General features: G+C 40.2%; 4 protein-coding genes and 2 long non-coding RNA genes across 6 annotated transcripts in view; 4 read left to right on the forward strand and 2 right to left on the reverse strand.

Moving 5' to 3' along the window:
• The first annotated feature begins 25,632 nt into the window (after positions 1-25,632).
• Positions 25,633-26,504, forward strand: LOC130997155 (uncharacterized). Its single transcript, XR_009092987.1, has 5 exons — positions 25,633-25,735; positions 25,804-25,873; positions 25,951-26,061; positions 26,153-26,249; positions 26,350-26,504. It is a non-coding gene; the product is annotated as an uncharacterized LOC130997155 (long non-coding RNA).
• A 2,020-nt stretch (positions 26,505-28,524) lies between these two features.
• Positions 28,525-29,396, reverse strand: LOC130997156 (uncharacterized). The gene is made up of 5 exons (XR_009092988.1): positions 29,294-29,396; positions 29,156-29,225; positions 28,968-29,078; positions 28,780-28,876; positions 28,525-28,679 (listed from the first exon to the last, which is right to left on the reverse strand). It is a non-coding gene; the product is annotated as an uncharacterized LOC130997156 (long non-coding RNA).
• Positions 29,397-35,689: 6,293 nt separating this feature from the next.
• LOC130997962 (universal stress protein A-like protein) lies at positions 35,690-41,470 on the reverse strand. Its single transcript, XM_057923398.1, is given in 5 exon segments — positions 35,690-35,840; positions 35,842-35,866; positions 37,990-38,108; positions 38,175-38,260; positions 41,272-41,470. Coding segments are annotated over 5 exon segments (465 nt in total). The 3' UTR covers positions 35,690-35,804.
• A 281-nt stretch (positions 41,471-41,751) lies between these two features.
• On the forward strand, positions 41,752-42,875 carry LOC130997961 (uncharacterized). The gene is made up of 4 exons (XM_057923397.1): positions 41,752-41,968; positions 42,083-42,186; positions 42,487-42,605; positions 42,678-42,875. The coding sequence occupies exons 1-4, from the start codon at positions 41,752-41,754 to the stop codon at positions 42,769-42,771; spliced, it is 534 nt and encodes a 177-aa protein (XP_057779380.1). The 3' UTR covers positions 42,772-42,875.
• Positions 42,876-57,021: 14,146 nt separating this feature from the next.
• On the forward strand, positions 57,022-57,681 carry LOC130998516 (uncharacterized). The gene has a single exon (XM_057923932.1). The coding sequence runs from the start codon at positions 57,022-57,024 to the stop codon at positions 57,679-57,681; it is 660 nt and encodes a 219-aa protein (XP_057779915.1).
• A 13,499-nt stretch (positions 57,682-71,180) lies between these two features.
• LOC130997964 (probable glycosyltransferase At5g03795) overlaps positions 71,181-72,089 on the forward strand; it is a 12,531-nt gene continuing 11,622 nt past the window's right edge. The window contains exon 1 of the mRNA XM_057923400.1: positions 71,181-71,198. The gene's annotated coding sequence lies outside the window, so the exon portion shown is untranslated. The remainder of the gene's footprint in view (positions 71,199-72,089) is intronic.

The following is a 72,089-nucleotide window of genomic DNA, read 5'->3' on the forward strand; positions in this document are numbered from 1 at the left end:
TCCGCTACACCATTCTATTGGGGAGTACCCGGTGCAGTCAATTGGGATGTAATCCCAGAATCTGACAAGTATTGCTTAAACTCGTTCCCGAGGTATTCGCCACCGCGATCAAACCGCAATGACTTGATAGATTTGCCCGTTCTCTTCTCCACTTCCGCCTTGAATTCTTTGAATTTCTCAAAGCATTCAGATTTGTGATGTAGATGCAACATGGACAGAATAATTAATAGGAAATGTAATAGTATAGAGAGAGTTGTTCAAAATTCCAAAACAAATAATCCTGTTATTTTTCATGATAGAGACACCTCTATCAAAAGTAACAGAAAAACCATCCAAAAACAATTTTGAAATAGAAATAATGTTCCGCCGAAACTCCGGCACATATAAAACATCTCTCAAAACTAAAATGTCATCACCAAAACATAAAGATAACTCTCCAATAGCAACAGCTGCGACCTTCGACGCATTGCCCATGGAGATGGTGATCTCGTCACTTCCCAGCTCCCTTGTCGGCCTGAAGCCCTGCAAGGTGTAACAAACATGATCAGTTGCCCCCGTATCCACTACCCATGAATGAGTATAAAATGAAGCTAAACATGTCTCAGTTACTAGAACTTGTGACGTACCTTGTCCCTTTGACTTGAGCACCGGACAATCTTTCTTCCAGTGCCCAGTCTTGCCGCACTTGAAGCACTTTCCCTTTCCACTTGGCTTCTTCACACCGCCAGTAGGGCCAACTGCCTTACCACTCCCACTAGCTTCCTTGACTCATTTGCCCTTTGGACCTTTGTTCTTCTTTTTCCCGTCTTTCGACGAAGAAGTAGATCCCTTGGCAGCGACAAGTACTTCCTTCCTGCTGCCCAAGACGCCCTCTGCCGTAACTAGAGCATTCAACAACTCATTAAGAGTATAGTTGACTTTGCTCATAACGACATTGAGACGAAAGTGCTCAAAGGATTTGGGGGGAGTGTTCAGGATGATATCGACTTTGGCTTCGCCTTCGATACCTCCTCTGAGCAAGTCGAGCCTGTCAAACAGATTTATCATGTGTATGACATGCTCGTGAACAGAACTGCCCTCGCTCATCTTACATGCCAAGATTTCTCTCATTATGTTAAAGCGAGCAGATCTTTCGGATTCCCCATAAACCTCAGAAAGGTTCAGCATAATTTCAGCCGCATCAACCATGACCTGATGCTGGAGTTGCAAAGTTTGTGACATAGTCATCATAATATAGCACTTGGTCATATTATTTGACTTGTGCCACCTTTTATGCGCCTCACGTTCCGCATCGGTTGACTCATCAGTAAGGGCTGCAGGACGTGGAGTAGTAAGCACAAAACTGTGCTCCTCAGCGTCAAGAATGTACATAATGTGGCATTTCCATTCAGTATAATTAGGACCGGTGAGAGGATTGTTGGCGAGAATAGAGATTATTGGAGACATAGACATATCTGAATGTAAACAAATAAACAAGTAAGAACATGAAGCACATAATTCGTAACAATAATATTGTAACCTTTTGATAAAACAATATTAATGAAACCTCCAACCGCTCAAAGAATCCCATGTGCAAGCCACGCTGTGTGGACGTTTACACACGAACTCCTCAACCAGACTATTCACCTAGTTATTTAATTTCCATCCATGTCAACTTAACCCTTTGACAAAGGAAATTAATAGTTGGCACCTTAACTAGACCATATCATCATCAAGAAGGGACTCCTCGGGGAGTTGTACATTGTACTTGATATGATATCTAAGCAATGACCACATTTTAACCTTGAAAATTAAATTCTCAAAATTGACATACTCATTCGGACCATGCCGCTTTCAATTTAATTTTCTTGGTTATCTTATTTAATTCCATTCTCCAAAGTACTTATGAAAATTACACAAGTAAGCCACGCTGTGTGGACGTTTACTGCATAACTCCCACTACTTTAATCGATTTAAATATTTTTATAGAAACCTCATCTGACAAACTTATGAAAGAACAAACATGAAGTAAGCCACGCTGTGTGGACGTTTACTCACATTGTCAATCACTTTGTCTAGAGACCTCATGTGGAGGTCTGAAGGAATATTAAATTGAATTAACATTTCTCTTTGCCCGATGATCGTTTCTTGGTTATTATTAATTTATCATACAACGATTAATCTTAAACATGCTCCTATGAATTTAACAGCTGCACATAGGTGTTAGGAATTACTTACTTGTAAAGCGGATGCAGAGGTCGTTGATGATCGTGTCAAAAGACTCCAATTCTGATCTTCTCGACTGTATCCCGCTCAGCTTTCACCGTTGGATGGACAACGAGCTATGAAAGTCCCATGCTAGAAATCTCCCTACGTTTCCTGCGCCTCCTTATTGCTCTTAAACCCCTAATAATTATCAATGTGTTTTTCCTGAGAGCTGACAGCTGTATTATATAATACAGAACAGAAATAGAGGGGGCGCCAATTAGGTAGGGGCGATTTCTAGCCCTACTTGGGCTAGGAGACATTGGGCCAGTCCAGGGACCAGATACAAGGAATAAAGATGGGCCTCAAATAAATTAATTTATCTATGGTCAGCCAGACCATAATTAATTTATAAATATCAGTTCATTCCACTAGAGAACCGATACTGACTTACCCCTTTATTGTCGGTGATGAGTCGGGGCTTGTATTTAGACTTATTAAATCCTCGTATTGAAAATATCCGACATCCATTAATTAATTATAGCTGTGACAGCCTTAATAATTAATTAATCTCTTTGTAATCCTTAAGCAGTACCACTCAAAACTTATTATTGCGCCTGAACTTAATCAACCTGCATGGTTTAACGCAATAAACATTATTGAGCTCCTTAAGGGGATGTCATTATCCTATACGGATACGAGTACTAATACAGATAATCAAATATCATATATTAACCGCTATCACCCAAGATACAGAGTACTCAAGTTACTATATAACTCTCGTTCATAGTAAATCAAAGTGATAAACAAATAAACATATATATCTGAAATCTTATTAGTATTAAGATTATATAAGTTACCGAGATCTTGATTCTTCACTTAAGTCAGATAGAAGAATACATCTCACTGTGGTCCTATCAATACGTTATGACGTACCAGTATAGATAAGTAGTCAAGACAAACTACTTCCATCTATACCGCAGCCTAAACCAATAACTTGTCCTAGAGTTATTTCGGCTGTGATTATATTGTATCTCTTAAGGTTATTCCAATTATACGGTCTTCTGTGATCTACAACACACCATTAATGTACTTATATAGAGATAAAGAACATGCATATGCAATCATGAACCCAATCAGATAGGAGATAAAATAATGAACACAGGAATCATTGTATACAAGCATAAAACGTTCTTGCTTTCAGTGTACAAATCCAACAATCTCCCACTTATACTAAAGCAAAACTTTTAGTATACAATGTGTCTAAATACTAACAAACACTTCACTTCTTCTCCCACTTATACTGAAAGTTTTTCTCTAAGTGGGTGGCATCAACCGCAATCCCATCCCTCAAGCATGCTTCTCATAGGCCTTTTGCGGTAAGCTCTTCGTGAAAGGGTCAGCTAAGTTCTCCAATGTATCAATCTTCTCAACTAGCACATCTCCTCTGCTTACGATTTCTCGTATGATGTGGTACTTTCTCTCTATGTGTTTGGTCGCCTTGTGGCTCCTGGGTTCCTTAGAATTTGCCACTGCACCCGAGTTATCACAATAAATTATGATACTCTTAGGCAAATTAGGCACCACTCCTAGATCCAAGAGGTAGTTCTGGAACCATACAACCTCCTTAGCAGCTTCAGAAGCAGCTACATACTCGGCTTCCATGGTGGAGTCTGCAATACATTTCTGCTTTGCACTCCGCCATGATACGGCTCCACCTCCCAAGATAAACACATAGCCAGAGGTAGATCTCTTCTCATCCCGATCAGCCTGGAAATCCGAATCCGTGTAACCCAAAGGAGTTAGACTGTCTGACTGGTAAACTAGCCTATAATCTCGAGTCCTATTCAGGTACTTGAGAATATGCTTTACCGCAGTCCAGTGTCCTGGTCCAGGGTTTGACTGATATCTTGCAACCATGCCAACGACATAGCAAATATCAGGTCTCGTGCAAAGCATTGCATACATGAGGCTACCTACAACGGAAGCATATGGTACCTTCCTCATTTCCTCAATCTCACTAGGCGTCTTAGGACACATGTCCTTAGACAGAAGAATGTCATCTCTGAAAGGTAGCAAGCCTTTCTTGGCAGTTTGCATGCTAAAACGAGCAATCATAGTATCAATGTAGGACGGTTGAGATAAGCTCAACATCATTTTCTGGCGATCACGAACAACCTTGATCCCCAGGATGTACGCTGCATCTCCTAAGTCCTTCATTTGAAACTGTTCGGATAACCACTTCTTTATGTCCGATAATAGCTTCACATTGTTGCCAATAAGAAGGATATCATCTACATAAAGTGCAAGGAAAACCACATCGCCATTGGCATCTAAACGGTACACACAACTTTCGTTTTCACAACGAGTAAATCCATAGGATTTAATGACCTCGTCAAAACGTTTGTTCCATGACCTCGAAGCTTGCTTAAGTCCATAAATGGACTTCTTCAGCTTCCATACAAGATGCTCTTCGCCCTTCTTCACAAACCCTTCGGGTTGCTGCATATAGATGTCCCTTCCTTCTTCAAGGAAACCGTTTAAGAAAGCAGTTTTGACATCCATTTGCCAAACCTTAAGGTTCATGTGGGCTGCTATGGCAAGGAGTATTCGGATAGACTTAAGCATGGCAACCGGCGAAAAGGTTTCATCATAATCTATACCATGTTCCTGGGTATAGCCTTTCGCCACCAGTCTAGCTTTAAAAGCTGCGACTTCGCCATCCGAATCTCTTTTTCTCTTGTATACCCACCTACTACCTATAGCTAAAAAGCCATCTGGTAGTTCAGTTTTCTCGTATACATCCATAGCAGTCATGGATTCTATTTCAGAAACCATGGCGTCGTACCAAGAATCTGCATCTACATCTTCCATTGCTTGTCTAAAGTTATCTGGGTCGATATTTTTTGTTCATCAACAGGGAGAAGATCCGAAGATGCTCCCAAGAACATAAATCGATCGGGTTTGAGGATAACCCTCCCACTACGACGAAGCGGTGGTGGTACAGCTGTGACAACGGTTTGTGCAGTATCCTGTGGTGCATTCACTTGCACACTTGGCTGGGGTGATGGAATCGCCTGTCCATTGCTTTCGATTTCTTGAAGAACAATCTCGGACTTAGACTTGTGTTTATCTATATAATCCTGTTCCAAGAATCGTGCGTTGGTGCTAACAACCACTTTCTGATCCTTAGGATTATAGAAATAACCACCTTTCGTTCCTTTAGGATATCCTATAAACAGCATTACTTCGCATCTAGGCTCCAATTTTTTCGCTTCCTTGTCAAGCACGTATGCAGGACAACCCCATACCTTTATATGGTTCAAGCTGGGCTGACGCCCTGACCATAACTCGATAGGAGTTTTAGGAACCGATTTGGACGGTACTAGATTCAGCAAGTAAACCGCTGTTTCCAAGGCATATCCCCAAAATGAAATAGGCAATGATGCATAACTCATCATTGATCGTACCATTTCCAAAAGAGTTCTGTTTCTTCTCTCCGCTACACCATTCTATTGGGGAGTACCCGGTGCAGTCAATTGGGATGTAATCCCAGAATCTGACAAGTATTGCTTAAACTCGTTCCCGAGGTATTCGCCACCGCGATCAAACCGCAATGACTTGATAGATTTACCCGTTCTCTTCTCCACTTCCGCCTTGAATTCTTTGAATTTCTCAAAGCATTCAGATTTGTGATGTAGATGCAACATGGACAGAATAATTAATAGGAAATGTAATAGTATAGAGAGAGTTGTTCAAAATTCCAAAACAAATAATCCTGTTATTTTTCATGATAGAGACACCTCTATCAAAAGTAACAGAAAAACCATCCAAAAACAATTTTGAAATAGAAATAATGTTCCGCCGAAACTCCGGCACATATAAAACATCTCTCAAAACTAAAATGTCATCACCAAAACATAAAGATAACTCTCCAATAGCAACAGCTGCGACCTTCGACGCATTGCCCATGGAGATGGTGATCTCGTCACTTCCCAGCTCCCTTGTCGGCCTGAAGCCCTGCAAGGTGTAACAAACATGATCAGTTGCCCCCGTATCCACTACCCATGAATGAGTATAAAATGAAGCTAAACATGTCTCAGTTACTAGAACTTGTGACGTACCTTGTCCCTTTGACTTGAGCACCGGACAATCTTTCTTCCAGTGCCCAGTCTTGCCGCACTTGAAGCACTTTCCTTTTCCACTTGGCTTCTTCACACCGCCAGTAGGGCCAACTGCCTTACCACTCCCACTAGCTTCCTTGACTCATTTGCCCTTTGGACCTTTGTTCTTCTTTTTCCCGTCTTTCGACGAAGAAGTAGATCCCTTGGCAGCGACAAGTACTTCCTTCCTGCTGCCCAAGACGCCCTCTGCCGTAACTAGAGCATTCAACAACTCATTAAGAGTATAGTTGACTTTGCTCATAACGACATTGAGACGAAAGTGCTCAAAGGATTTGGGGGGAGTGTTCAGGATGATATCGACTTTGGCTTCGCCTTCGATACCTCCTCTGAGCAAGTCGAGCCTGTCAAACAGATTTATCATGTGTATGACATGCTCGTGAACAGAACTGCCCTCGCTCATCTTACATGCCAAGATTTCTCTCATTATGTTAAAGCGAGCAGATCTTTCGGATTCCCCATAAACCTCAGAAAGGTTTAGCATAATTTCAGCCGCATCAACCATGACCTGATGCTGGAGTTGCAAAGTTTGTGACATAGTCATCATAATATAGCACTTGGTCATATTATTTGACTTGTGCCACCTTTTATGCGCCTCACGTTCCGCATCGGTTGACTCATCAGTAAGGGCTGCAGGACGTGGAGTAGTAAGCACAAAACTGTGCTCCTCAGCGTCAAGAATGTACATAATGTGGCATTTCCATTCAGTATAATTAGGACCGGTGAGAGGATTGTTGGCGAGAATAGAGATTATTGGAGACATAGACATATCTGAATGTAAACAAATAAACAAGTAAGAACATGAAGCACATAATTCGTAACAATAATATTGTAACCTTTTGATAAAACAATATTAATGAAACCTCCAACCGCTCAAAGAATCCCATGTGCAAGCCACGCTGTGTGGACGTTTACACACGAACTCCTCAACCAGACTATTCACCTAGTTATTTAATTTCCATCCATGTCAACTTAACCCTTTGACAAAGGAAATTAATAGTTGCCACCTTAACTAGACCATATCATCATCAAGAAGGGACTCCTCGGGGAGTTGTACATTGTACTTGATATGATATCTAAGCAATGACCACATTTTAACCTTGAAAATTAAATTCTCGAAATTGACATACTCATTCGGACCGTGCCGCTTTCAATTTAATTTTCTTGGTTATCTTATTTAATTCCATTCTCCAAAGTACTTATGAAAATTACACAAGTAAGCCACGCTGTGTGGACGTTTACTGCATAACTCCCACTACTTTAATCGATTTAAATATTTTTATAGAAACCTCATCTGACAAACTTATGAAAGAACAAACATGAAGTAAGCCACGCTGTGTGGACGTTTACTCACATTGTCAATCACTTTGTCTAGAGACCTCATGTGGAGGTCTGAAGGAATATTAAATTGAATTAACATTTCTCTTTGCCCGATGATCGTTTCTTGGTTATTATTAATTTATCATACAACGATTAATCTTAAACATGCTCCTATGAATTTAACAGCTGCACATAGGTGTTAGGAATTACTTACTTGTAAAGCGGATGCAGAGGTCGTTGATGATCGTGTCAAAAGACTCCAATTCTGATCTTCTCCGACTGTATCCCGCTCAGCTTTCACCGTTGGATGGACAACGAGCTATGAAAGTCCCATGCTAGAAATCTCCCTACGTTTCCTGCGCCTCCTTATTGCTCTTAAACCCCTAATAATTATCAATGTGTTTTTCCTGAGAGCTGACAGCTGTATTATATAATACAGAACAGAAAGAGAGGGGGCGCCAATTAGGTAGGGGCGATTTCTAGCCCTACTTGGGCTAGGAGACATTGGGCCAGTCCAGGGACCAGATACAAGGAATAAAGATGGGCCTCAAATAAATTAATTTATCTATGGTCAGCCAGACCATAATTAATTTATAAATATCAGTTCATTCCACTAGAGAACCGATACTGACTTACCCCTTTATTGTCGGTGATGAGTCGGGGCTTGTATTTAGACTTATTAAATCCTCGTATTGAAAATATCCGACATCCATTAATTAATTATAGCTGTGACAGCCTTAATTAATTAATCTCTTTGTAATCCTTAAGCAGTACCACTCAAAACTTATTATTGCGCCTGAACTTAATCAACCTGCATGGTTTAACGCAATAAACATTATTGAGCTCCTTAAGGGGATGTCATTATCCTATACGGATACGAGTCCTAATACAGATAATCAAATATCATATATTAACCGCTATCACCCAAGATACAGAGTACTCAAGTTACTATATAACTCTCGCTCATAGTAAATCAAAGTGATAAACAAATAAACATATATATCTGAAATCTTATTAGTATTAAGATTATATAAGTTACCGAGATCTTGATTCTTCACTTAAGTCAGATAGAAGAATACATCTCACTGTGGTCCTATCAATACGTTATGACGTACCAGTATAGATAAGTAGTCAAGACAAACTACTTCCATCTATACCGCAGCCTAAACCAATAACTTGTCCTAGAGTTATTTCGGCTGTGATTATATTATATCTCTTAAGGTTATTCCAATTATACGGTCTTCTGTGATCTACAACACACCATATAATGTACTTATATAGAGATAAAGAACATGCATATGCAATCATGAACCCAATCAGATAGGAGATAAAATAATGAACACAGGAATCATTGTATACAAGCATAAAACGTTCTTGCTTTCAGTGTACAAATCCAACAATCTCCCACTTATACTAAAGCAAAACTTTTAGTATACAATGTGTCTAAATACTAGCTATTGCAACAAACACTTCACTTCTTCTCCCACTTATACTGAAAGTTTTTCTCTAAGTGGGTGGCATCAACCGCAATCCCATCCCTCAAGCATGCTTCTCATAGGCCTTTTGCGGTAAGCTCTTCGTGAAAGGGTCAGCTAAGTTCTCCAATGTATCAATCTTCTCAACTAGCACATCTCCTCTGCTTACGATTTCTCGTATGATGTGGTACTTTCTCTCTATGTGTTTGGTCGCCTTGTGGCTCCTGGGTTCCTTAGAATTTGCCACTGCACCCGAGTTATCACAATAAATTATGATACTCTTAGGCAAATTAGGCACCACTCCTAGATCCAAGAGGTAGTTCCGGAACCATACAGCCTCCTTAGCAGCTTCAGAAGCAGCTACATACTCGGCTTCCATGGTGGAGTCTGCAATACATTTCTGCTTTGCACTCCGCCATGATACGGCTCCACCTCCCAAGGTAAACACATAGCCAGAGGTAGATCTCTTCTCATCCCGGTCAGCCTGGAAATTCGAATCGGTGTAACCCAAAGGAAATAAACTGTCTGATTGGTAAACTAGCCTATAATCTCGAGTCCTCTTCATGTACTTGAGAATATGCTTTACCGCATGTCCAGTGTCCTGGTCCAGGGTTCGACTGATATCTTGCAACCATGCCAACGACATAGCAAATATCAGGTCTCGTGCAAAGCATTGCATACATGAGGCTACCTACGACTGGAAGCATAAGGTACCTTCCTCATTTCCTCAACCTCACTAGGCGTCTTAGGACACATGTCCTTAAACAGAGGAATGCCATGTCTGAAAGGTAGCAAGCCTTTCTTGGCATTTTGCATGCTAAAACGAGCAATCACAGTATCAATGTAGGACGCTTGAGATAAGCTCAACATCCTTTTCTGGCGATCACGAACAACCTTGATCCCCAGGATGTACACTGCATCCCCTAAGTCCTTTCATTTGAAACTGTTCGGATAACCACTTCTTTATGTCCGATAATAGCTCAACATTGTTGCCAATGAGGAGGATATCATCTACATAAAGTGCAAGGAAAACCACGTCGCCATTGGCATCTAAACGGTACACGCAACTTTCATTTTCACAACGAGTAAATCCATAGGATTTAATGACCTCGTCAAAACGTTTGTTCCATGACCTCGAAGCTTGCTTAAGTCCATAAATGGACTTCTTCAGCTTCCATACAAGATGTTCTTCGCCCTTTTTCACAAACCCTTCGGGTTGCTGCATATAGATGTCCCTTCCTTCTTCAAGGAAACCGTTTAGAAAAGCGGTTTTGACATCCATTTGCCAAACCTCAAGGTTCATATGGGCTGCTATGGCAAGGAGTATTCGGATAGATTTAAGCATGGCAACCGGTGAAAAGGTTTCATCATAATCTATACCCTGTTCCTGGGTATAACCTTTCGCCACCAGTCTAGTTTTAAAAGCTGCGACTTCGCCATCCGAATCTCGCTTTTCTGTAGTATACCCACCTACTACCTATAGCTTCGAAGCCATCAGGTAGTTCAGTTTTCTCGTATACATCCATAGCAGTCATGGATTCTATTTCAGAAACCATGGTGTCGTACCAAGAATCTGCATCCAGATCTTTCATCGCTTGTCTAAAGTTATCAGGGTCGACATCCTTTTGTTCATCAACAGGAAGAAGATCTGAAGATTCTCCCAAGAACATAAATCGATCGGGTTGAACTACAACCCTCCCACTACGACGAAGCGGTGGTGGTACAGCTGTGACAATGGTTTGTGCAGTATCCTGCGGTGCATTCACTTGCACACTTGGCTGGGGTGATGGAATCGCATGTCCATTGCCTTCGATTTCTTGAAGGACAATCTCGGACTTAGACTTATGTTTATCTATATAATCATGTTCCAAGAATCGTGCGTTGGTGCTAACAACCATTTTCTGATCCTTAGGGTTATAGAAATAACCACCTTTCGTTTCCCTTGGATATCCTACAAACAGCATTACTTCGCATATTGGCTCCAATTTCCTTGCCTCTTTGTCAAGCACGTATGCAGGACAACCCCATATCCGCACATGATTTAGGCTAGGCTTTCGCCCTGACCATAATTCAGTGGGAGTTTTAGGCACAGACTTGGATGGTACTAGATTCAGCAAGTAAGTCGTTGTTTCCAAGGCATATCTCCAAAACGAAATAGGCAACGATGCATAACTCATCATCGATCGTACCATTTCCAAAAGAGTTCTATTTCTTCTCTCCACTACATCGTTCTGTTGGGGAGTACCCGGTGCAGTCAACTGGGATGTAATCCCTGAATCTGACAAGTATTGCAAGAACTCGTTCCCGAGGTATTCGCAACCGCGATCAGACCGCAATGACTTGATAGATTTACCCAATCTCTTCTCCACTTCCGCCTTGAATTCTTTGAATTTCTCAAAGCATTCAGACTTGCGTTGAAGTAGGTAAATATACCCATATCTTGAGTAATCGTCAATGAAAGTGACGAAGTACTCATACCCTCCACGAGCTCTAGTGGACATCGGTCCACACAAGTCAGAGTGAATCAATTCTAACACATGCGAGGCCCTATTCCCCTTGGCCTTAAAAGGCCTTGCCGTCATCTTTCCCTCTATACAGGATTCGCAGGTTCTGAATGGAACAGCTTGAAAGTCTTTCAAGACCCCATTTGAAACGAGCCTTTGGATCCTATTTAGATTGATGTGGCCTAATCTTAGGTGCCACGCATGCGTATATTGTTCATGAGAAAAATGTTTCCTCTTATTCGGATTAGGACAGATTTGTGATGTAGATGCAACATGGACATAATTTTTAATTGGACATGTAATAGTATAGAGAGTTGTTCAAAATTCCAGAGCAAATAGTTATGCTATTTTTCATGATAGAGACACCCCTATCAAAAGTAACAGAATATCCATCCAAAAATAACTTTGAAACAGAAATTATGTTCTGCCGAAAATCCGGCACATATAAAATATCTCTCAAAACTAAAATGTCATCACCAAAATATAAAGATAAATCTCCAATAGCAACAGCTGCGACCTTCGACACATTGCCCATGGAGATGGTGATCTCATCACTTTCCAGCTGTCTTGTCGGCTTGAAGCCCTGCAAGGTGTAACAAACATGATCAGTTGCCCCCGTATCCACTACCCATGAATGAGTAGAAAACGAAGCTAAACATGTTTCAGTTACTAGAAATTGTGACGTACCTTGTCCCTTTGCCTTGAGCATCGGACAATCTTTCTTCCAATGCCCAGTCTTGCCGCACTTGAAGCACTTTCCCTTTCCCGTCGGCTTCTTCACACCTCCGGTAGGGCCGTCCATTTTGGCTTTGCCACTCCCACTAGCTTCGTTGTCATTCTTGCCCTTTGGACCTTTTCACTTCTTTTTCCCGCCTTTCGACGAAGAAGCAGATCCCTTGGCAGCGACAAGAACCTCTTTTTCCTTCCGCGTGCCCATGACTCCCTCCGCCGTAACTAGAGCATTCAACAACTCATTAAGAGTATAGTTGACCTTGCTCATAACGACATTGAGACGGAAGTTTTCATAAGATTTGGGGAGAGTGTTGAGGATGATATCGACTTTGGCTTCGCCTTCGATACCCCCTCCTAGCAGATCAAGCCTGTCAAACAAATTTGTCATATGCATGACATGATCGTGCACAGAACTGCCATCGCTCATCTTACATGCTAAGATTTCTCTCATCATGTTAAAGCGGGCAGATCTTTCTGACTCCCCATAAACCTCAGAGAGATTTAACATGATCGTAGTCGCGTCGTCCATGCCCTGATGCTGGAGTTGCAAAGTTTGCGACATAGTCATCATAATATAGCACTTGGCCATATTATTCGACTTGTGCCACCTCCTATGCGCCTCACGTTCCGCATCAGTCGACTGATCAGTTAAGGGCGCGGGATGTGGAGTGGTAAGCACAAAACTGTGCTCATCAGCGTCAAGAATATACATTATGTGGCATTTCCATTCGGTATAGTTAGGACCGGTGAGTGGATTGTTTGCTAGAATATTAATTATCGGAGACATAGACATATCTGAAAGTAAACAATTTAAACATGTAAGAACATGAAAGCATATAATTCGTAACAATAATATTGTAACCTTTTGATAAAACAATATTAATGAAACCTCCAACTGCCCAAGAAAACTCATGAGTAAGCCACGATAGGGTGAACGTTTACCATGATTTTCTCAACCAGACTATTTACCTAGTCGTTTAATTTTCATCTATGTCAACTTAACCTTTTGACAAAAGAAATTAATAGTCGGACTTTAACTAGACCATATCATATTCAAGAAGGGACTCCGATGGGGAGTTGTACATTGTACTTGAAATGATATCTAAGCAATGACCACAATTTAACCTTGAGTATTAAATTCTTGAAATTGGCATACTCACTAGGACCATACCGCTTCCAATTTAACCTCTTGGTTATCTTATTTAGAATCCATCCTCTAAAGTACTCATGAGAATCATACGAGTAAGCCACGATAGGGTGGACGTTTACCGAATAACTCCCACTACTTAAATGGACTTAAATATTTTTAATAGAAATCCCAACTTAACAAACTTGTGAAATCAAATATGAAGTAAGCCACGATAGGGTGAACGTTTACTCATATTCTCAATCACTTTGTCTTGAGACCGCATGTGGAGGTCTAAAAATAATTTTAATTGCTTAAAATTATTAAAACTGCTTAGTCCTTTTAATTTCAAAAGGTTTGTTCATGCTCAAGCACATAATCCTAATCATGTTTTTCTAAGAACGCAACATGTAAAACATGCTTGCAGAATTCTAAAAAAAAATGCTTAAGAAAACGATAAACCTACTATCATGCTTGTCTAAGCGCAGTTAATAAAACATATTAACAAACAGAGACGAACAAAAGCAGGTAAAGAGCATAAGGGATTAACACCATGGCATGCAAAGAACATAAATAAATAATTAAAATTCTTCGTGACCCATTCGTGGAATCCCAACATCTATTCTATTTAAAAATAAAATAAAATAAAATAAAATAAACCCAAAAACTAAAACTTGGCCCGAACACTTCATCCGGCCCGTCTTTGGAAAAACTAGGGTTTGGACCCCCTAGGGTTTGAGATACGTAACCCTAGCTGCCGCCGCCACCTCCCAAAGCAGCCCCCCACGCACGGCAGCAGTCGGCCGCCGCAGCAGCCCGGCGTGCCAGCCACCAGCAGCGTCCGGCAGCAGCAGCAGTCCAGCGCCTCCAGCAGCTCCAGCGCACGGCAACAGTAGTGGCAGTAGCTCCAGCAGGCGGCAACAGCAGCGGCAGCGCATCGCCCGCCGGGCGCGCAGCGCGCAGAGCGCGCAGGCGCGGCCCCGGGCGCACACCGCCCCTGCCGGCTGCTTCTCCATCGCTCGCCCAGCCTCAGCCCGCCTCGCCTCGCCTCCAGCGCACGTGCAGAACCGAGAGCAGCAGCGGCCGCGCGGCGCCTGCCTGGGCACGCTCCGCACGGCGTGCAAGCACCCGCACGCGCGCAGCCCTACGGCGCCCGCAACCCCATGTGCCTGAAGGAATATTAAACTGAATTAACGTTCCGCTTTGCCCGATGATCGTTTCTTGGATTATTATTAATTTATCAAACAACGATTAATCCTAACATGCTCCTATGAATTTAACAGCTGCACGTTGGAGTTCAGAAATACCTGAAGAATTCCTAAGAATTCGTCAATCTGTCGCTGAACAGGTCAGCCAACGTCAACGCTCCTGTTTGACCCCTCAAACGACCTTCAATCGTATTTTGTGCAGAAATACGACTTCTTCGTCTTCGAGAGAGCTTTCCGTGGCCGCCTGATTCGTCTGAATCGGAGTTCTGTGGAGGAAGTTATGGCCGTTTTACGGAGACTGCCAGAACATGGTTTCCTGCGAAAATCTGACTCCAGCTCTGATCTTCTCGACTTGTATCCCGCTCAGCTTTCACCGTTGGATGGACAACGATCTATGAAAGTCCCAAGAGAGAAATAAGTCCCACACGTTTTTCTTCCCTGCGCCCCACAGTTCTCAAAAACCTAATATTTTATCAGTGTGTTTTCCTGAGAGCTGACAGCTGTATTTAATTAAAATTAAATACGTGTGGGCACAGAATTAGTGTAGGAGGCGTTTTTCTCTCCTTCTAGGGCTAGGAGTCTTTGGGCCAGTCCAGGGACCAGATACAAGGAATAAAGATGGGCCTCAAATAAATTAATTTATCTATGGTCAGCCCAGACCATAATTAATTTATAAATATCAGTTCATTCTACTAGAGAACCGATACTGACTTACCCCTTTATTGCCGGTGATGAGTCGGGGGCTTGTATTTAGACTTATTAAATCTCCGTATTTAAAATATCCGACATCCATTAATTAATTAGAGCTCTGACAGCTTAAATTAATTAATCTCTTTATAAATCCTTAAGCAGTACCACTCAAACTTTATTATTACGCCTGAACTTAATCAACCTGCAGGGTTTAGCGTAATAAACCTTATTGAGCTCCTTAAGGGGATGTCATTATCCTATACCGGATACGGGTACTAATACAGATAATCAAATATCATATATTAACCGCTATCACCCAAGATACAGAGTACTCGAGTTAGTATATAACTTTCACCCATAGTAAGTCAAAGTGATATACGAATTAACATATATATCTGAATACTTATTAGTATTAAGATCTTATAAGTCACCGAGATCTTGATTCTTCACTTAAGTCAGATAGAAGAATACATCTCAACTGTGGTCCTATCAATACGTAATGACGTACCAGTATAGACAAGTAGCCAAGACAAACTACTTCCATCTATACTGCAGCCTAAACCAATAACTTGTCCTAGAGTTATTTCGGCTGTGATCATATTATATCTCTTAAGGTTATTCCAATTATATGGTCTTCTGTGATCTACAACACACCATATAATCTACTTATATAGAGATAAAGAACATACATATGCAATCATGAACACAATCAGATAGGAGATTAGATAGCGAACTTAGGAAACATTGTATACAAGCATAAAACGTTCTTGCTTTCAGTATACAAATCCAACAATCTCCCACTTATACTAAAGCAAACTTTTAGTATACAATGCGTCTATTTACCAATCACCTAACACTTCTCCCACTTATACTTAAAGTTTCCTAAGTGGGTGGCATCAATCTGGCATCAATCGCATTCCCATCTTTCAATGACCATTTGCGATAAGCCTGTTGTGAAAGATCAGTAGGTTTCTCCAATATGTGAGAATTTATTCTTTGAGCACAAAAACCTCGATTTACGAATAATCGTATAACTTGGTACTTACTCTCCATGTGTTTAACCCCTTGTGGTTCTTGGATTCCTTAGAGTTCGCAACTGCACTTGAGGTATCACGAAGGTGATGCTCCCACGCAAACTAGGAATTACCCTTAGATCCTGGAGGTAGTGGTCAAACCAAAAGGTTTTACCTCCCAAGAAAAAACACATAGCTCGAGGTAATTATTCTTTGTTCCGGTCAGCCTGGAAATCCGAAACCGTATAATCCAAAAAGGGAACTAAACTGTCTAACTGGTAAACTATCCTTATTCTCTAGTCATGGACTTGAGAATATAATTTACCACAGTTCAGTATCTTAACTAGGACTATACTGATATCTTACAACCATGCTAATTGCATAGCAAATATAAGATCTCGTACATAGTAATCCATACATGAAGCTATCTACTGCGGAAACGTAGAATACTGTCTTCATTTCCTCAACCTCAACAGGCATCTTAAGACATAGTCTTTAGATAAAGGAACGCCATATCTAAAAGGTAGCAATCCTTTCTTGGCGGTATTCATACTACAACGAGTATTCTCAGTATCAATGTAAGACACTCGAGATAAGCCTAACATCCTTTTCTAGTGATCCCTTATTACTTTGATCACAAAGATGTATATTGTACCTCCTTAGTCTTTCATATGAGACTGTTCGGATAACCATTACTTTATGTCTTAACAATAGCTCCATATTGTCGCCAATTAGGAGGATATGGTTTACATAAAATGCAAGATTAACCACATCACCGATGACACGAGAGCGATTGACTACGAGATGTTTCTCTCCCTCCCTCACGTAACCTCGATGGTTTAAGTGAGCTGCTATGGGTAAAATGATCCGAATGTTCTGAGCATGGCACTGGCGAAAATATCATCATAACCTATACCTTCACACTGGGCATAACCTTTCGCCACCAGTCTAGCTTTAAAAGCTACGACCTTGCTCATTCGGACTTATCATTCTCTTGTATACTCACTTGCAACCTATGGCTTTACGGCATTCTGGTAGCAAGATTTTCTTAGTATACAACCATATTCTTAATGGATTGCTCCATTGAGGCGTGCCAGAAATCTACATTCTCGTCTTCCACTAATTCCAAGTAGATATCTGGGTCGATTCTCTTATATTTACTACCAGGGACTGAATCCAAAGATTCTCCCAAGAACATAAATCGATCGGGTTGTCCCACAACCCTCCCACTACAATGGATCTGTGGTGGCACATGTGTGTCAACAGTGCGTGCAGTGTCTTGTGGTACAAAACTCTTGCACACTTGGCTTGGGTGATGGAATCGCCTGTCTAATGTCTTCAATTTCTTGAAGTACATTATCTGACTTGGATTAGTGATTACTCTCATAGTCCACTTCTAAGAATCGTGTGTCATTGCTAATAACCACCTTCTGATTCTTTAGGACTAATTGCAAAGATACATAACTCATCATCGAACATATTTTTCCAAGAGTGACCTATTTATTCTCTCCACCACACCATTTTATATAGGGATTACATGGTGTAGTAAACTGGGTTGGAATCCCAAACACTGACAATGAATCAGAAAAGATCATTCCTAACACATTATTGGCCCTTTATCCCCTTTGTCATGAATGACCTGGTCTCCATCTTTTCCTCTATACAGTATTCGCAGGTTCGAAATAGTACAACCTGGATTGAATCCAATGTACTTATTTAGACACGAGCCTTTGGATCCTATTAAGATAGATGTGACCTATTTCTAGGGTATCAATATATGTGTAAGATCCTCATGAGAGATTAGCCTTAACTTTTCTCTTTCTTTTGTTCGATGATGTAAATGCAATATAAAGGTATTTTGTAGACAAGTTATAGTATGAAGAGAGATGTTCAAAAAATACCAGAATAGACAACTTTGTCATTTCTTATGATAGAAACACCACTATCAAAAATGACATAAGATCCATCTATTCAAAATTTTGGAACATGATAAGGAACTCTCAAAAACTAAACTATGTCTTTAGAACTTAAAGACAAGGCTTCAATTGCAACAACTGCGACTCTAGTCACGTTGCCTATGAAGACAATCATCTCATCACTTCTCAGCTTCCTTGTTAGCTTAAAAAGCCATGCAAGGTGTAACAATCATTATCAGTTTCTCTCGTTATCCACTACTCACAACTGAGTAGAAAATGAGCTGATATGTCTCAGTTACTATAGCAAGTGAAGTACCTTAACCCTTTGCCTTGAGTATTGAAAAGTAATCTCCAATACTCAATCTTATCACACCACTACTCCCACTATTTTCCTTGTCTTTCTTGCCCCTTAGACCCTTCTTCTTCCCGTCATTCGACAAAGAAGATGGTTCTCCTTTGGCAATAACAAGTGCTTGCACATCTCTTTCCCACAACTTCCTTAGCCGTAACTAGAGCATTCAACAACTCAAAAAGAGCATTATCTTTCTTGCTCATAACAGCATTGAGGCGGAAGTTCTTAATTAAAAGACTTGGGAAGAGAGTTCAGGATAATATCGACTTTTACCTCACCGTCGATACTCCCACTGAGCAAGTCAAGTCCGTCAAAAAATGCATGACATGCTCGTGCACTGAGCTGTGCTCACTCATAAAAATAACAAGATTACTCTCATCAAATTTAAATGAGCAGCTCAGTTCGACTCTCCGAACACTTTCTTGAGATTCAGCATGATGCTAATAGCATCGTCCATGCCCTGATGTTGGAGCTACAAGGTTTGTGACATTATACTCATAATATAGCATATAGCCACATTATTCGCCTTATGTCACCTTTTATGTAATTCATTTTTCTCATCAGTTGACTCATTATTCGGACCAATAGAACGTGGAGTAGTAAGCAACACAAAAATTGTGTTAGTTTGTGATAAAGATAAAAAATCCAAAACTGCGTTTCCATTTTATATATGTGGACCGGTTAAAAGACTTTGTGCAAGAATAAAGAAACAGGAGACATAGACATATCTGAAAGTAAACAAAATTAAACATGTAAGAACATGAACGCATATAGTTCGTAACAATAATATTGTAACCTTTTGATAAAATAATATTAGTGAAACCTCCAACGGCTCAAAAATTCCATATGTAAGCCACGTGGGGTGGACAGTTACACACGAACTCCTCAACCAGACTTTTTACCTAGTCATTTAATTTCTATCCATGTCAACTTAACCTTTTGACAAAAGAATTAATAGTTGGCACCTTGACTAGACCATATCATCATCAAGAAGGGACTCCGTGGGGGAGTTGTACATTGTACTTGATATGATATCTAAGCAATAACCACATTTTAACCTTGAAAATTAAATTCTCAAAATTAACATACTCACGCGGACCATGTCGCTTTCAATTTAATTTTCTTGGTTATCTTATTTAATACCATTCTCCAAAGTACTTATGAAAATTACACAAGTAAGCCACGTGGGGTGGACCGTTACTGCATAACTCCCACTACTTTAATGGTTTAAATATTTTTTATAGAAACCTCTTCTGACAAACTTATGAGAAACAGATATGAAGTAAGCCACGTGGGGTGGACCGTTACTCATATTGCTAAACACTTTGTCTAGAGACCGCATGTGGAGGTCTACATAATTTTAAGAATAAAATTAATTAGAAATAACCACAATTTAACTTTGAAATTAAATTCTCGAATTTTGACATACTCACTCGGACCATGCCGCATTCAATTTAATTTCTTAGTTATCTTATTTAAATCCATCATCTAAAGTACTCGTGAAAAATTATACGAGTAAGCCACGTGGGGTGGACCGTTACTGCATAACTCCCACTACTTTAATGAATTTAAATATTTTTATAGAAACCTCATCTGACAAACTTATGAAAGAACAAACATGAAGTAAGCCACGTGGGGTGGACCGTTACTCATATTGCTAATCACTTTGTCTAGAGACCGCTTGTGGAAATCTAAATAATTTTAATCATCCATAAAATTATTAAGCTTAGTCTTTTTTTCTTTCAAAAGGTTTGTACATGCTCAAGCACATAATCCTAATCATGCTTATCTAGAACGCAACATGTAAAACATGCTTACAGAATTCTAAAAACATGCTTAAGAAAACGATAAAACTAGCATGCTTGTCTAAGCGCAGTTAATAAACACATATTAACAAGCATAGACAAAAACAACATGCAAAGAGCATAAAGGATTAACACCACGGCATGCAAAGAACAATAATAAAAGAATTAAAATTCTTCGTGACCCATTCGTGGAATCCCATTTCTAATCTATTACAATAAAACAATAGAAAAGAAATTAAAAATGGGCAAAAACAGCCCAAAAACGCCTAAAAAGGCTGAAAAAAACCGGACCAGCCCTTGCTTGGGCCCAAAACACGCGGCCCAGCCGCCCAGGCCCGTCCAGCAATGGCCCAGATCCGCAAGGAGCAGCCCAGGACCCGTCGACCCGCGCCCTGCCCGTCTGACCCGCCTCGACCCGCGTCTGGATTAGGATTTGCGAGAAACAGGCGCCGCCTAGGGTTTCGCCGCTTAGCGCGGCGCCGCCACCTTCTTCGATAGCCGCCCCGGCGCGCATGGCAGCCGCCTGCAACAGCAGCAGACCCGACGTCTGGTCTTGGCGTGCTCGGTGATCTCGGCTCTCGGACAGCAGCTCGGCAGCAGCGGCCGCGCAGCGCACAGCCCCTGCTCCCCTTCGTCCAGCCTGACCTCACCTCGCCACCAGCAACAGCCCCGCACAGCGAGAGCACCAGCAGCAGCCTGCACGGCGACCCTCGGCACAGTAGCATCAGCCAACGGTGGCGGTGGCTCGCGGCGCACAGCGCCCTGCCCGTCTGCATCGGCAGCCGTTGGTCTGTTTCGGAAGACCCCGGCGCTTGCTGCCGACAGACCACGCCCCGTCAGCCAGACTTCGCCCCCGTTCTGCCCAGCAAACGCCTCGCGCAGCAACACCAGCCCGGGCATGGGCGCGCGCACAGCTGCGCTGTGACTCGCGCGAAGCCGCAGCCACACGCACAGCGGTGCCCGACGTCCGTCTGCCCGACTCGGCCCTGTTCTGCTACACGCCCGGCGACAGCCCACAGCCCGGAGGCGTACGCGCCCCTCGGCCTTCTTTGTTCTCCAACCTCCGTTCCTCGATGTTGATTCGTCGTCATTCTCGTCTCGATTTCCAACAATTATAGATTACAAAGGAAAAACAAATACAATTTGAAATCCTAATCTAACCACGGATTTTCTCGTGGTGAAAAACGATTACAACGTCAAACGACGTATCCCACGAATCAACAGACCACGAAGAACAACAGCAGTTAAAACAACGCACATTATTAATCGTACATAAATTAATAATAGAGCCAAGAAATTAATCCTGGGCTCTGATACCAATTGAAGGAATATTAAACTGAATTAACGTTCCGCTTTGCCCGATGATCGTTTCTTGGATTATTATTAATTTATCAAACAACGATTAATCCTAACATGCTCCTATGAATTTAACAGCTGCACGTTGGAGTTCAGAAATACCTGAAGAATTCCTAAGAATTCGTCAATCTGTCGCTGAACAGGTCAGCCAACTTCAACGCTCCGTTTGACCCCTCAAACGACCTCCAATCGTATTTTGTGCAGAAATACGACTTCTTCGTCTTCGAGAGAGCTTTCCGTGGCCGCCTGATTCGTCTGAATCGGAGTTCTGTGGAGGAAGTTATGGCCGTTTTACGGAGACTGCCAGAACATGGTTTCCTGCGAAAATCTGACTCCAGCTCTGATCTTCTCGACTGTATCCCGCTCAGCTTTCACCGTTGGATGGACAACGATCTATGAAAGTCCCAAGAGAGAAATAAGTCCCACACGTTTTTCTTCCCTGCGCCCCACAGTTCTCAAAAACCTAATATTTTATCAGTGTGTTTTCCTGAGAGCTGACAGCTGTATTTAATTAAAATTAAATACGTGTGGGCACAGAATTAGTGTAGGAGGCGTTTTTCTCTCCTTCTAGGGCTAGGAGTCTTTGGGCCAGTCCAGGGACCAGATACAAGGAATAAAGATGGGCCTCAAATAAATTAATTTATCTATGGTCAGCCCAGACCATAATTAATTTATAAATATCAGTTCATTCCACTAGAGAACCGATACTGACTTACCCCTTTATTGTCGGTGATGAGTCGGGGGCTTGTATTTAGACTTATTAAATCTCCGTATTTAAAATATCCGACATCCATTAATTAATTAGAGCTCTGACAGCTTAAATTACTTAATCTCTTTATAAATCCTTAAGCAGTACCACTCAAACTTTATTATTACGCCTGAACTTAATCAACCTGCAGGGTTTAGCGTAATAAACCTTATTGAGCTCCTTAAGGGGATGTCATTATCCTATACCGGATACGGGTACTAATACAGATAATCAAATATCATATATTAACCGCTATCACCCAAGATACAGAGTACTCGAGTTAGTATATAACTTTCACCCATAGTAAGTCAAAGTGATATACGAATTAACATATATATCTGAATACTTATTAGTATTAAGATCTTATAAGTCACCGAGATCTTGATTCTTCACTTAAGTCAGATAGAAGAATACATCTCAACTGTGGTCCTATCAATACGTAATGACGTACCAGTATAGACAAGTAGCCAAGACAAACTACTTCCATCTATACTGCAGCCTAAACCAATAACTTGTCCTAGATTTATTTCGGCTGTGATCATATTATATCTCTTAAGGTTATTCCAATTATATGGTCTTCTGTGATCTACAACACACCATATAATCTACTTATATAGAGATAAAGAACATACATATGCAATCATGAACACAATCAGATAGGAGATTAGATAGTGAACTTAGGAAACATTGTATACAAGCATAAAACGTTCTTGCTTTCAGTATACAAATCCAACAGTGCCAGGGCCCGTACGCCTCCTTACACCCTTCATCGTCGTTGATTCGTTGTCGTGCTCGTCTCATTCCTCGATTTTACAGATTACAATGGAAAAACAAATACAAATTGAAAACCTAATCTAACCACGGATTTTCTCGCGGTAAAAATGAGTACAACGTCAAACGACGTATTTCACGAATCAACAGACCACGAAGAACAACAGCAGTAAAAACAACGCACATTATTAATCGTACATAAATTAATAATAGAGCCAAGAAATTAATCCTGGGCTCTGATACCAATTGAAGGAATATTAAATTGAATTAACGTTCCTCTTTGCCCGATGATCGTTTCTTGCACTACAAGAATTTAGTGAATAGACAACACAAAATAGACAACAGAATATGACCAAACATGTTGTCTATTGTTATATAGACAACAAATATGACCAACTGTGTTGTCTATTACCTTAAAAGAATAAGGTTAAAGACAACAGAGTTTGAAACTTAGTTGTCTATGGCAGCTCTTAGACAACATATGTTATGTTCTATTGTTTATTAATATAATAGACAATGAATAATTTTAAACTATTGTCTTTTCAATATATAATAGACAATCCTTTTCTAGAGAACTGTTGTCTAATTACACAACTTAATTTAAACAATTAAATATTTTAACCAAACAAATTAAACATAAACTAGCATTAAACCCTAGGTACGTAACTTGTAAAACAATATTTACATCCCAACGCTACTGCCGTCTGCCAATCCCCTCTGCCGTCCGCCGTCCGCCGTCCGCCGCCCCCCTCTGCCGTCCGCCACCCCCCTCTGACGTGGCCTCGTTCACCAGCCCGACGCCGACGTCGTCCCTTTTGTTCAGTGATAATTCTCGCATTCTCTACGGCTGCTCGGCGAGAGTGACGCCGGCCAGTTCCTCCGCCACCGTCGCAGCCATTCCCAAACCGGTGCCCTCTTCCCAGGTGTAATTTTATTTCTCTTCCAAAATCATTCAATTTTTTTTTAGTAGGCACTTGATTTCTGGATTTATTTGACTAAAATTTATAATATTTTCAAAGTTTTTGATTTATGGCTTTGATTTTAATAGATATTTTGAAGCATTAGTAGCAGCAAACTGAAGCTATTACTTTTGGATTACTCGATCAGGTATTAAAAAAGCTTGTTTCTCTTTAGTTTGATGTATTCTTTTTCTCTCTGGAATGATAGAAATATGGTTCTTGGCTTTTCTTAATGTGGATGTTATGTATTTTAATTTATTTTTTGATGATGTGTGATTCTTACTGAATTCGGATGTATTACTGCATGAAAAAATTTGGTTGATTTTTCATTGTTATTTTATGATCTTAAATAGTGTGGCTTGTTGTGTTTATTATTTTATGTTGATTATTATTAGGAAGTATGTATACGCATGGCATATGATTTTAGATCAACTAATCTAATTCATGGTTTTGTTTGTGTTTCTGTATCAATTTATGGAATCCCAAGAAAGAATGTGGGATTTTGCATGTTATTAAAGCCAGACAAAACCTATGTATGCAGCAGCAAGAATTTTTAGGTATACTAATTCAATTAAGGGGAACATACCGTGCATCCAAATGACACAAATTTTTGCTAAATTAAATTTTATGCGGTTACGGAAAGCAAGATTCAAACCAAAATATATGAGTTCAACATGATATGAGTTCAGTTAATTTCCTAAACTTAAAAAAAAAAGCTCATGAGGCATAGTTGATGAATGCCCCTTTCGTTACATCTCTTTCATTTCCATAAATTGCTTGAGGAAGCTGAGATGCCATTATATTTTGGATGTGGTCACTTCACGAAGTTATCTGCAACTGTTAAGCTGTACAACTTGAAGGCAAAATATGGTTGGAGTGATACTTCTTTTACTGAGCTACTTGATTTGATAAGAAAAATGCTTCCTGAAGATAATGTGCTACCTTCATCTTTGTACGATGCAAAAAAGAGCTTATCTACACTGGGGATGAAATATGAAAAGATTCATGCATGTCCAGATGATTGTATCTTATATCGAAATGAGTATGTCGATTTGGTGAATTGCCCTACATGTGGAAAGTCAAGGTTTAAGGTTGGGAAAGAATGGCCTGATTAATGAGGGTGTTCCGGCAAAAGTTTTATGGCAAGAATTTTGGCGAGTAGGATGTGTGGTACATTGACTAATCAATTTCTTTTGATGCCTTGCAACGTGGGGTACGTAAAAATGGTTATATTTTAGTTTATAATGAATATGTGTTGCTTTTTATTAAACCTATTTATCTTGTTAGTTGGCATTGGATCCTTCTTGTTATTGACCCGCATAATGATACTACATACGTGTTGGATCCATTGAAGGAAGATCGTTATTTTACGGAGATAAAGATCGTCACAGAAACGTAAGTTCTATCATTTTAAATATATCATTTATGTATTTTAGTTTAAATTTATATTTTAATATGTATAGAGCTATAAAAATGTTCAATAAGAACATAGGAAAAAGAGGAAGACAAAGTCATGCGTGGGAAGTGATAAAGGTATGAAATTACTTATCTTCAATGTTTGTTGAAGATTATATGTTAGCTTTATTGTCATATTATGTCTTTTTGTGTAGTGTCATCAACAACCTCACGGGTCAGTACAATGTGGATTCTATGTAATGCGTTACATGAAAGACATTATTGAAAATTATGGATGTGACCGCCCCAAACCAATATCTTCATTGGTAATTATAAATTAACATTTTATTTCAATATAATTTAAAGATTAGCTATTTGAAATATTTGGCTCATCGCTTATTATCTTATTTTTATTAGTTTGCCGAAGGATTTTACTCTGAAGAATAAATCAATGAACTTCGGGAAGAGTGGGCTGAGTTTGTATATCGTTTTGTTCATAAGAATGATGATGAAAGTAAATTTGATATATATTTCTTTTGATTTATTTATATATATTTAGTGATTTAGATGATTTTATATTCTTAAATTAATCTTGTTTTATTTTGTTCGTGTAGGTTCAAGCTAGTTGGATGATATATTTGTTGGACAATTGTTGGTGATGAAGTCGTAATTAGTTGGAGATTTTATTAGAAATTTTTTTAGTAGATAAATAAAGGTGTAACTAGAGATGATACAATTGTGGATGTAAATATTTGATTATGAGTTTTAGTGATTTATAAGTATTATTTGTTATTTATTAGTGGTTTATGAGCATTGCTTGATTATTTGATGTTTAAGTATTTTAATTTGTTATATATATTAGTATTATAAAACAGGGATGCAAATATATATTAGATATATTTTTTTTTTAATTTTATCATAGAATAGACAACAGATATTACAAGTTGTCTATCATTATATAGACAACGGCTAATATATGTTGTCTATAACCACTAACTATGTTGTCTATATTATTATAGACAACATATAATCTTTGTTGTCTATTAGCTTCAATACGTTGTCTAAGTTTAAATAGACCCCATATAATATTTGTTGTCTATTACCTTCCGTCAGTTGTCTATCTTTAAATAGACAACATATAATATCTGTTGTCTATGAGCACCCCAGAATAGACAACACCGACCTCGACAACAGATATTTTCACATAGACAACAGTAAATATCTGTTGTCTATGTGTTAAATTCTTGTAGTGTTGGTTATTATTAATTTATCATACAACGATTAATCTTAAACATGCTCCTATGAATTTAACAGCTGCACATAGGTGTTAGGAATTACTTACTTGTAAAGCGGATGCAGAGGTCGTTGATGATCGTGTCGAAAGACTCCAGTTCTGATCTTCTCGACTGTATCCCGCTCAGCTTTCACCGTTGGATGGACAACGAGCTATGAAAGTCCCATGCTAGAAATCTCCCTACGTTTCCTGCGCCTCCTTATTGCTCTTAAAACCCTAATAATTATCAGTGTGTTTTTCCTGAGAGCTGACAGTTGTATTATATAATACAGAACAGAGAGAGGTGGCGCCAATTAGGTAGGGGGCGATTTCTAGCCCTACTTGGGCTAGGAGACATTGGGCCAGTCCAGGGACCAGATACAAGGAATAAAGATGGGCCTCAAATAAATTAATTTATCTATGGTCAGCCCAGACCATAATTAATTTATAAATATCAGTTCATTCCACTAGAGAACCGATACTGACTTACCCTTTATTGCCGGTGATGAGTCGGAGCTTGTATTTAGACTTATTAAATCCTCGTATTGAAAATATCCGACATCCATTAATTAATTATAGCTGTGACAGCCTTAATTAATTAATCTCTTTGTAATCCTTAAGCAGTACCACTCAAAACTTATTATTGCGCCTGAACTTAATCAACCTGCAGGGTTTAACGCAATAAACATTATTGAGCTCCTTAAGGGGATGTCATTATCCTATACGGATACGAGTACTAATACAGATAATCAAATATCATATATTAACCGCTATCACCCAAGATACAGAGTACTCAAGTTACTATATAACTCTCGCTCATAGTAAATCAAAGTGATAAACAAATAAACATATATATCTGAAATCTTATTAGTATTAAGATTATATAAGTTACCGAGATCTTGATTCTTCACTTAAGTCAGATAGAAGAATACATCTCACTGTGGTCCTATCAATAGGTTATGACGTACCAGTATAGATAAGTAGTCAAGACAAACTACTTCCATCTATACCGCAGCCTAAACCAATAACTTGTCACTACAAGAATTTAACACATAGACAACAGATATTTACTGTTGTCTATGTGAAAATATCTGTTGTCGAGGTCGGTGTTGTCTATTCTGGGGTGCTCATAGACAACAGATATTATATGTTGTCTATTTAAAGATAGACAACTGACGGAAGGTAATAGACAACAAATATTATATGGGGTCTATTTAAACTTAGACAACGTATTGAAGCTAATAGACAACAAAGATTATATGTTGTCTATAATAATATAGACAACATAGTTAGTGGTTATAGACAACATATATTAGCCGTTGTCTATATAATGATAGACAACTTGTAATATCTGTTGTCTATTCTATGATAAAATTAAAAAAAATATATATCTAATATATATTTGCATCCCTGTTTTATAATACTAATATATATAACAAATTAAAATACTTAAACATCAAATAATCAAGCAATGCTCATAAACCACTAATAAATAACAAATAATACTTATAAATCACTAAAACTCATAATCAAATATTTACATCCACAATTGTATCATCTCTAGTTACACCTTTATTTATCTACTAAAAAAATTTCTAATAAAATCTCCAACTAATTACGACTTCATCACCAACAATTGTCCAACAAATATATCATCCAACTAGCTTGAACCTACACGAACAAAATAAAACAAGATTAATTTAAGAATATAAAATCATCTAAATCACTAAATATATATAAATAAATCAAAAGAAATATATATCAAATTTACTTTCATCATCATTCTTATGAACAAAACGATATACAAACTCAGCCCACTCTTCCCGAAGTTCATTGATTTATTCTTCAGAGTAAAATCCTTCGGCAAACTAATAAAAATAAGATAATAAGCGATGAGCCAAATATTTCAAATAGCTAATCTTTAAATTATATTGAAATAAAATGTTAATTTATAATTACCAATGAAGATATTGGTTTGGGGCGGTCACATCCATAATTTTCAATAATGTCTTTCATGTAACGCATTACATAGAATCCACATTGTACTGACCCGTGAGGTTGTTGATGACACTACACAAAAAGACATAATATGACAATAAAGCTAACATATAATCTTCAACAAACATTGAAGATAAGTAATTTCATACCTTTATCACTTCCCACGCATGACTTTGTCTTCCTCTTTTTCCTATGTTCTTATTGAACATTTTTATAGCTCTATACATATTAAAATATAAATTTAAACTAAAATACATAAATGATATATTTAAAATGATAGAACTTACGTTTCTGTGACGATCTTTATCTCCGTAAAATAACGATCTTCCTTCAATGGATCCAACACGTATGTAGTATCATTATGCGGGTCAATAACAAGAAGGATCCAATGCCAACTAACAAGATAAATAGGTTTAATAAAAAGCAACACATATTCATTATAAACTAAAATATAACCATTTTTACGTACCCCACGTTGCAAGGCATCAAAAGAAATTGATTAGTCAATGTACCACACATCCTACTCGCCAAAATTCTTGCCATAAAACTTTTGCCGGAACACCCTCATTAATCAGGCCATTCTTTCCCAACCTTAAACCTTGACTTTCCACATGTAGGGCAATTCACCAAATCGACATACTCATTTCGATATAAGATACAATCATCTGGACATGCATGAATCTTTTCATATTTCATCCCCAGTGTAGATAAGCTCTTTTTTGCATCGTACAAAGATGAAGGTAGCACATTATCTTCAGGAAGCATTTTTCTTATCAAATCAAGTAGCTCAGTAAAAGAAGTATCACTCCAACCATATTTTGCCTTCAAGTTGTACAGCTTAACAGTTGCAGATAACTTCGTGAAGTGACCACATCCAAAATATAATGGCATCTCAGCTTCCTCAAGCAATTTATGGAAATGAAAGAGATGTAACGAAAGGGGCATTCATCAACTATGCCTCATGAGCTTTTTTTTTTTAAGTTTAGGAAATTAACTGAACTCATATCATGTTGAACTCATATATTTTGGTTTGAATCTTGCTTTCCGTAACCGCATAAAATTTAATTTAGCAAAAATTTGTGTCATTTGGATGCACGGTATGTTCCCCTTAATTGAATTAGTATACCTAAAAATTCTTGCTGCTGCATACATAGGTTTTGTCTGGCTTTAATAACATGCAAAATCCCACATTCTTTCTTGGGATTCCATAAATTGATACAGAAACACAAACAAAACCATGAATTAGATTAGTTGATCTAAAATCATATGCCATGCGTATACATACTTCCTAATAATAATCAACATAAAATAATAAACACAACAAGCCACACTATTTAAGATCATAAAATAACAATGAAAAATCAACCAAATTTTTTCATGCAGTAATACATCCGAATTCAGTAAGAATCACACATCATCAAAAAATAAATTAAAATACATAACATCCACATTAAGAAAAGCCAAGAACCATATTTCTATCATTCCAGAGAGAAAAAGAATACATCAAACTAAAGAGAAACAAGCTTTTTTAATACCTGATCGAGTAATCCAAAAGTAATAGCTTCAGTTTGCTGCTACTAATGCTTCAAAATATCTATTAAAATCAAAGCCATAAATCAAAAACTTTGAAAATATTATAAATTTTAGTCAAATAAATCCAGAAATCAAGTGCCTACTAAAAAAAAATTGAATGATTTTGGAAGAGAAATAAAATTACACCTGGGAAGAGGGCACCGGTTTGGGAATGGCTGCGACGGTGGCGGAGGAACTGGCCGGCGTCACTCTCGCCGAGCAGCCGTAGAGAATGCGAGAATTATCACTGAACAAAAGGGACGACGTCGGCGTCGGGCTGGTGAACGAGGCCACGTCAGAGGGGGGTGGCGGACGGCAGAGGGGGGCGGCGGACGGCGGACGGCGGACGGCAGAGGGGATTGGCAGACGGCAGTAGCGTTGGGATGTAAATATTGTTTTACAAGTTACGTACCTAGGGTTTAATGCTAGTTTATGTTTAATTTGTTTGGTTAAAATATTTAATTGTTTAAATTAAGTTGTGTAATTAGACAACAGTTCTCTAGAAAAGGATTGTCTATTATATATTGAAAAGACAATAGTTTAAAATTATTCATTGTCTATTATATTAATAAACAATAGAACATAACATATGTTGTCTAAGAGCTGCCATAGACAACTAAGTTTCAAACTCTGTTGTCTTTAACCTTATTCTTTTAAGGTAATAGACAACACAGTTGGTCATATTTGTTGTCTATATAACAATAGACAACATGTTTGGTCATATTCTGTTGTCTATTTTGTGTTGTCTATTCACTAAATTCTTGTAGTGTGTCCTAGAGTTATTTCGGCTGTGATTATATTATATCTCTTAAGGTTATTCCAATTATACGGTCTTCTGTGATCTACAACACACCATATAATCTACTTATATAGAGATAAAGAACATGCATATGCAATCATGAACCCAATCAGATAGGAGATAAAATAGTGAACACATGAATCATTGTATACAAGCATAAAACGTTCTTGCTTTCAGTATACAAATCCAACAAGGTCTACATAATTTTAAGAATAAAAATTAATTAGAAATAACCACAATTTAACTTTGAAATTAAATTCTCGAATTTGACATACTCACTCGGACCATGCCACATTCAATTTAATTTCTTAGTTATCTTATTTAAATCCATCCTCTAAAGTACTCGTGAAAAATTATACGAGTAAGCCACGCTGTGTGGACGTTTACTGCATAACTCCCACTACTTTAATGAATTTAAATATTTTTATAGAAACCTCATCTGACAAACTTATGAAAGAACAAACATGATGTAAGCCACGTTGTGTAGACGTTTACTCACATTGTCAATCACTTTGTCTAGAGGCCGCTTGTGGAAATCTAAATAATTTTAAATCATCTATAAAATTATTAATAAGTTTAGTCTTTTTTCTTTCAAAATGTTTGATCATGCTCAACACATAATCCTAAACATGCTCATCTAGAACGCAACATGTAAAACATGCTCGCAGAATTCTAAAACATGCTTAAGAAAATGATAAACCTAGCATGCTTGTCTAAGCGCAGTTAATAAACACATATTAACAAGCAGAGACAAAAACAGCATGCAAAGAGCATAAGGGATAAATATCACGACATGCAAAGAAAAGAATTAAAAGAATAAAGTTCTTCGTGACCCATTCGTGGAATCCCATATTTCTAATCTATTACAAGGAACAGAAAAGAAATAAAAATAAAAACCAAAAACGTAAACCCGGCCCAAAAGCTTCAAATTGGCCCGTCTTTGAAAATTAGGGTTTGGGCCCCTAAGGGTTTGAAACACGCAGCTAGGGTTTGGAAACCCTAGCTGCCGCCGCCACCTCCCTGTGCCAGGCCCGGCGCGGTCACAGCCGCAGCCACTGCTGCACGGCAGCACATCCCTCGGCTGCAGTCAACCTCCCGGCAGCAGCCCTCGTCGTGCAGCAGCAGCCGGCAGCAGCAAGCCCCAGCGCGGGCGCACAGCAGCAGTGGCAGCAGCAGGCCCCGGCGCGGGCGCGACAGCAGCCGGCAGCGCGTCGCCCGCTGGGCGCGCAGCGCGCAAAGCGCACAGGCGCTGCCCCAGGTGCGCACAGCCCCTGCTGCCCGCCTTCTCCTCGCCAGCCTGACCCGCACAACAGCTGCTGCAGGGCGCACGGTGCCTGACCAGGCGCACGGCACACAGCGCGCAAGCGCTCGTGTGCGCGCTGCCCTCGGCGCCGGCAGCCTTGCTCGCTCCAACACCCGGCACGCCTTCGGTACTCCAACTCCAAACACCGTTCATTCGTTGTTGATTCGTCGTCGTCCTCGTCTCGTTCCTCAGTTTTACAGATTACAAAGGAAAAACAAATACAATTTGAAATCCTAATCTAACCACAGATTTTCTCGCGATGAAAAACGATTACAACGTCAAAACGACGTATCCCATGAATCAACAAGCGACGAAGAACAACAGCAGTAAAAACAACGCACATTATTAATCGTACATAAATTAATAATAGAGCCAAGAAATTAATCCTGGGCTCTGATACCAATTGAAGGAATATTAAACTGAATTAATGTTCCGTTTAACCAATGATCGTTTCTTGGATTATTATTAATTTATCATACAACGATTAATCCTAACATGCTCCTATGAATTTAACAGCTGCACGTTGGTGCTAGGAATACTTACTTGAAAAGTGTATGCAGAGGCTGTCGATGATCGAATCGTATGACTCCAGTTCTGATCTTCTGAACTGTATCCCGCTCAGCTTTCACCGTTGGATGGACAACGAACTGTGAAAGTCCCAATAGAGAAATAAAGCTCCACACGTTTTTCCTGGTCCCACAGCTCTCAAAACCCTAATATTTTATCAGTGTATTTTTCTGAGAGCTGACAGCTATTTTTAAATAAATAAATACGTGTAGGGGGCGCAGATTAGGTGTAGGGAACGATTTCTACTCCTTCTAGGGCTAGGAGACTTTGGGCCAAACCAGGGACCAGATACAAGGAATAAAGATGGGCCTCAAATAAATTAATTATCTATGGTCAGCCCAGATCATAATTAATTTATAAATATTAGTTCATTCCACTAGAGAACCAATATTGACTTACCCCTTTATTGCCGGTGATGAGTCGGGGTTCTATTTAGACTTATTAAATCCCCGTATTTAAAATATCCGACATCCACTAATTAATTACAGCTCTGACAGCTTAAATTAATTAATTTCTTTGTAATCCTTAAGCAGTACCACTCAAACCTTATTATTGCGCCTGAACTTAATCAACCTGCAGGGTTTAGCGCAATAAACATTATTGAGCTCCTTAAGGGGATGTCATTATCCTATATCGGATACAGGTACTAATACAGATAATCAAATATCATATATTAATCGCTATCACCCAAGATACAGAGTACTCAAGTTACTATATAACTCTCACCCATAGTAAATCAAAGTGATATACGAATCAACATATATATTTGAAATCTTATTAGTATTAAGATCCTATAAGTCACCGAGATCTTTGATTCTTCACTTAAGTCAGATAGAAGAATACATCTCACTGTGGTCCTATCAATACGTTATGACGTACTAGTATAGACAAGTAGTCAAGACAAACTACTTCCATCTATACCGCAGCCTAAACCAATGACTCGTCCTGAAGTCATCTCGGTTGTGATCATTTTTATATCTCTTTTAAGGTTATTCCAATTATATGATCTTCTGTGATCTACAACACACCATATAATCTACTTATAAAGAGATATAAGGGACATACATGTGCAATCATGAACACAATCAGATAGGAGATTAAACAGTGGTAACAGGAAACATTGTATACAAGCATAAAACATTCTTGCTTTACAGTATACAAATCCAACAGATACATCTAATTATTAAAATATTATGATATATAATGCTTATAAAATATATACAATTTAAATTTTCTTAAATTTATTATATGTAATTTACATTTTATTTTACCCAAAAGTTAAGCATTTTCAATTATATAAGTTAATTGAGCAACAATATAACGATTCAAATATTATTAGTCCAATATATAAGTCATAATTGAAAATAAAATTATCAAAATAACCTTGTGTAGACCTTTCATGCACGAGATACGTGAATTTCACCTATGGAATTTGCGAATCCGATTTATTTTTATAAATTGTTTTAAAAGATACGCCACGTGGCGAATCGGGTGCGAATCCGACGAGAATCCAAGAGAATCGCACCATAAAAGAATCTGATTCGCCGTACATGCTAATTTTTGAAGAATCCGTGCATCATAGCCTGCAGGGGGTGGCTGGCCGAAAACGGTGGCTGACGGCGGCGGGGGGCTCGACGATGGAGGCGGCTAGGGGCGGATCGACGGTGCTGGGGGTGGGGAGTGCGGCGTGAGCAAATGGGGGGGGGGGAGGGGGTCTGTGCGGCGGAAACTAACAGATGTGGGAAGAAAAGGGTTTAATTAAATGCCGTCGCTATTCTGCGACCCGCTTCCGATTAGCGACGGCGGTGAGCCCCGCCGCTAATTAGCAGCGGCCACGTCGTCGGTAATATATTCAATTAATTTTTTTTAAATATAGACGTTACCAACGGCATCGCCGCCGGTAATTAGCGACATCGTCTTTGCCGCCGGTAATTACGCCGGAAATTTGTAAATCCGAATCATCTATCGCGCCGTCGGAAGGCCGCCGTTAATTGTCAGCGGCCAATAAGCCGTCGCTAATTGCCGAATTTTTTTGTAGTGACACTTCATCAAGTCATAACAATCTCCTTAATTTTTGTGTTAAAAAAATAGCCATTTTTAATCCCAAAGAGTAGGTATTAGAGCAAACTCAGACACATATTTCAAAAAAAAAATAACTACTAGCGCCGGTAAAAGGTAAACCAAACTGGGTTCTGAAAAGGTCAATCGAACAGTTTACAAAGAGTAATGACGAGTCGAAATCGCAACAATAATGCACCGCAGAGAGTAGTACATTTCCCGTTGCATATGATTTTGCGTTCGTATAGTTTATGACAATGGGATGGTTTCCCGTTTCCTTGCACCATTAAATAGTTTTGTGGCTACACTTTGTGATTGTTTCTTTACACTGTTAAAGGTGCATTGCTAGTTTAAATGGTGGGAATATGTTTTCAAACGCCCTAATTTTTGCATAAAGAAAGCTCACGCAATTAACTTATTAATGAAGGTACCAACATCAACAGTAAATATGCACAACATATGGGATCGAAATTCTATATTTTCTTGGATGGTTGCTTGACTACGAGAACAGGACATTTCGCGTGTTGAGCACAGTAATCGCTCACACTTCCCAGAAAAGCCCTGCACACAAATTGTAAACCAAATTATAAGTTGAGTACATAAAAAATAATATTTGCAACAATTATCTTATTTAAGATAAAAAATATATATATATACAATAATTATCTTATTTAAGATCCACCAACATTAAATTATATTTCATTTTTAAGACATAGCCCACCTCTCTTCTTACTATATTTTCAAGCTTACAAGCTTCATTTATTCAATAAAAATCTTATATGACTCATTCTCAATTCGATCACTATCATCCATTTTTATATGGTGAAGCTCCTTATTCACTAAAGCCACGTCCATCAACTATTTTATCAAAATTCATATTGAATTCGTATTTTATTTTATAGAAGGATGAAGTATAAATTACTCCTTTCGTCCCGTCTCACTCAACTTAATTTTTGTCAACACAATAATTTAGAAAAATAAAATTGTAATATAAATAGAGTAAAATTTTGAAGTGACCAAAATGAAGCATAAAACACAATTTATGGTCACACATTGAAAAAACATAAATTTTGGCCATTTTTATTGATTTGGACGTTTTTACCCTTAATGAGGCGGACCAGATAGGATCAGGCACGCGGGTCGCGTGCTGGATCGGGTTAGGCATTTATGGCACTATTAGTGTCATAAGTGCCCAAAATGATTATTTTACTTGGTTGCCATAAGTGCCAACGGAAATCCAAAATTAAACCAAGTAAATTAATCATTTTGGGAACTTATGGCACTAATAGTGTCATAAGTGCAGCACAAATACAGAAACAACAACATCATTTAAACCCTATATGGAACATCTAAACCCTAAATGGATAATCTAAACCCTAAATGGAACATCTAAACCTCAAATGGATAATCTAAACCCTAAATGGAATATCTAAACCTTAGGGGGGAGTGTGCACTTATGGCACTTATGGCACTAATAGTGCCATACGTGCAGCACACAGATCAGATCAGATCTGCCATGGCTGAAATCGAAGGAGGCGGAGATCAGATCTGCCGATGGAGGAGGCGGCGCGACGATTAGATCAGATCCACCGCCGCCGCCTCATCAGACCAGATCTGCCGCCGCCGCCTCATCCTCTACTCCGACGAATTCTGCCCAGGCGGCACGCAGGAGAGAAAGAGAGGGAGATGAGAAAGAGAGAGGAGAGAGCGGCAGCCGCTGGAGAGAGAGAAAATGAGGATCTCCTCCACCACCGTCGCGAGAGCTCCCACCACCGTCGCGAGAGCTCCGACGAATTCTCCAAGCTCGGCGCCGCTGCCGCGCAGCCGTTGGAGAGAGAGAGAGAGAGAGAGAGAGAGGAGCCACTGGAGCAGAGAGAGGGAGATGAGAAAGAGAGAGAGAAGGGTAGAATAGTCATGACATACAAAAAATGGCCAAAATTTATGTTTTTTCAAATGGTGGACAAAATTTGATGTTGTATGTTGAATAGGGTCATTCGGCCCTATTGTTTCATTTAAATATGTGTAAAGGGCGTATGAATTCGTATTTATTATAGTAAAAATTAATTATTTAAAAAAATAACAAGCTAAGTCGAATGGGATAATTCACCAAAAAAAAGAAAAAACAAAAGCGGACAAAGTTAAATGGAAAGGGGCATCTCCAATGGTACACCAAATCCCATTTTGGTGTACCAAAACCTCTCCAATGGTACTCCAAACTCAAATCCAAAATGGGTTTGGGGCCACCATAGCAACAGTACTACACCAAATTTGGTGTTGCACTATTCATTACACCATATCACTTTATTGAGTTCTATAAATTGCAAACTAACCCCTCTTCTTGGTGAATATTGAGAAGGCATCGACTTTTTTAATAATAATAATAATAATAATAAATTAATTTATGTATAGTATTTATTTTAATATGAAATTATTAATTAAAAACTTGAGACAAATGTATAATTTGAAAGAATTATAAAGGTATGATTGAAGAAGTATAAAAAGTAGGTGGAAAAAGAATATTTAAATAATATTCTTTTGAGTTTAAATTTGGTGTAAATGGTTGGAGAAGAATTACTATTGAAAATGATATATATTGTAAAATGGGTTTGGTGTAAATGGTTGGAGATGGTGATGGTCTAATACGAGTGAGTATAAGGAAAAAGAAATAAAAATTGATGACACACCTCTTGATTTGGCCTAGTCCACGGCTGCCAACAACAAGAAGATTTATGTTCATCTCTTCGACTGCCCGGCATATTCTGTCTTTTGGATCCCCCTCCAGAATTATAGTTTTAGCTTTCAACTAAATTAAAATGAGATTAAAATCCGACATGAAACTATTTACACCAATAATTATAAGCCTACGTACCGAACTTTCTCTGCACATCTCGTATGCACGTGACAAAATTCTTGCACCATTCTGCTCTTGTGCTTTGCTTGCAGATTCTACCACTGCTTCATACAAATCACAACAAATTAAACCACAAAATTAATTATGTATAATCTATATATATATAAAAGCTCAACCTTAGCCAACATGGCCATTTTGGCGGGAAAATGTTGAAGTCTTTTAACCATCATGTAATATCAATCATCTTATTATCCACTGGATTATAACCTCTCTCAGCTCTTTCAAAACTTGCTCATCAAGAATATATGTTAATCTGTCATTTCCTAATAATCTGTCATTTACTAATATGTTCTTGGAGAAAAAGTATACGTAGCCTACACATTTTGAGGCTCTATAAATAAGATGAAATTTGCAATCAAACAACAATCATGATTGCTCTACTCATTGGAGCAACCATGAACAATTTCATTTTGAAGCGGCAAGTTTTTTTTTTTTCTAAAAAGACCTTGAACAATTTCAAGAACTTGACTTTCATTGATAAAAGAAGAAAGAAGAAGTAGAAGTTTGAAGCTTTGATTTTATTTCTCTGCTTTTGAACTTGCTATGTTGAGTCCCGTTGTGAGTACCGGGTTGAGTCGTGTCAGGGAAAGGGGGGCAGCAGCCTCGGCACCGCCGTAGTTGCCGGCGAATCGAAGAGGGCGGCAGTGGTATCTTTATCGTCGCGAGGAAGGAGTCAGCTCCGCGTGGGGCAGCGTCTTCGCCCAGATCGGAGAGCTGCGATACAGAGAGGGAGACCCAGAGGGTGTTTCCGATTGAAGGAGATGGCGGTTGTGATTGGGGTCTGGATTCTGAAACGGCACGGCGACTCATCGCTGTCAATTTGCCGGAGAGAGATGGCGGCCGGTGCCTGTTTGCGCGCGCCGCCGTCTGTGCTTGTGTGTGTGGTGGCGTGTTTGGTCAAATAGAATGAAAGAGAGCGAGAATGAGAGAAAGTGATAGAATATTGTGATTTAAACTTGATAGGGTGGTGGGTTTGGGTGACGTTAGATATATTTGTTGGAAGAAGAAGATCATAGTGAAAAATAAGAAAAAAGAAGATGAGATGAAAAAAGTGGGAAGACAGAAGATTCAAGAAGCGGCGCTACCTATGAAGATGAACAAATAGGGTTTTAAATTTCCTTTCATATTCTTCTCTTTGACCTTTTCTGTATTTGTTAAATTTAAACATGGGCCGCTTATGTTTGGGCTTTTATTTAGGTATATTTAGTCTAATTGGATTATGTCTTATGCTATGACTATTAACAAAAGCCAGGGTCAATCTCTTTCACACGTTGGTTTATATTTGAAGAGACCTGTGTTCAGTCATGGTCAATTATATGTAGCTGTATCAAGGTTACTAATCGTCAAGGATTGAAAATCCTGATATGTGGAGATGGTGTTGAAGATGATGAATATACCGAAAATGTTGTTTATAAGGAGGTTTTTCATAATGTTTGAATATTTAGATTTGTAGTTTATTATTATTTTTACATATATTGTTTATTTTGTTGTAATATAATGAATCAAGTATTAAGGTAAATTGAATGAGCCGAATTGGTTATTTTTTGACATATATTTATATTTGGTTTATTATTTTATGTATTGCGTTTTTTAAGTGAAATGATTTTTAAATCTTATATTTTAGAGTGGAATAGATGGAAATGTTTAAGTTTAAATAATATTTTTTTAGTGATGAAATAAAGAATAACAAATTTATAGCATAGGCATATCATATATGTCTTAGATCGAGAAGAGAAGTTGAAATACAGTGTTTATGTATTAGTGACATTTATTGTTGAGCAACAACCTCATTTTATTAGTGAAATGTATTAAATTTAATTAGTACTTTGTAAGACTAATATTGTATAATTCAAAGAATCGTTTTTTTTATTTTTGTTGTTTGTGTATTATGTGATTGATTAATAATTGTACTTTATGTGTTCAATTTATTTCGTATATTTATTTTATTTAATGTTATTTTTGTAGTCATTAAAATAGTTTATATATATTTGTGTTGTAATTTATGCGTTCTTTTAATTCTAATGCATATTTAAAAAATAATAACTAAACAAGGATTCATCTTCTTATTTATATATAATTTTTTTGAATATTTTGAAAACTTTTGTATATAAACTTAAATATCTTATTTACAAATAAATATTTGTCAATGTTAATGTGAATTGTAAAATAATACAATATATTTGCATATATCCTGTATCTATATCTATATAAAAGCGTTTAACCAATGTGTTATAAATAAATTAACTTGATTTCTTTTAGGATGTGTTTGCTTTTTATCCTTTAAATGAAGGGATAATATAATGACGTATAAATTTATCACTTAAAGTGGGGACTACATTTATTATATCTTATTTGGTTTGAAGGATACTATATTTATCCACTCCTTATAAGGTGGTATAAATTTATATCGCCCTCTTTTAGGTATAAAATTATCCATTTCTCAAGGGATAAAGGGCTGCCCAAAAAATTATACAACCTGCCATAATTTTTTTATACATCAAAGTAAACGAAGTATAAGGTGGTAAATGTAGCTTATCCCTCCCTTATACCTCACAGCAAACACACCCTTAAGCTATAATGTTATGTTGGATAGGGTTCATAAATTTCATTTTTTATTTTGCATAAATATAATCGTCTAATTCGTTATATTTCACATTTAACTTTTTATGTAATAAACAATATATTTTTTTCCATAGGTTACTGATTATTGATTATTTCATAGGTTGGATTTGTTTTAGGTTCCACATTTATTATTGCATTGGTGGGATTCATTTTATGTTCATATATATATATATATATATATATCAATGATTATTAAGTATTGATATTTGAAACTTTAAAATTTTAGATTCTTCATAATGTTTTTTATATGATACTCTAAAGTTTTGATTTGTATAAGATATTTTATTGTTTGTTATACATATTTTGTTTTATTTAATATTATATTCCTTCTTATATTTGTAGTTATTTTACATATATTTGTGTAATTTGGTACCCGTGCGTATGCACGGGTAAAATCCTAGTTGACAATTAAAGATTAAAACAAATTGCAAACCAAGACCACCGGGGAAGGCGTAGCGGGGCAGCGGCTCCACCACATGTGCAATCGTCACCACCGTCGCCGATTTCCGCTTCAGGATTTTCTCAATCGCCCACCGGAGCGCGTGGAAGCTCTCCTCGCTGTCGTCGATCGCCACCAAAACATTCGTCGCCGCGGCCGTGGTTGCTCCGCCTGTTGTTGTAACCTCCTCCATTAATTAAATTAGCTGCGCTGGGGCGCCCACCGCTTCTGCGTTTGATGGAATTTATCTACATAATGCTTCAGAAACGGACAAACTCCGAAGGAAATCAACGTGGCCGGCGCTCGTGCTAATCTTCTGCATGATTGACAGGTGGCGGCGGCGAGGGTTTCCAACGAGATTAATTGATTCGATTCATTGTAAATCGTGTAGCCGTTTTCTCCGATTATTAATTTTCGAAAGTGTAATCTCTGATTCCAGTTGAAATTCTTCGCTCTGGTTTTGTATACTCGACGATGGCGGAGACGAGTGCGGTGGCGGAGCAGAAGAGGATGAAGGTGTTGGTGCCGGTGGATGAGAGTGAGGGGAGTTTGTATGCGCTGAGGTGGGCGGTCGACCACCTCTTTGATAACTACCCGGCGGGTTTGGAACCGCCGGAGCAGGAGCAAGCCGCCGTGACGTTAGTCAACGTGCAGCCGATTTTCCAGCCCTTCATCTATCCAGCTGGCCCTGGTAATTAATGAATTTCTCATTATTTTTTGCAACCCTTAAAATGAATTTATGTTTGAATTTCCTATTTTACTTTTATCAATTATACAATTTAATATACTTGTATTTTTGGTATAGTTGTGTACGCAACTCCAGCAGTGATTGATTCTGTGAAGAAAGCGCAAGAGCAAAATGCTGCCACTATAATCGCTCGAGCCTTGCGCATCTGCACAGAGAAGAAGGTTAATTTAGTATAATTAATTCTCAATTATTAAAAATAAAATGTCCGTATAAACCAACTTGATTGAATGATGACACATTACCTAAATGTTATCCTTCATTGAAAAAAAAAAGAGATATTTATGTAGGCTGAATTATGATGATAACTATATATTTTTCGTGGTAACATGATAATGTTTATTGCACTGGCTGTGAAAGTTATTGCACTGCACATAAACAAAAAAACCGAATTTATTTGTATTCCAAATAAAATTTACCTATATACATATTTATAGGTAGAATACGTTTTACATGTGATTCAGATAAAGGCTGAGACTTTGATTCTTCAAGGAGACGCCAAGGATAAAATATGTGAAGCAGCAGAGGAACTGCATGTTGATCTGGTAGTCATCGGTAGTCGTGGGCTTGGCACCATTAAAAGGTAACATAGTTTAATTAATAAATGGGTTATTGGAGTTTAGATAAGTAATTAAATGATCATGTGTAATCGCAGGGCATTGCTGGGAAGCGTTAGCAACTACTGCGTCCACCACGTCCACTGCCCGGTCCTCGTTGTCAAGCCTCCTACCAAACTACCCCATGACTGAAAATGGATCCATCACTAATATTTTCCATTTTCAGCCTATATTTGTGTTTCTGTAATTAATAAGACTCATCTTTTCTTGTATTTATATACTCCATGTTGTACTTATTATATACTCCATGTAACATAGTAATAACTGAAACAATTAATCTATGTATACATATTATGTATATACACAATATCCTTATAAATTAAATCGGTTTGGTCCGGTTTTATATACCCCGATACGATTTTTTATATTATAATGCATTCCTTCTATGCCCTTATTCAAATTTATGGTTACTTAATATTTCCATCCAAAATCAAATTCTATATCCACATTTCCGAGGCATTCACATTAAATCATAAATGGCGAGTCTTCTCCAAAACTATAGACTTTCCTCTTCTTCTTCTCCAAAATTGTAGACTTTCAAAGAGAAGATGGGTTATCTGGAACTCGCAAGAACTACGATTCTTCAAGAAAATTTGTGGCGATTCCTATCAATTTCTACAAGGAAAAGAAATTCTGGGGAAAAAAAAAAGTTTCATCAACAAGCATCAATGAAAAGAAAATCTGACGGATTCTTGTTAATATTATACAAAGTAAAAAAGAGAACTACTATTCTTGAAGAAAATTTGGGAAAAATATTACCTTGGGCGAAAATTTGGGAACGAAAATCAGAACTACGATTCTTGAAGAAAATCTGGGAAAAATAGAAAACTACGATTTTTGAAGAAAATCTGGAAAAAATATTATCTTGGGCGAAAATCTGGGAACGAAAATCAGAACTACGATTCTTGAAGAAAATCTGGGAAAAATAAAAAAATAAATAAAATATGAACTGTTCAAATGAGCAGTATAGGATTTCAAACTTGGGCGAATGGCTATAGGTATAAAAAACTTTGCCACCTCCGGTAGTGGCATTTGCAACAATCTATCGTTGGAAAAGTATTAACAACAAAAAATACTTGTTTTTGTTATTATTTTTTTGTGGGACATTTGATCGAGGCAGGTGCTTGTTTTCAGTATTATTTTTGCGTCTTTTTTTTTTTTCTTCTTCGCTTAGTATTAATATTGTATTGCTAATTAGATATATTCTTTGATACAAACTTATCTTTTCTCCCTCAAACTTATTGTTAATTAGACAAAAAATAAAAACAAAAATGTACATTTATAATGTATTGCTATACCCAAATATAACTTTTTTTTTGGGTTTCAAAAGCAAAGGTTAAAACTTTATCTTTATATTTATATTTTTAAATCATTATATAATAATTTTTAGGACTTAATTATCATACTCCTTCCGTCCCAATATTGTTGGCCACATTCTTTTCGGCACAGAGATTAAGAAAGGGATAGTTAGTGGAGATAAGTGTGGTCCCCATATAATTAGAGGCATTTAATTAATTTGTTAATCTCATTTGACTTTAAATATATTTCACTTTTTTTGTTTTTTTCGCTGTTTCATTTTCGGCTATTTCATTCATTAATTATGAAGTCATTTTCGGCTATTTTCATTCATTTTTGATGTTTCATTTTTCACTTTAAATATGAAGTCACCAATACTCAATAATTTCGGTTGTTCCATTCATTAATTTGAAGTCAACTTTAAATATGAAGTCACCAATATTCAATAATTTCGGCTGTTCCATTCATTAATTTGACGTTGACTCAACCTAAACACTACTCTAGATTGACTCGCAAGAGTACGAGATCTATTGTAACGTGTAAGCTAACCCAAGTCGATCTCACAAGGAAAGTCTTAAAGGGCTTCTAATTGTATCGCAGGAAAAACAGTAAAGAAAGCAGTAAAGAGATTGACTATTAAACTAAAACTTATAATTAAAAACTTAAGTAACAACCGAACTTAAAATTAACTAGGCGAATTGAACTATTAAACCCTAGGCAAGATTTTAAAGAACTTAAATTAAACCTACTTATGAAATTAAATACTTGTAAAAGAAAAGACTTCTAATCTAGACGTAAAACTAAATTGTATGATTAAAAAGAAAGCATAAACATAAACGGAAAACGTAAACATGATTAAACAAAATAAATTGAATTGAAATACGAAATACCGTAAACGTCTTGAACGTGTAATTGTGTCACTCAATCACAAGCCAAGAATAAACTAAACAAAACTAAATTGAAACCTAACTAAAAATCGACACTATGAAAGCAATTAAATTCCTAAGCTTCGGATGCCAACAGATCACAAAGATGGCGTCTAAAACTAAGGCAAAGTATGATAAGATAAGGCAACTTCCAGCTGTGTCGCGTGCTCCGTAAATAATCTCCATCCTGGCGGAAATCGCGGCTCTTGCCAGCGGAACGGCTTCCGCTCTGGCTCTCGGTTTCTCTGACTGGCGATTTCGCTGGCGCTTTCGATTCATCTGACGCTTTCGATTCCTCTGGCTTGGAGATTAACTTCGCTGCTCTGGGGTGGTTCCACTGCTCTGGCTCTGGGGCATTTCTCTGGTGATTGATTCCTCTGGCGATTGGTTTATCTGCTTTGGCAAGTTGATTTCTCTGGCAAGTGCATCTGCTTTGCAGCACGGGGCTTCGCTTCTCTGACGCGACAGTGTATGCACAAAAACGTAATTCTTAGCCCAAACTTCTCCAACATTTGCACTCTTCATCTTGAAATCCTAAATCTCCTGCAAAGCATAAAATATACCATAAAATGCACAAATTTCCAGAAGATTATCTTAAAATAAAGCTAATACAAGCCCCTAAAATTATAACAATTAGGCATAAATCAACCCCCCACACTTAGCCTTTTGCTTGTCCTCAAGCAAAATCCGTATGAATCCTAGGAAGAGATTGATTTCAACAATGCTAATTTCCATCCAAACATTCTCAAAGTCAATTCAAAATTTTACCAACAACACACATCTCTCGATCATGTAAGTAACTCAAAGTTTAAGAGGCAACAAAAGAGTAATGCAAATGATTCGATCAGACCCAATTCTCCGCTAGAAGTGAATTCCCTAATGTGATCGCCTTTATAATCAATATCACCATTTTTCACACTTTTTGTGCTTAAGATTTTCGACAGTTGAGCCATAATTCGTGAAATAAAAACCATTTGGATGTAATCCAAAGTCTTTTCACGTGGTTTCCCATGCTCATATTTAGACTAGAGGAGCAGAGACTCAGAGCTATCACATTTCAGAACAGGCCAGATGTTTCAGAGCTGGCAATTTTGAAGTTGGCAATTCGTCCAACATTTTTCACATTTCACAGATAAGATACGATCGTAGGCAATCACAATGACAACACTCCTTCTAGCATCTACCGGACAAATCACGTTTTACTAACTTACAATCATGTTGCAACAAAACTCAAATTCTTTGCATAATCAAGAAACATACTCCCTCCGTCCCATTATTCATGGCTCGTATTCCTTTTTGGGCCGTCCCAAGCTACTTGGCTCGTTTCCTTTTTGGGCCATAATTAGGTGTAGATTAATTACTTAATCCCTAAATTCTACCTAGATTTTCACCCCATCAATTCTCTCTCTTCTCAGCCGCTGATAACACTCATGTTTCCATGGTTTTTAATGTTATTATGATGTTAATTTTATAGGAAATTGAGTGTTGGATGATTGTTTTGTGCTTAATTTGCTTTATCTTGTGAAACATGATTCTTACTCGAACTTTGAAGGAATTTGCAGATTTATTGAGTTCGAATTTGGAACAATGTCCTGAAATATAAGTTGTAGATCATCTCAATACGAGTTCGTGAGCGCAAACGGATCATAAATCGGAGTTCGGACGAGAAAGTTATGGCCGAAACAAAAACGTCGCGCGCAGTAGTCAGAACCCGGCGGTCAAACACCGTTGACCACCGCCCGAAGAAGGATTTCCGGCGACCTAACCGGCGACCGCCGCCTGGGTCGCCGGACCTTCTGGAACGTTGGAAAAGATGCGGCGATCGTCGTGTGATGAAGATTTTTTGTGATTGAGCCAATGACCGCCGGATGGGTCGCCGGGCAGGTCGCCGGCTACCCGGATTTTTCAGTTTTGCGCGTTTTTGGAGTTCTTCTGGGTTTCAAACTCTGTATTTTACCCTGGTACTATAAATAGGTCTTCTTATGACCTATTTTGGGTTCCTTTTTCAGTTCCCAACTTTATTTTCCCAGCTTTAGTTTTTCAGTTCCCAACATTCATATTTCAGTTTTATAGCTTTAGAACTTTTTAGCTTTCCAGTTTTCAAGGCTTGGATCAAGATTGAAGATTCAAGCCGCTACAATCGTTTTAATTCGGTTTTTATACAATTTGTTTTTACAATTGCGTTCAATTTAATTATGTTTATGTTTGATTTTATTATGTCTGGCTAGTCTTTTAATCTGAACCTAGGGTTTGTACATAGCTGATTGATTATGTGTTTTTGATTTATTGATATCAATTTGCCTTCCAACTTGTGATTCATGATTCCTGGTGCCTGTTCTCTTGTGAATTATCTGATCAATGATTTACATGTCTAGTTGTTCAGTTTGAGTCTTGAATGCGATAATTGTTCAGCCGATTCAGGAATGCATGATATAGTGTTAGCCTTGAGTCTTGAATGCGATAGGTGAAGCTATAGGAAGCTATTCTTTATGTGCTATTTGGAGTTAATTTATTCCTTGGAGTCTTGAATGCGAAAAGGGATTTATTAATCTACGTTCATAGGTGGTCGTTAGAGACGCTTGTGAATAATATAGTGATCTTTCATCAGGATTGGATTAAAATTGGTAATTGAATCAATAGGTTAAATGCATGTAGTTGATTAGTGAAAGTACATCCCTAGGGTCAGAGTTTTCCATATTTTTGAGTTAAGTAATCGTTATTTATATGCTCTTTAGTTTTAATTTAGTTAAATTTAGTTCGTAATTCACCTTCAATTTCGTTTCACTTGCACACTGTGAGAGTCTGTTTAGGAAGTAGATAGAGTGATTTCGTTTTACAGTCTCTGTGGATACGATACTCTGCTTGCTATTTGCGTACTACAATTGCACTGTTTAGTTGCAGTTATTGTTGCTATAAAAATAGTGATCAGCCGCTCTCTCATCTCTCCCTCTCGATTCATCTGCTCTCTCCACCAGTCGCCGGCCATCGCCTCCGCCGCCGCCGCCTCCGCCACATCCTCTGCCTCCATCCTCTGCCGTGTCCACCGCGTGTTCTACCTCTGCCTCCATCCTCTGCCTCCACCTCCACCATCCACCGCCTCGCGCCTCCACCTCTCCTCCACTGTTTTCCCGGCGGGTTCGCGGCGGCGGCTGAAGCCATAGCTTGGATTGTTGTGTATGCCCAGAAAAGGGAAGGGTTAGCGCGGCCGCTTCCCCTGTTTCTATTCCCGCCGCTTCCCCTCTCCTCCATGGGTCGTGCCTTCCCGGAGAGGGCTCGGACCTCTGTTGTCATTGTGGTCTCGCTGAGGGTGCTGCAGATCTCGGATGCCTCGGCCAAGGGCGGTGTACGAAAAGGGTGCAGCAGATCTCTGAAATCATTCTCTCTCTTAGGTGCTGTTGTTGAGTTTTTGGGGCGGTTTTGCTGTTGTTGGGTTTGTGGGCGAAGGGAGGCGGCGTTAGGTGGGTGACGTCGTCGTCGGCGGGAATTAGAGGAGGGAGATGAGACGAAAGTGGTGTCGGTGGATTTGGTTATATAGAGCTCCGGCGGCGGCTCTGTCGGCTCGGGTTACAGGCTCCGGTTACAGGCTCCGGTAGAGAGAGAAATGAGGCTGTGGTGTGGTGGTTTTGGCCGTTGTTTCGCCGGTCGGAGGAAGCCGACTGTGGAAGGAGATTATAGGAGAAGAGAGAACAGTGGCAGGCTGGCAGACTTAATTAAAATTAACACTAAATTAAGTTTGTGGGATACACACTTTTATCTCTTAATTTTACTCTCCTAAATACCCGTGCCGAAAAGTTTTGAGCCATGATTAACGGGACGGAGGGAGTATATCAAGAGTAAAACAAGAATAACCACCATTCATTCACAAACCCGAAATTCACATCGAAAACCATCTTCTCTTCCACAAATTCATAAAAATTAGCAAGATTCGAGACCAAAAACTAAGCATATAAAGACTAATCTCGCCAAATTGAAAGCATAAGCGCAATAAAACACCCCCCCTTACTTAAAGCATGCCATGTCCTCAGGGCACAAAAGAAATAAGAAGAGTTAAGAAAACGTCCCTGATTATCGGCATTGAGAAACTAAAGCATCGTGCGAGGTGGTGAAGATGGGAATTCGCGGTCTGTGGCAGAGTAGAAAGTGGCCGCGCTGAATCTGGTCAGCGCTGGCAGAGCAGCGCGGAGAAGTGCAGCGCGGAAAAGTGCAGCGCGAACTGGGCAGAGACGCGCTGGCGAGGCTGCGCTGACGGCAAGGTTAGAACTGCAGCGCTGAAGTCAAAACATGAACACCACATCAAAGTATCCGCGCAAGTAACCAAAACTTAGGAAAGACACAAAACAACAACGGAAAACAAAGAAAAACAAACCAACGGTGGGTTGCCTCCCACCAAGCGCTAGAGTTAGAGTCTCCAGCCCGACTTCAGATCTGACCCTTAGTGAGGATCGTGCAGAGTGTGAGACTCCACCACCATGGATGAGCTCTGGTGCTCGTAATATAGCTTCACTCGGTGGCCGTTCACTCTGAAGCTCTCATTCGTGTTTTCATTGAATAGCTCAACGGCACCATGCTTAAACACCTCCTTAAGTAAAAACGGACCGCTCCATCTAGATTTCAGCTTCCCCGGAAATAACTTAAGTCGAGAATTGAACAAGAGCACCTTCATTCCAGGGCAAAGCTTCTTGTGGCAAATGCGGCGATCGTGGAGTCGCTTTACTTTATCCTTGTAAATTCTCGCATTCTCATACGCCTCATTGCGTAGCTCATCTAACTCCTCCATTTGCAGCGTGCGCTGCTTCACAGCAGAGTCCAAGTCATAGTTGGCAGCTTTGATCGCCCAATAAGCTTTGTGCTCAATCTCCACCGGCAGATGGCAGGCCTTGCCATAGACTAGACGGTATGGACTCATCCCAAGCACGCCTTTGAAGGCAGTTTTGTACGCCCAGAGAGCATCATTCAACTTTGCAGACCAATCCTTGCGCGAGGGCTGCACCATTTTCTCCAAAATTCCCTTGATCTGCCGATTGCTCGTCTCGGCTTGTCCAGAGGTCTGTGGGTGGTATGGTGTTGCTACCTTGTGCGTGATCCCATTATTCTTCATGAGCTTTGCAAACAACTTCTTGCAGAAGTGCTTGCCTCCATCGCTAATGATAGCTCTAGGAAATCCGAATCTAGAAAGAATGTTCTCTTGCACAAACTTAAGCACCACATTAGCATCACATGTCCGCATGGGGATAGCCTCAACCCATTTGGACACGTAATCTACAGCAAGTAAAATGTATTGAAACCTATGCGAAGTAGGAAATGGCCCCATGAAATCAATGCCCCACACATCGAAAATTTCGACAATTAAAATGCTTTGGAGGGGCATCTCATTCCTGCGGCCAATATTTCCTACTCTCTGACACCGATCGCATGCAAGAGTAAAGGTGTGTGCATCTTTGAAAATGGAAGGCCAAAACAAACCTGATTGAAGAATTTTATGTGCTGTTTTCTGCCCCCCAAAATGTCCACCACAATTATCTTCATGGCACATTTTCAACACTTGTTGTTGCTCCTCTGCCGGCACACACCGTCGAATGACATCATCCTTTCCAAGCTTGAAGAGGTGAGGAATCTCCCAATAGTAGTGCCTGCATTGAGCTAAAAATCTCTTCCTCTCCTGCGATGTCAGCTCAGACTGTAGAATACCACAAACTAAGTAATTAACAATATCGGCATACCAGGGCTCGGCGCTCACAGAGCTGGGCCGAGCAGCGCTAAATTCGGCAAGGTCGGCAGAGGTGATCTCGGTGAAGCTGGCCAGAGCAGAGCCGACTTCGGCAGCTCTGAAGTCGGCAGAGCTGGCTTTGCCATAGCCGAGCTCGGTAGAGCTGACGGGGCTGCTCTGGCTTGGCAGAGATGGTTGGGCAGAATGGACACGGAAGGGGCTGAGCTCGGTGGTGCTGCACTTGTCAAAGGTTAATGCATATGTATGCTCAAAAGGAAAAGATTCAGGGATGCACTTAAGACTCGAGTCTATCAGATTATTATCCAAGCGGGAAAGGTGGTCAGCTACATGATTCTCACTCCCTTTTCTATCCCTGATCTCTACATCAAACTCTTGCAACAGTAAGACCCAACGGATTAGACGAGCTTTAGCTTGAGGTTTAGTCATCAAATACCGAAGCGTAGCATGGTCACTATGGACAATAACCTTAGACCCAATGATGTAGGCTCGAAATTTATCTAAGGCAAAGACCACAGCAAGCATCTCTTTTTCAGTAGTGGTGTAATTTACTTGTGCACTATTCAGAGTTAAACTAGCATAGTAAATCACACGTAACAGCCTATCCACGCGCTGACCTAGCACTGCTCCTACAGCAGAGTTAGACGCATCACACATGATCTCAAAGGGTAATGACCAATCAGGCGCAATCACAACAGGGGCAGAGCTCAACTTAAATTTTAATGTTTCAAAGGCATGCATGCAAGAGTCATCAAAATTAAACGGAACGTCCTGAGCTAGTAGTTTGCATAGAGGTTGGCTAATTTTAGAGAAATCTTTAATGAAACGCCGGTAAAAACCGGCGTGACCTAAGAAACTCCTAATTCCCTTGACATCAATAGGGGGCGGCAACTTTTGGATTACCTCCACCTTAGCTCTGTCGACCTCTAGTCCATGCTTAGACACCACATGACCCAAAACAATACCGCGAGTAACCATGAAATGACTCTTTTCCCAACTCAAGGTTAGGCCACTTTCAATACACCTTTGCAACACTACATCAATCTTAGTCAAGCAATCATGAAAGGACTGCCCAAAAACTGAAAAATCATCCATAAAAACCTCCACGAATTTACCGATCATATTAGAGAATATGGACATCATGCATCGTTGAAATGTCCCGGGTGCATTGCACAATCCGAACGGCATCCTCTTCCATGCAAATGTCCCAAAAGGCGTGGTGAAGGCCATTTTGACTTGATCTTCCGGCGCGATTGCGATTTGGTAGTATCCTGACAAGCCATCAAGAAAACAATAAAAATCATGCCCTGCTAAGCGATCTAACATTTGATCAACAAAAGGAAGAGGAAAATGATCCTTTTTGGTGACGACATTGAGTTTCCTGTAGTCGACACACATCTGCCATCCCGTGGTAGGACGTGTCGGCACCAACTCCATCTTGTCATTGCGCACAACCGTCATTTCTCCTTTCTTTGGCACGACATGCACTGGGCTCACCCACTCACTATCGGCGACAGAATAGATAATCCCTTCGGCAAGTAGCTTAAGGATTTCCTTGCGCACAACCTCCATCAGCATAGGGTTCAAGCATCGCTGGGCATCTCGCTTGGGTGCAGCTCCTTCCTCTAGGTTGATTCTGTGCATGCATGTGGCTGGACTAATGCCACATATGTCACCTAGGCTCCATCCCAGCGCTGCCTTGTTTCTCTTCAACACCTCGAGCAGCGCCGCTTCTTGCTCTAAAGTCAGAGCAGCCGAGATGATAACTGGCTTCTCCTCGCTTTCTTCTAGAAAAACATACTTGAGATTGGCAAGGAGTTCCTTCAGTTCCAGCGCTGATCTCTTGGTTCCTATCTGTTCATCTAAGGGCAGCTCGGTATGGTTGGGCTGCACTGAGCTCGGCAGGGCTGGCTGGGCTGGGCTGAAGGGCAGAGACGGCTTCGGCGGCTCTGGCATCAGCAGAGCTAGCTGGGCAGCGCTGAAGGGCAGAGACGGCTTCGGCAGCTCTGGCATCAGTAGAGCTGGCTGGGCAGCGCTAAACTCTTCAGCTTCCCTAGCTAATTTCTCCATGTCGGCTGATCCAGCGCAAACTTCCACGCATTCCTGCTCCTGTAAAAATACCTTCTCAACCAAGCCATTAATAGCATCTATATATGAGCATTCATTCATAAAGTTGGCAGAAGGCATAGCCCAATTTTCGTGCACCGAGAAAGACACCGATTCCCCTAACACTGTCATTTTAATAGTTCCATTTTTGACATCAATCAACGTGTTAGTGGTCGCCATAAAGGGTCTTCCTAATAGCAGAGTGTGATCTCTACCATTCTCGTGCACATCCCCAATCTCAAGGACAACAAAATCAACAGGCACTATCAAACCCCCGACTCTAACTAGGATATCCTCTACTATACCACGGGGATACCTGACGGACCTATCAGCAAGTTGGAGGCATCAAGTTAATCCCTGCCCCCAAATCTAACATTCCCGTAGCTTCCTTACCATTTCCCAAAGCAATATTAATCACAAAACTACTTGGATCGCGCTGCTTTGGTGGCAAAGATTGCTGCATGATTGCGTTTGCAACTTCGGAGACCAACACCTTCTCATTGTCACCGAACCTTCTTTTGTTTGATGCCAATTCCTTGAAGAATTTCACATATGCGGGCACATTTCGGATCACATCAAGAAGAGGCAAATTCACATTTACCTTGGCCAACATGTTGTAGAATTCCTCGAACTGACGATCTTGCTTCTCGTTTCTCAATCTGTTCGGAAAAGGAACCGGTGGTCGATAAGGTGTAGTAGCTTTGTGGAGCTTGACCTCCTTCTCCTTCTCCTTCTCTCCTTCCTTTTGCTGGTCTGCCTTCTCTCCATCAGTCGGGCTAGTCAGAGCTGAACTCGGCTGCTCTGCTCTGGTCTGTGCAGGAATATCCACTTTGTTATCCACCATCTTACCACTGCGGAGAACAGTTACAGCTAGAGCTTGATGCGGCTGAGCAAGTTGGCCATGCAACTTCCCGGGCTGCTGTTGTTGTTGGATTTAATTCAAGGCACCGGAAAGTTGTCCAACCGTTGTTTCAAGCCTTTTGATTGTAGATGCTTGGGACTCCATACTTTGTTTGCTGATCTCCATAAAGGCTTGCAACGTTTCTTCGAGTGTGGATTTTTATGGTGGAATCGACTGCGCACTCTGTTGCGGAATGGATTGCTGCTGTTGGTATTGTGGTCTGTATGGTTGAGAAGGCCCCTGCTGTGGTGGGAAATACTGTTGTTGTTGTTGATAGCCCATTTGGGGTGGTCGACGGAATTGATTCCCCCCAAAATTTTGATTTCCCCATCCAACATTCGGCTGACCTCTCCATCCTCCAACGATATTCTGTGGACCTTGATTCATATTCTGGCCGTATGGTCTGCTTGCACTTGATTGTAGCTTTGGAATCCTTGTGCCGCATAGACTTCAGCTTGTCCTTCCGGAGTAAATTCTCCCATTCGATGACACTCATTGGCTCCATGGCTGAAATCTCCACAAATACCACAAGGCTTAACGTACTGCAGGGCTGGATTTGGCGTGGCTGACATCGGTAGCGCTGCCATCGGTAGAACTGGATTTGGCTGAGTTGGCATCGGCGGCGTTGTCATCGGCAAAGCTGAATTCTGCACCGGAGCTGAATTTTCCATCTTGTCCATCTTCAGCTGTTGTACTTCTCGCATGATCGAGGCCAACTGCAGTTGCATCTCGAATTGATTTGTCACCGCGTAGGCTTCAACTCTTCTTCCACGGACGGACTTCTGTTGGGAGCTCTCGGCCAAGGTCTTGAAAATCTCTTTCAGATCTGCAGCGGTCTTCTGAGCTATGTTACCTCCTGCCGTACTATCCACCATAAATTGGGCAGTTTGCACTAACCCATCGTAGAAGAACTGCATCAACATAACATTAGTGAATTGATGTTGAGGGCATTGTCGGATGAGTTCTTCATATCTCTCCCAAGCTTCGTGCAAAGGCTCGTCCGCTCCTTGGGTGAACTCAATTATTTTCGTTCTCAGCTCCTGTGTCTTGTGACTTGGGTAGTATTTCAGCATGAAATTTTCACAAGCATCCCCCCACGTAGTGATTGAGTTGGGCGGCAGAGAAAGCATCCACGTCCTTGCCCGGTCTTTAAGTGCATAGGGAAAGCACTTGAGCTTGAGTTGGTCCTCCGTGAGGCTAAGCAGAGGAATCGTTTGCACTTGTGTGCAAAAATCTCGGATGAATTGCAGCGCATCCTCGCTTGGCATCCCATGAAACACCGGCAGTAAACTCGAGTCATTGGGTTTTAGATTGTAGTTCCTCACAGCAGTGGGGAACACGATTGCCGACGTGTTAGTATCTCCGATTACCGGCCTGGTGAAGTCCCCCATGTATTCCATATTCTGCGCCATGACTTCTTTCTCCTCGTATGTATTCTGCTCTGTATCGGCAGAGCTGGTTTCTTCCTTAGTTATTTTCTGCTTAGTGCGGAAATCGGCAAAGCTGGCCTCTTCCACCTTTGTCTCTACGGTGTGCTCTGCACAGTCAGAGCTGACTTCCTCCTCGACTACGGTCTGCTTTGGAACGCCAAGATCAGAGTCAGAACTGGAATTGGCAGGGCTTGCAGCGCTGTCCTCGGAGTCAGAGTCAGAGTATAAAGCGTCTGCTCTGGCATGTGCCAGAGAAATCACCGTTCCTCTGGTATGTGTCCGAGTATTATCCAGCGGGGACGTTAGTTTTCTTTTCAGACTACGGCGTCCCTGCATACACAACACTTAACACACGGATAAAACGCACCGGGTGGAAGGAAAAGAAAAGTAAAAACTAAAAACGTTAAAACTGGAAATTAAATAAAGCAAGTAAAAACGACACAACTAAAACGCCTAAAACTTTCCCCGGCAACGGCGCCAAATTTTGACTCAACCTAAACACTACTCTAGATTGACTCGCAAGAGTACGAGATCTATTGTAACGTGTAAGCTAACACAAGTCGATCTCACAAGGAAAGTCTTAAAGGGCTTCTAATTGTATCGCAGGAAAAACAGTAAAGAAAGCAGTAAAGAGATTGACTATTAAACTAAAACTTATAATTAAAAACTTAAGTAACAACCGAACTTAAAATTAACTAGGCGAATTGAACTATTAAACCCTAGGCAAGATTTTAAAGAACTTAAATTAAACCTACTTATGAAATTAAATACTTGTAAAAGAAAAGACTTCTAATCTAGACGTAAAACTAAAGTGCATAATTTAAATTGTATGATTAAAAAGAAAGCATAAACATAAACGGAAAACGTAAACATGATTAAACAAAATAAATTGAATTGAAATAAGAAATACCGTAAACGTCTTGAACGTGTAATTGTGTCACTCAATCACAAGCCAAGAATAAACTAAACAAAACTAAATTGAAACCTAACTAAAAATCGACACTATTAAAGCAATTAAATTCCTAAGCTTCGGATGCCAACAGATCACAAAGATGGCGTCTAAAACTAAGGCAAAGTATGATATTACAATGAAAAGCATGACCCTATTTATAGACTTCAAATCCCTATGGATCACCATGGAAGTTGCCATGCAAAGTAGAACTCTAAAGGCAATAGAATCGTGTAAGATAAGGCAACTTCCAGCTGTGTCGCGTGCTCCGGAAATAATCTCCACCCTGGCATAAATCGCGGCTCTTGCCAGCGGAACGGCTTCCGCTCTGGCTCTCGGTTTCTCTGACTGGCGATTCCGCTAGCGCTTTCGATTCCTCTGACGCTTTCGATTCCTCTGGCTTGGAGATTGACTTCGCTGCTTTAGGGTGGTTCCACTGCTCTCTGGCTCTGGGGCATTTCTCTGGTGACTGATTCCTCTGGCGATTGGTTTCTCTGCTTTGGCAAGTTGATTTCTCTGGCGAGTGCATCTGCTTTGCAGCACGGGGCTTCGCTTCTCTGACGCGACAGAGTATGCACAAAAATGTAATTCTTAGCCCAAACTTCTCCAACATTTGCACTCTTCATCTTGAAATCCTAAATCTCCTGCAAAGCATAAAATATACCATAAAACACACCAATTTCCTAGAAGATTATCTTAAAATAAAGCTAATACAAGCCCCTAAAATTATAACAATTAGGCATAAATCAGACGTCACCAGTATTCACTAATTTCAAGTGACTAATTTCAAGTTTTTAAATTAACTCAAAGCTATGACTAACAAAAAACAATTTAAATTAGGCAAAAATGAACAAAAAGAGGCGGCAGTTTTTTTGGCCTCCAAATCGACAAATCTCCATCATTACACAAATTTGAGTACAAATTTAGTTTTCCCCCAAAAACAAATCTATAAATCTGCCATCATTTGGCAGATATTCACTAATCAAGTTCTGCTCCAAAAACTCAAAAACTACAAGTTCTGCTCCAAAAACTCAAAAACTACATACACTATGGTCATCAAAGACCTCTCTACCAAAGATAGGAACAAAATAGTGCAGTTTCTTCTTGCAAATTTGAAGAATGGCAAACCTAGATATGGTGCCATGAAGGAGGCTGTAGCCCTCTTCAACTCCTCCCAACGCACCGTCACTCGACTTTGGGCGGCTGCCAAGAAACAAAAGGAAAAAGGTGATGAAATATTTTTAGCAAGCCACAAACCAGGTGCTGCAAGAAGGAAAAGTGTTAGCGTCGATATAGAGCTAATTCAAAGTCTAGAGCTACACAAAAGATCAACAATTAGACGACTTGCAGTGGGGATAAATCAAAGCAAAAGCACAGTTTGGAGGTGGGTAAACAAGGGGCTGATCAGAGCTCATTCAAATGCTATTAAGCCGGATCTCACAGCCCCAAATAAGTTGATGCGACTGCGTTTTTCATTAGAGGCATTGGAATTTGATCGCATTATGTTGGCATTGAAGTTTAAGGCTATGGACAACACCATTCACATAGATGAAAAGTGGTTCTACATCACAAATGCAGCACATAGATTCTACCTAACACAGGCTGAAGGAGATCCTCACCGAACATGCAAGAGCAAGACTTTCATAAAAAAGGTAATGTTTGTGTGTAGTGGTGGTAAACCGGTGTCGGTTTTTCGGTTAAAACCGTAACCGAATCGAAAAAACCGGTTATCGGTTAACCGATAACCGGTTTTTCCCAGTTCAGTTCGGTTATCGGTTAGCACTTTCCCAGTAAACCGGTTAATCGGTTTAACCGGTCGGTTAACCGGTTAAACCGATTAACCGGTTTTTTTTTAAATTAATATATTTAGGGTTTAGAACTTTAGGCAGTCAGCGTGCGGTTTCCTTCCCAGTTTCCACTTTTCGAACCCTTCCCACTTCCCAGCGTGCAGCCCAGCCGCCTCCTATCCCCACCTTCGGCCTTCCTGTTTCCACCCGCAGCCAGCCTCCTCCACGGTTCCCTCCGGCCTCCCATCCCCGCCTCCCACCGGCACCGGTGCCTTCTCCGCCTGGACCCCTGGTTCCTCCCTCCGGCAGCAGCAGCAGTAGGCAGCAGCAGGCAGCACCGGTCGTCCCTTGCACCGGCACCTTCTCCGCCTGCAGCACCGGTCATCCCTTGCACCGGCGCCTTCTCCGCCTGGTTCCTTCCTCCGGCAGCAGCAGCAGCAGGCAGCACCGGGCGTCCCTTGCACCGGCGCCTTCTCCACCTGGTTCCTCCCTCCGACAGCAGGCAGCATCGGGCGTCCCTTGCACCGGCGCCTTCTCCGCCTGGTTTCTCCCTCCGGCAGCAGCAGGCAGCAGCAGCACTTTGCCGGCGTCGCTCAGTTCGCCAGGCTCGCCAAATTGAGAACCAGTGCATTAATCGGTTTTCGACCGGTTAACCGATTAACCGGTCCGGTTAACCGAACCGGTTAATCGGTTAACCGGTTCGGTTTTCGGTTAGAGGAATTCCTATAAACTGGTTCCGGTTAATCGGTAAATCGGTTCGGTTATAACCGAACCGACCGGTTTACCAGCCCTATTTGTGTGTGCCGTATGTAGGCCAATATTTTCAGATTCGGGTGAATGCCTATTTGATGGGAAGATTGGAATCTTCCCATTAATAGAACAAGTTCCTGCCAAGAGAAACAACAAAAACAGACCAGTGGGCACTATGGAAACAAAGCCTATACAGTCCGTGACCAAAGAGGTGATGAAAGGGTGCTTCATAAACCAGGTATGCAAACGACTTCAAATATGTGGACAATGTGGAAGTGCAATGTATCTTTTTGTTAAATGAAATTGAGACTGCTCTTTCATTCTTTTGTTTTTAAAAACAGCTTCTACCAGCCATATTTGCGAAGTGGCCAAGATTTGCAAGTAAATTGATCTACATTCAGCAAGATAATGCGAAACCCTATATTCTGGACTCGGATCCTGATTTTAGAGCTGCTGCCACAGCTCATGGATTCGACATAAGAATAGTTCAACAGCCACCAAACAGTCCGGACACAAATTTGAACGACTTGGGATGGTTTAGAGCTATTCAAAGCATACAAACTGAACATGCGTGTTACAATTGTGATGATCTTGTGAAGGCAGTTGAAAATTCTTATGCACAATTGTCTCCTCAAACATTAAACAAGGTGTTTCTAAGTTTGCAATCATGTATGGTGGAGATAATGAAGCAGAAAGGGCATAATGCATACAAAATCCCACACATGGGGAAAGATGCATTAATGAGAGCAAATCAGCTGCCAAGAGATTTGGAAGTGTCAATGCATTTGGTGGAAGAGTGTCGTAACTAACTTGAAAGAAAATGCACCTATGCATTTGGTGCAAGAGCTTCTTGACAAGTTGGGATATCCCTTTCCACAGCAAGGGCTTCTAAATGACTTCCTACAACTAGGAATTTAGGAAAAGTAGGTTTATTTTGTTAAAAACAGATGCCATTGATCAGTGGTCTGTTTTAGTTTGAAAGTCATTGACTACATTTTGTAAGGAAAAGGCTTTGAGTATTTGGATTGAATGAAAACCATGAATGCAGCCTATTTTGAATGAAAACCATGAATGCAACCTATTTTGAATGAAAACCATGAATGCAGCCTATTGTTAATTATCAACACTAGATACAACATCACAAATGAAGGCATCGGGCGGCCCCAAACAATCACACACCAGATACAACATCATAAATGAAGGCACCAGGCGGCCCCAAACCATCACACACCAGATACAACATCATAAATGAAGGCACCAGGCGGCCCCAAACCATCACACACCAGATACAACTTCATAAATGATGGCACCAGGCAGCCGTAAACATATGCAATCAAAATCCTAACCTCTTGTTTCAAAGAAATTCTCAGAAATTAGGCATATCTATTTTTCATCACAGAATTCTCACATAGCATTCATCATTTCAGCACAATATATACCATCAACAAACAATGCATGCTTAAGCCCCACTGCAAGCACATTAAAAATCAGATAACAAACCACAAAAGGAAACTTCTCACCGAATACGGAAACATTTGCTTCAATATCTGGAATCTTGAAAGTTTCTTCTTCTTCACAGGATGTTCCTTCATCACAGGCTTCTCTGTCATCACAGGCTGCTCTATCGGAACAGGCTGCATCTCTGTCTCCGGGACTTGCATCCAGCCACCGGAGTCCGCATCATCTAGCAAATCTGCTGGGCTAAACGGTCCAAGGGACCACGGTGACAAAGTGACAACCGCAATCAAACCAGAGAAATGGTCATAGGTCTCCGTCGACTCCGACGGAGAATGATAGGTCACCCGAGGCGGCGAAGAATCTGGAGAGGCGGCGATAACTTCGCCTGCGATTGGGCAGCCATGGATCTGATGCTTTTTTGTAAGAAAAGCCGGATCGAACACCAATCTCCGCCTCATCGACGGAGACTTCGACGGTGGGATGTGCTTGCGGCAACAGGACGCCGTTCGGAGAGGCGACGAGCTCCGGTGAAGCCGGCGAGTCAACGGAGGCGGCAGGGCGAAAGGAGGAGCCCTTGCTACACAATCTCCGCCGAAACAACGGAGAATCGACGGAGGGAGGTGCGGCCAACAGGACGCCGCTCAGAGAGGCGACGGGCTCCGGCGACGCCTGCTCGTCAGACCAAAACGTGTGTTTCTTCATCGCAGCGTATGAAACGGGCCGAAAAGGACGGACACAGGCAATTAATCGGGGAACCAAGGGAGAAACCCCTAGATTCAGAGGGGTAATCGTCGTTCAATCGGCGATTCGACGGTGAGAGAGAGCCGAAGTGTGGCAGCTAAGGTTGGACCGATGAGAGAGAGAGAGAGAGAGAGAGAGAGAGAGAGAGAGAGAGAGAGACGAAGGGTTGCGGCTAGGTTGAAAAGAAATTATGCCAAAAAATAGTTTGAGTAGGGTATAATTAGGGTTTATTTAGTGAGTTAATTAAGGTCTTTAATTAAGTCTAATTTTTCCTTATTTTGGAAAGTGGCCAACAATAATGGGACAGACCAAAAAGGAAATGTGGCCAACAATATTGGGACGGAGGGAGTATATTTTTTAAAAATATATATATATCACTATATGGATAAGTTACAATGCCCCTAATTAGGGTGTTCACAATTTGGTTTAAACCGTAGATCAAATTAAATCAAACCGTTTTTGTGCGGTTTGGTTTGATTTATAATTTAAAAAAAATATGATTTACAGTTTAGGTTTGGTTTTTTAAAATTATAGACAAAACCAAACCGTAAACCATTTATTATTATTATTATTATTATTATTATTATTATTATTATTATTATTATTATTATTATTATTATTATTATTATTATTATTATTATTATTATTATTATTATTATTATTTGCTGCACACTTATATATGTAGTTAAAATGAAAGAGGCAAGGAATGGTGTACATAACTAGATATTACTCATTATATGCTAATTATTGTCATATTTTTTTTCATACAATGTTCACGTTGGATTGTGGATTCTATCACATAAGTTGAAGATAAGAAGTTTATACAACTTCTTGATTTTTTGCAAAATGTGTTATTTTATTCTAATTCTTAAAATACACATAAAGTCATTTCATTTATGTATTAGAATAGTTTCTAGTGTGTTTCGGCTATATATTCAATAGTATTTTATTTTAATTATTTTTGAAGGTTATTTGATTACTTTGAAACAAAAAAGTAAAAAATATAAAAAAAATCGAAAACCAAATCACATTAATACAATTTGGTTTGAAATGGTTTCGATACTAATATAGTTTGGTTTGATTTTAAAATATATATATATATATATATATATCAAACCGTATTTTACGGTTTGGTTTGGTTAGGTTTGGTTTTGATGTCAACCCGCACCAAATCAAACCGCGAACACCCCTGTTCCTTATATTTTATAATTTAATTTTTTTATAATTATATTTTTTTTCTTTTCAACTATAATTTTGTATTTTGTATCTCTACTATTAGAATAATGTAATTATTATTATTATTATTATTATTATTATTATTATTACTATTATTATTATTATTATTATTATTATTATTATTATTATTATTATTATTGCTATCATTTTTAATTGATAAATTAATAAATTTATGAAACTGAAACTGAAATCTTTCAATCAAAAGGAAAAATGAAACTGAAATAATTAGTAAAACATAATTAAACTTATTGAGTTAGTTTGCGCAAGAGAAGAGGATTTCTTGTAAGGATCGAAATATTGAACCCATTCACGTAGCCTCAGAGACCCTACAGATAAATCCCAAACCATATGAGCCTTAGCAACCGCTTTGTCTTCCTGGGATTGAAACTTGATGGTAAAAAATCCTTTTCCCATTGACATCAGTTGCCATGGTGAAGAAATTTTCCATAAGGATTGAAGTTCAGCCTTTAAATCCCGAGACTGCCTCGGCTTGTCACCTTTATTTAAAAGCAATCTACCAATCAAAGCATGTTTGAACTTATTCAACTGAAACTCTTGCAGTTCGCGGGGCACTACCAATGTCCCATGATCCCCATGAAGAATTGGTCGGAGCGCTTGAAACTTATGTGCTGAGAGATCCGGACGTCGGTTCGTATTAGAGCCAGTCACCCTAGCGTAGGAAGGGCGTTGCTCATGAGGCAACCCCAAGGGCACCTCCTGTCGCGAGGTCCCAGCAGTCCCAGGCGGCTTCTTGTTCGGTAAGTCGGCAACTTGCTTATCCTTATTCAACGGACGTTGTTCAAAGTTAGTGGAAACTACCGGCAGGTTCAGGCTGTTACGAGCCGGCGAGTTCGGACTCGTCGTCATGGACGGAAAAGCAACGGTGGCAGGATCAGAAAAGAAATTGAGTTAGTTAATTAATTAGTACAGTATCTTATGCTAATTAAAAGTAAGGGACACCGAGGGAGCATGACGATTCTAAACCCTAGCGCCGCCCTAAACCTTCTTTTCTGATCCTGCCGCCGTTGCTTTTCCGTCCATGACGACGAGTCCGAACTCGCCGGCTCGTAACAGCCTGAACCTGCCGGTAGTTTCCACTAACTTTGAACAACGTCCGTTGAATAAGGATAAGCAAGTTGCCGACTTACCGAACAAGAAGCCGCCTGGGACTGCTGGGACCTCGCGATAGGAGGTGCCCTTGGGGTTGCCTCATGAGCAACGCCCTTCCTACGCTAGGGTGACTGGCCCTAATACGAACCGACGTCCGGATCTCTCAGCACATAAGTTTCAAGCGCTCAGACCAATTCGTCATGGGGATCATGAGACATTGGTAGTGCCCCGCGAACTGCAAGAGTTTCAGTTGAATAAGTTCAAACATGCTTTGATTGGTAGATTGCTTTTAAATAAAGGTGACAAGCCGAGGCAGTCTCGGGATTTAAAGGCTGAACTTCAATCCTTATGGAAAATTTCTTCACCATGGCAACTGATGTCAATGGGAAAAGGATTTTTTACCATCAAGTTTCAATCCCAGGAAGACAAAGCGGTTGCTAAGGCTCATATGGTTTGGGATTTATCTGTAGGGTCTCTGAGGCTACGTGAATGGGTTCGATATTTCGATCCTTACAAGGAATCCTCTTCTCTTGCGCAAGTTTGGGTAAGGGTTTACTATCTTCCTGTGGAATTTGGGCATCCAGAAGTTATCTCGGGTATTGGACGTTGGCTCGGGCAACCTCTTAAAATTGATGGTAACTCTATGACAGATGATGTTGCTCACTTTGTCAGAATTTTAGTGGAAATTGATCTGGCTCAACCGCTGCCTGAAACGTTCACGGTGGATGGTGGGGACCGATCTTTCGTTGTTGAATTCTCTTATGAATTTTTGCCTACTTTTTGCACTCGTTGTAAAATCACTGGACATGCTGTTGATAAGTGTCGTAGAGGGGTCAAGACTCAACAACCCAACGTGGGTAGCAAGAAAGCGGAATCAAAGAATCAAGAGTGGATTGATGTGGGAAAGTTTGATGATTCGTCGTTAGATCGTAGCAACAGATTCGCCGTGCTGAACGAAAAGGAGGTGGATTCGGAAGAACAGTTGGAGCAGGCGGATGATCATGCTTCTGCGAGTCATAACATTGGTAAACAGGTGGATGATGCACAAAAAGAGCAGACGGCAGCTGATAAACATGCGGAGTTGCATGAACCAAGCCCTGCTCCTTTGGGAAAGAACACTATGTCGGGTCCTGATCTGTCGGGGCAGGTGAATGATTATGCTTCTGCGGGATTGACTATTGATGCGTAAAAGGTGCAGACGGCAGCTGATAAACTTATGGAGTTGCAAGAACCAAGCCCTGCTCCTTTGGGAAGGAACATTATGTCGGGTCCTGATCTGTTGGAGGAGCTTTGCAACAGGAGTGTTTCGGATACAGAGAAGAAGAGAGCTTTTCAGCTGGAGGACGGGGAGGTGGTTTCTATTCTGGATCACTCCTCGGATGAAGACAACTGTAAAGATGACTTGGGGGAAAGGGTGGAACATGCTACAGAAATTCCGACAGACAAGGCTAGTAAGAAGGAAGATGCAAAAGATTTGAAAGCTCTCGCTTTGGGGAATCATATGCAGGTGGCGAATTTTCAGCAAAGCATATCGGAAGAATCTTCGAGATCGCAAGCGACCAAGCGTGGTAGGGGTAGGCCAAGAAAACAAGAACAGTTGGCACGCAATCATAATTTGGCCTTGATGCAACAAGAAGAAAATATTAAAAATAGACTTCGTAAATCGGTTCAGGCGGGCCATAATCCCACCGAGTACGTCATTGATTACAGCAACTCGGCATGCATGCGCACTATGGACAACGTGGTTAATAAGCGTTGGGCTGATGAAGTGGAGTTCGAGGAACGCCACTCCACACAATCTGTTAATCCATGAATCTTCTGGTGTGGAACGTCCGTGGTTTAACGGACGAATCGAAGAGGGTGCTCAAGGAACATTGCTCATCTTTCTCTCCCATTATTCTAGGCTTGATTGAGCCTAAGACTAGAATACACAAAGTTCGTCAGAGCTTTTGGAGATCGATCAACATGATCCCCCGGCATCAAAACTGCAGAACTCCCCGTCGTCCTAACATTTGGTTTCTTTCTCACCCGTCGGTGAATGTTACGATCATATTTTCGTCTGAACAAACTGTTGTTGCGGACTGTGTTTGGTCTGACCATAATTTCCGGATTGCTGTGGTTCACGGCGCCAATGATCTTATTAACCGTCGGAAGCTCTGGTGTGAGCTCCTTAATTTCGCGGACGGGAACACTATTTTTATTGGAGACTTTAATGCTGTCAAAGGAGCTCATGAGAGCATTAGTTTGGTCGCACCCAACAGAACTTCTTGTCGTGAGTTCAGCGATTTTATTGAGTCTTCGGGTTTTGTTGACTCTCCCTCGTCTGGTCTACGTTTCACTTAGTCTGGTCGCCGGTTCTTTCCCAGACATGTAGAATCACGCTTAGACAGAGCGCTGTTTTCTAATGGTTTCGCAGAGATGTGGGATGATATTATTACTTACGCCTTGCCCAGAATTTCTTCTGACCATGCGCCCCTGGTTTTGCAATGTCGTGCGATATCACCTCCGACTAGGCGTCCTTTTAAGTTCCTTAATATGTGGGTTTCTCATCCGGACTTTCAGAACTTCGTTAATACGTCGTGGAATGGTCAGGTGGATACTCGTTGTCCTATCTACAATGTCATGTTCAAGCTTCGACGTCTCAGAGGTGATCTTCGACAGTGGAACAAAAATGTTTTCGGCAATGTTGATACTCAGATTAAGGTGAAGCAGGATGTTTTGCTTGAGATTCAGCCGAGGATTTCGAATTCTGGCTATTCCGATCTGATCTTTGACGAAGAGATTAATGCTCAAGCTCAACTGAATACTCTCTTGGACAGAAAGAATAGTCTTTTGCAGCAAAAGAGCAGAACGAATTGGCTTACTGATGGGGACCGTAATTCTGCTTTCTTTCACCGCATGATAAAGTTTCGAAAGCCAAAACAGTACATTCAACATCTCAGAATCGGGAATCGGATTTCTTACAACAGGGATGAAATCCAAAGTCATATCATTGATTTTTTTTCCAATCTCTTTAAGGAAGAGCGGCCACGCGTGATAGATAGGACTATGCTGGAAGCTATCATTGATTGTTCGGTCACTGAAGAACAAAATATTTGCCTTACGCGTATTCCGGAAGAGGAGGAGATTGCGGCTTCGATTTTTGGGATGGCTGCTGATAGTGCCCCGGGACCTGATGGTTTTTCGGGTCGGTTCTTTCAAAGCTGCTGGAATATTATTAAGAAGGACATTTTAGCTGCGGTGAGTGCTTTCTTTGTCAATTCTTATTTGCCGGCAGGTTGTAATGCTAGCACGTTAATTTTGATTCCGAAGAAAGAAATGGTGGATTCTGTGGCTGACCTTCGTCCTATCATTTTGTCGAACTTCTTCTTCAAAATTATTTCGAAGATTTTGGCTACTAGATTGAGTGTGGTGGCGGATGCTTGCGTCTCCAAGAATCAGTTCGGCTTCATCAATGGCCGTAATATCCATGACTGCATTGCTCTAGGATCGGAGGGTTTCAATTGCATGAATCGTACAGGCCGCCAGTCTAACTTTGCCTGCAAGATTGATATCCGCAAAGCTTTCGATACGATGTGTTGGGAGTTTATTCTACAGGTGCTTCGAGTTCAGGGTTTTCAGGAGAGTTTCATCAGATGGATTGGTGTTATCTTTAGCTCTGCGCGCATTTCCATTCTCTATAATGGCCAGCTCAGTGGTTACTTTGAATGTTCGAGAGGGGTGCGTCAGGGAGACCCTCTCTCGCCTATCCTGTTTGGTATAGCTGAAGATGTGCTCAGCCACCTGTTTTTGAATTGTGTTCACTCTAGGCATTTAATCCCTATGGGTTACAGTCGCGGCTCCAACTTTCCCACGCACTTATTATATGCGGACGATATTTTGCTTTTCTGTAAAGCGTCTGTGAAAAATGCCATGAAGATTAAGCAGATTTTGGATCTCTATGCAGAGTTGTCTGGGCAGGTTTGCAATCCCGAGAAGTCCCATCTTTACTTCTCTTCTAAGGTGGCGCATGCCACCAGGAACAGGATTGTGAATGCTTTAGGGTTCGCGGTTAGTTCTCTCCCGGTCACTTATCTTGGTGTGCCTCTGTTCACTGGTAGAACTAGAGCTTCGTATTTCATGAGCATACATGATCGTATTGTTAACAAATTTGCTCGCTGGAAAGGGATGCATCTCTCCATGGCTGGACGCATCTGTCTTGTTCGTTCCGTGATTCAAAGTTCGGTCACGCATTCTATGATGATATATCGCTGGCCAAAGTCTCTTATTTATAGTCTGGACAGAAAATGTAAAAATTTCATATGGACTGGTAACGTCGATAAGAGACCTTCTTGTCCAGTGAGTTGGTCTCGGGTGTGTGCGCCGCGAAAGGAAGGAGGTTTGGGTATTCGCTCGTTCTCCCTTATGAACGACAGTTTCTTGATGAAGATGGCATGGAAGATGGTGCAGGGGCTTGAGTTCGCATCGGCTATCCTTCGCACTCGTTATCTCAATATTTTTTGTTATGCTAAGTCGGGCCTCGCGGCGTCCCCGATTTGGACTGGTATGAAGAGGCATGTCAATAAGCTTGTTGACAATTCTTATTCTTATATTGGAACGGGATCCAATACTTACTTTTGGAAGGATGACTGGCTCGGATACAAGTTGATTGATAAACTTCACATTCCCGTCTTTATGCATGAGTTCCTGAACCAAGCGGTGGACGATCTTTTCTATGATGGCGTGTGGCACTTCACTGAGGATTTCGTTATCACCTTTCAGGATATTGTGATTGATATCCTGCTTCTGCCGATTGGGGGAGGAGCTGATTCGAGATTTTGGAAATCGTCTATCTCTGGTAAAGTTACTGCTGCTTCGGCCTATGCTGCTAATGGTGGTCGTTTCCCTAATGTTAGTTGGGGCTCGTGGATTTGGGAACGCTTCATCCCTGACAGACGATCCTTGATAGCTTGGCGAGTTATTCATAGAAGATTGCCCACGCAAGATAATCTTATTCGTAATGGCACCCTGGTGGGGCCTAACAGATGCGCTTTTTGCTGTTCAGCGGAGGAATCTATAGATCATATGTTTTGGAATTGCACGGCGGTGAAAATTTCCTGGCAGGAGTTTCTGAGCTGGTTTAATAAAGAAGAGCTTTTGCTTTGTCCGGATATTCATAGTGCTCTTGTCGCTGCTTGGACTTCGGACTTCAGCACTCAAGTGGCTTCCTTTTGGAAAGCCGGGATTATTAATCTCCTTTGGAAAACTTGGGATGCCTGAAATCAAGTGGTTTTCAATGATCGGGATCACCAGCCTCGAAGTATCACCAACTTTATCAAGGTTGCTTTCAAAGAAATGGACAATAATTTCTCGAAGTTGGGTACCTCAAATAATTCTTGGACTGAATATCTCATTTTGAGACGTATCGGCGTGAGTTCGCGTGCGGCGCCTCCTCCTGGAAATGATTGAAGTGCATTGGTGGCCTCCTGCTGGACAATGGATGAAGGCCAATACTGATGGCTCGGCTTTAGGGGCTCCGGGCAGTATCGCAACTGGAGGGGTTTTTAGAGACTGTCGTGGTTGGGTTCGTGGGTGCTTCCACTTCAAGGGTGGAATCGGTTTTGCGTTTGAAGCAGAACTCTTAGCGGTCATTTATGCTGTCAATATTGCGCACCAAAGGGGGTGGCTCTGGCTTTGGCTTGAATCGGACTCTGCTTATATTGTTCGTCTCTTGAATTCGCGCTCTGTGGAGGTTCCGTGGAGGTTTTTGGCAACTTGGAAGAGAACTTTATTTCTTCTTTCGGATTTTAGAATTCAAGTTTCGCATATTTTTCGTGAAGGTAATTGCGTCGTGGACTTAATGGCGAACCAGGACCGTTTGGAGGGATGGTGGCCTTTTGCGTTGAATGAGATTAAACAAGCGGCTGTTTTAGACATGGCCACTCATAGCCATGTTCGAATCAAACGCTGATTGGTTTGCTAGAAGAGGGGTTGGGGCTGTGTTCTGGCCTGCTCGGGCTGAACAGTTGGAGTTGCTGTTTTTGGCCTTTCTTCGAGCAGTTGGTGTGCTGCTCCTTTATGGTTTTCGGTCGAGCGCTTGGTGCGCGGATGTTGCTGGTTTGTCAAGCTGTTGGTGTTTGGAGCTCTGTTGGGGTGTCTTCTGTCGATACCTTGGCGCCTGCTCTTCGTTTGGCTCGCAGGGTTGGACTGTTTTGGGGTGGCGTTCTGGTATTTGGTCGAGCAGTTGGTGCGCTGCTTTTCTTTCGTCGAGACTTTGGCACCGGCTCTTTTTTTGGGTGAACGGTTTTTGCTTCCATTTTCTTAGTTTGGTTTCTTCTTCGGGTATGGTTTTTCTGAGTTTGTTAGTTTTTGGCGACGGCGTCTCACCGGCCGAAACTTTCAGACTTTCGAGCCCCCCGATTGGATCTATCGGCAACGGCGTATAACCGGCCGTGTGATTCCGTTTGGTGGACTCTTCTTTTATTGTTGGGAGCTTTTAGCGACGGAGTTTCACCGGCCATATTGCTCTCTGTCGTGGATTGTGTTTCTCGATGGGATCTCTCGGCGACGGCGTCTAACCGGCCGTGTGATTCCTGTTGGTGGGCTTCTCTGTTGGGAGTTTACGGCGACGGCGTCTCACCGGCCGTATTGCTCCCTGTCGTGGTTTGTGATGGTGATTACGGCAACGGCGTATAACCGGCCGTGTCACTTGGTTTTCGGCTCTGGGCATTTGGCGATGGCGTTTCACCGGCCTTGTTGTCCTTGTTTCTTTTGTTGGGAGGTGAGCTGGGTTTGTTTGGGGACGACGGTTAGGCCGGAGTTCCGGAAACTTTCCCTTCCGCTCTCTCCTTTTTTCAGTTTTTTCTCTAGACGAGTACTCTTTTTCCTTTCTGCGGTTTTTCCCATTGGGTTTTCCGTGGAAAGGTTTTAATGAGGCTCGGCCCTTTGTCTGCTTTTCTTGTGCTTTCAAGGGTTTCTTTAGGTTTTTTCTTTTTCCTTTTTTTAATAAAATCGCATTTTAATAATTAATTAGTACAGTATATTTATGGTAAAAAGTTCTTTAATTATTGTGTAAAGATACAACTTTGACTTTACTCATTTTTACCTAAACTATCGATTAGGGTATATATGTAAAACACTATATCAGTTAATTAGCATTAATTAAGTATTAATAATTAAGTAAAGAAAATGACTAAAATGTCCTATTATGTATATACATAATATGTATTGTAAGCCGAAGAACTCTCCGCGAAAATAGATTAAATGCAGCAAACTTTGAAGTAAAGATTAAGAACAAGAACACGTTTGATTTACGTGGTTCGATCCTTTCGGATCTACATCCACGGGCAGGTCAACTCGATCTCTTTTATTGATAAGAACAAACGAGGAAACAATCACTCTACAATCTCTCAAAACAAGCAATGAAAAGAAACTCTAAAATCGCAGCTAGAATACTCTCTCTCAAAGCTCTCGAATGACCTCAGTTTCACTCTTCTTGCTTATCAACTAACAACCCTAAAAGAGAAGTAAAATACACCTATATATACACTGAAGAACAGACTACAAAGATAGATTAAAAAACTCCTTGAAAACCTTGCTTGAAAGCTAAGCTATTGAGCCCCAAAAACTGTCGAGCAAGTAACAGAAAATAACAGCTTTTTACCAACTTTGCATATAAGTCCTTCCAGCTTTAATAATTGCAAAATACTCCTTCAATTAGTTGCATGCATGATCAAAATAGTTAACATGTATGAATAGCACTACTCTAAGTGAAATTGTACCTTTATATTTGAAAAAAGCCACCAAACTCCAAACTAGTTATAGGATAATAAAATTTGCAATAACATAATAAGGTGTGAGTTGTATCCATCTAAGCTTAGTAGCCGACTCTAATTAAAATACGTCGTAGCCCGACTGTTGGCGAAACTATGAAGCTGTCTTTGATGTCCAGTTTTGATAATAATAGGCATAGCCATCTGATTACGACATTATTATGTACAAATTTGTGATGGTCCTAGCTAGCTGTATTAATTTAATGCAAATTATTCAAATCCTGAATATCCAACGGGAGAGCAGCCAAGTTCCATTTGTAGTTCAGAATGTGTTTGCAAACTTTGATGAGAGTTGGCCTTTTCTTCTCAACTACTCCAGTATAGTTTTTGCAGGTAATTAATCTTTACTAGTATTTATTTCGCTTTTGTGTGAGTGTGTCTGGGTTGAGAGTCAACTCGGAACATTTTTGGATTGAGTTTGAGTTCTTAAATTGTTATATTTGATGTGTTTAGTAGCCATCTATAATTTGTTGAAGAAAGGGAAAAGGACAAAATCATGTATCTAGCCTTCAACGTTCTAAGTTTACCGCTGTCGCTCCAAATTTAGTAGTACTTCTACAATTTTTCACCCTTTATCCATATAGTAACTTTTTTTTCCCCTTTATCCATATAACTTGTTTCCTTTCCATTTTTCTACTTTAAATTTTTTATTTTTTAGGGCTTGATAAATAAAAATAGTAAAATAAATTTTTTGTTTACTTTGATAAATTGAAACTTTGAGATATTTCAAGGCCCTTCATTATTCTTATCATTCATGTTAATTTAATTTGATTCTTATCACATGGAAAATGTGGCCGTAGAATTAAAGAAATCTTACTGTTAAGGATAAAAAATAATTAATCATTAATATAATCATTCATTCAAAGTAAACGTTCCCTATTAGTCTTTAAATTTCGCATTCTTACTCTTATGTTCTTTTTTGTTTCTTTTATGTATGGCATGAGAAAGATCCACGGTTCAATTGAACACAAAATATTTGTAGACTCGGGTCGTATCCGACTCGAATTCTGACTCGGATCTGATCCAACTGGACTATCCTACCCGAATGTCAAGTGTTAGTGTCATTTCGATATAGTGTTGTCATTTGTAAAACAAAATAGTGTTAGTGTTATTTTTTATAGTGTCATTTGTAAAACAAAATAGTGTTAGTGTCATTCCAAGATCTTGTTAGTGTTAGTATCATTCCGTGTTAGTGTTAGTGTTAGTGTCATAATTTCAAAAAAA

The sequence above is a fragment of the Salvia miltiorrhiza genome, chromosome 8 (assembly GCF_028751815.1).
Source record: "Salvia miltiorrhiza cultivar Shanhuang (shh) chromosome 8, IMPLAD_Smil_shh, whole genome shotgun sequence".
Classification (NCBI taxonomy): Eukaryota; Viridiplantae; Streptophyta; class Magnoliopsida; order Lamiales; family Lamiaceae; genus Salvia; species Salvia miltiorrhiza.

What these genes read in the sequence shown, in the direction of transcription:
- LOC130997961 (XM_057923397.1), top strand. Translation starts at nt 41,752, where the DNA reads ATGGCGGAGACGAGTGCGGTGGCGGAGCAGAAGAGGATGAAGGTGTTG. An exon ending in GCATCTGCACAGAGAAGAAG is followed by an intron (nt 42,187 to 42,486) that starts GTTAATTTAGTA and finishes CATGTGATTCAG; the next exon opens with ATAAAGGCTGAGACTTTGAT. An exon ending in GGGCTTGGCACCATTAAAAG is followed by an intron (nt 42,606 to 42,677) that starts GTAACATAGTTT and finishes GTGTAATCGCAG; the next exon opens with GGCATTGCTGGGAAGCGTTA.
- LOC130998516 (XM_057923932.1), top strand. Translation starts at nt 57,022, where the DNA reads ATGGTCATCAAAGACCTCTCTACCAAAGATAGGAACAAAATAGTGCAG.